This window comes from Sorghum bicolor, chromosome 1 (genome assembly GCF_000003195.3).
Source record: "Sorghum bicolor cultivar BTx623 chromosome 1, Sorghum_bicolor_NCBIv3, whole genome shotgun sequence".
NCBI lineage: Eukaryota > Viridiplantae > Streptophyta > Magnoliopsida > Poales > Poaceae > Sorghum > Sorghum bicolor.
Window position 1 is genome coordinate 25,574,346 of NC_012870.2, and position 71,440 is coordinate 25,645,785.

At 43.4% G+C, this 71,440-nt stretch overlaps 4 protein-coding genes, 1 long non-coding RNA gene and 1 pseudogene across 23 annotated transcripts; 1 reads left to right on the forward strand and 5 right to left on the reverse strand.

The window, feature by feature from the left end:
• LOC8064897 (type I inositol polyphosphate 5-phosphatase 4) lies at positions 7,533-12,027 on the forward strand. 3 transcript variants are annotated; one of them, XR_002452828.1, is made up of 12 exons: positions 7,533-8,114; positions 8,261-8,366; positions 8,682-8,756; positions 8,841-8,928; positions 9,020-9,124; positions 9,208-9,732; positions 9,899-10,034; positions 10,159-10,349; positions 10,537-10,594; positions 10,835-10,983; positions 11,063-11,572; positions 11,653-12,027. XR_002452828.1 is itself a non-coding variant. In XM_002464558.2 (11 exons), exons 1-11 carry the CDS (start codon positions 8,079-8,081, stop codon positions 11,307-11,309), a joined length of 1,767 nt encoding a protein of 588 aa, XP_002464603.1. In that variant the 5' UTR covers positions 7,534-8,078; the 3' UTR covers positions 11,310-12,027. The 3 variants fall into 3 exon arrangements, 1 of the variants encoding a protein (XP_002464603.1); XR_002452826.1 differs by having other exon boundaries at positions 7,534-8,114; positions 10,486-10,594; XM_002464558.2 differs by having other exon boundaries at positions 7,534-8,114; positions 10,486-10,594; positions 11,063-12,027.
• Positions 21,087-37,234, reverse strand: LOC8064898 (pentatricopeptide repeat-containing protein At1g03100, mitochondrial). 17 transcript variants are annotated; one of them, XM_021466219.1, is made up of 8 exons: positions 36,888-37,234; positions 36,709-36,770; positions 30,355-33,660; positions 28,977-30,251; positions 22,791-22,907; positions 21,762-21,913; positions 21,644-21,680; positions 21,087-21,333 (listed from the first exon to the last, which is right to left on the reverse strand). In XM_021466219.1, exons 2-3 carry the CDS (start codon positions 36,750-36,752, stop codon positions 31,350-31,352), a joined length of 2,355 nt encoding a protein of 784 aa, XP_021321894.1. In that variant the 5' UTR covers positions 36,753-36,770; positions 36,888-37,234; the 3' UTR covers positions 21,087-21,333; positions 21,644-21,680; positions 21,762-21,913; positions 22,791-22,907; positions 28,977-30,251; positions 30,355-31,349. The 17 variants fall into 17 exon arrangements, with proteins under 17 accessions (XP_021321894.1, XP_021321877.1, XP_021321849.1 ...); XM_021466202.1 differs by having other exon boundaries at positions 21,087-21,336; XM_021466174.1 differs by having other exon boundaries at positions 21,087-21,390.
• LOC110431723 lies at positions 25,222-28,150 on the reverse strand. The gene is made up of 6 exons (XM_021451158.1): positions 27,935-28,150; positions 27,703-27,856; positions 27,241-27,479; positions 26,201-26,989; positions 25,442-25,669; positions 25,222-25,290 (listed from the first exon to the last, which is right to left on the reverse strand). The coding sequence occupies exons 1-6, from the start codon at positions 28,148-28,150 to the stop codon at positions 25,222-25,224; spliced, it is 1,695 nt and encodes a 564-aa protein (XP_021306833.1).
• LOC110437673 lies at positions 34,794-36,696 on the reverse strand. Its single transcript, XR_002455590.1, has 2 exons — positions 35,750-36,696; positions 34,794-35,645 (listed from the first exon to the last, which is right to left on the reverse strand). It is a non-coding gene; the product is annotated as an uncharacterized LOC110437673 (long non-coding RNA).
• LOC8059456 lies at positions 38,837-40,098 on the reverse strand (annotated as a pseudogene).
• Positions 44,658-46,295, reverse strand: LOC8059457 (protein MARD1). Its single transcript, XM_002467187.2, has 3 exons — positions 46,043-46,295; positions 45,091-45,915; positions 44,658-44,981 (listed from the first exon to the last, which is right to left on the reverse strand). Exons 2-3 carry the CDS (start codon positions 45,855-45,857, stop codon positions 44,903-44,905), a joined length of 846 nt encoding a protein of 281 aa, XP_002467232.1. The 5' UTR covers positions 45,858-45,915; positions 46,043-46,295; the 3' UTR covers positions 44,658-44,902.

The window sequence follows — 71,440 nt, forward strand, 5'->3', positions numbered from 1 at the left end:
AACAAGGAGTGGGACGCAACCCACGAGAAGATGGATCTCTACTGCAAAGAAATTCGCAAATGGGAAACCAACTTCTACGGCATAGAGTACATCCACGTGGTCCGGGATAAGAACCAAGCAGCAGATGCGTTGTCGAAGTTAGGCTCATCTCGGGCCCAGATCCCACGGGGTATTTTCGTCCAGGACATCCACGAGCCGAGCGTAGGCTCCTCCCTGGTCGACAAGCAACCCACCGAGGCAATGCTCATAGACGACGCCACTCCGACAACCGGTGGGCGTGACTGGCGTACCCCGTTCATCAAATACATATCGGACGGGACAGGCCTTCAGGACAAAACAGAGAACGAGCGCCTCATTCGACGATCAAAGAACTACATCCTGGTCGACGGCAAACTCATGCGGAAAAACGCAAGCTCCGAAGTACTGCTCAAGTGCATACCCCAATATGATGGTATCAAGCTCTTAGAGGACATACATGCTGGATCCTGCGGCAATCACGCCGCATCCAGAACGCTGGTCGGAAAGGCTTTCCGAGCAGGTTTTTATTGGCCAACCGCGGTCAGCGACGCAGAAAAACTGGTTCGACATTGCGAAGGATGTCAGTTTTTCGCTAAGAGGACCCACGTACCTGCCCACGAAATTCAAACCATCCCGTCGTCTTGGCCCTTTGCTTGCTGGGGGCTTGACATGATCGGGCCATTTAAACCAGCCCCGGGCAATTTCAAGTTTGTTTTTGTGTTAATCGACAAGTTCTCCAAGTGGATTGAATACATGCCTTTGGTCAAGGCAACCTCCGAGAAGGCTGTGGAGTTCCTCAATCAAATCATACACAGATTCGGCATCCCGAACAGCATAATCACCGACCTGGGCACTCAGTTTACTGGCACCACTTTTTGGGACTTCTGCGATGACAGAGGCATAGTCATAAAATACGTGTCAGTGGCACATCCACGTGCCAACGGCCAAGTTGAACGTGCTAACGGAATGATCGTTGACGCCCTAAAGAAAAGGTTGTACACCGAAAACGACAGAGCACCCGGTCGATGGATGAAAGAATTGCCGGCAGTGGTCTGGGGCCTCCGAACTCAGACCAGTCGAAACATAGGGGTGTCTCCCTACTTCATGGTGTACGGTGCAGAGGCGGTCCTGCCGTCTGACATACACTTCGGATCTCCTAGAATCGAACACTTCGACCAGGCGACCGCCGACAACGCCAGAGAACTCGAAATCAATTGCATGGAGGAAAAGCGTTTAGATTCTTGTCTCCGAACAGCAAAATATCTCGCGGCAGTCAGGCGATACTACAACAGGAACGTCAAGGACCGTTCCTTCGTGGTCGGCGATCTGGTACTTCGATGGAAAACAAGCCAGGAGGGAATGCACAAGCTATCCACTCCCTGGGAAGGACCCTTCGTGGTGACCGAGGTCACACGACCTACGTCCTACAGATTGGCATACCCAGACGGAACACGAGTGCCTAACTCTTGGCACATAGACAAACTGCGATGTTTCTATCCATAAAGTTTTAATAACTTTCCTTTGTAAGTATCTTATAATTGTTGATAATGAAATTCTCTATTTTTTGCCTATACCTTGTCGCACACAGCACTCGGCAAAACTCCTGAAATGGATGCTCTTAACGACTACCAAGACGAATACGGTGACACGTCACTCAGATAATCTTACAGCGCTCAAAAACAACAGTCATGACAAAAAGCAAACTTTATTACAAACTTTACATACAAAGTTTACAATAAATACCCTGACGGGCAGACACTAGTCTATTCCTACAGACTACTCTATTGGCCTAGCTGCTCGGGCTGATCACCCGCCTGGCCCTGCTGCCCGGACGAAGGGGTCGGGGCCACCGGCGCCTGGCTGGTCGAGACCGCAGGCGTCGACCGCCCATCTCCCGCAACGGACGCGCCCGACAACTCCCTGGCCGACCTATCTGAACTCGGCTGGTCTGGGGGAGTGGCCGTTCCGCACAGATTGATGTCGCCGATCACTGTCGACGACAAGTCCAGCAGACTACCCCGAAGCTCGTCCGCTTCCTGTGGGCTGACCTCCTTCGGGTACCCCTTCTCCAGCCTGCTCAAGTAGACCAGGGGATAGTGGGCGCGCACCATGCTGAGGACGTGCGCGCCGGCAAACTCCCCGGCGTCCTTCACGAACTGCTGGAGCCAGTCCCACGCCCGTTGCGCCTTCTCGACCGGGGTCAACTGTGGCGCGCGGAGCTGGCTCTCCGGGAGCTCGGGACTGATCAGGTCTAGGACCGGGGACACTCCTTTCCAGATCCTGCAACAGTTGACCTTCCAGGAGTCCCGGTCCTTGATCAGATCATCCAGGTGCTTCTTGGCGTTCACCTTGAGCACTGCAAACGAAACAAAGCGTTATTTTTGGCATACCAAACAAACAAAGGGGCGACAAGCAGCAGCTAACAAGGCGGCACCCATTACCAGATAATTCTCGGTCCTTTCGACCCAATTCCTCTCCTGCTCGCCGCCCGAACTCCAGCGCACCGTTGAGCTGTTGGCTGAGCTGCTCCTTCTCTTGTCGGAGGCGCGCCACCTCCTCCTCCAAGTCTGCGTGAATCATAAACTGGTCAGTAAAGCAAACTACACAAGTACGCAAAGCTGCTCGGAGCGTGTGACTAACCTTCTCGCTGCCGGTACTGGTCGGCCAAGCGACGAGTGAGGTCGAGACGACGCTCCTCTTGGGCGCTCATCTCGGCCACCTTCTCCCCGACTTCCGACCACAGCCGGTCTACCTGCGCGGCCAGGGCCTTGTTCTCGGCCACGACGCCTTCTATCTGGTCAAAGCACCGTTTCCGGTACTTTGCCGTTTTCATTGCGCCCTACAAAGCGAACATATAACGACCTTGCAAGACAAGGCATAGAATGTACAGCAGTACAAAAAGTCGCTTACCTTGACTTCGTCGACGAGGCGCTTGGTTGCGCGCTCCACCCTGGCGGCCTCCTCGGTCTCGGCGAGCTCTTCATGCCCGATAAAGTGATCCCCGCGTTGGCGCCACACATACACGTGTTGGCGGCCATCACGGGGACGACCCTCAATCTCCTCCACCTCGTCCTCGGAGGCCGCCTGAGCTTCCTCCTCCCGCGCTGCGTTGCTCCCGGTAGCGGTCCCAGGCATTACTGGTCCCCGGACCAGACCTGGGGAGCCTGCAGTCGAAGCGGCCCCTGCTCGGGGCGGTGTGGAGACTTCACCCTCCCCGGCGGGAGGAGGGGTCGGGGCCCTTCCCTCCCTTTCCGTGGTGCTGGCTGGGGGAGGCGTCCCCATAGCCTCCTCAACCCTGGTCGGGCTGCTCGACGTAGCCGGTGCCGCGGCCGGGGACTCCTCGGCGCTCTCAGGCACGGCTGCAGCCGTAGGCTACTCTGCGGTCTGCGGGGCCGCGTCTTCAGCAGCGCAAACCGGCTCACTCGTCCCCTGGCCAGCGGCATGGCCAGGGTCGACATCCGACGCCGCGCTAAAGGAACAAAACTACAATAAAAAAAACATCGGTGAAATACCCAAGTTGAGCACTTACAGGTTCGAGCGGCGGTGGGTCGCGGTAAACCTCCTTCTCGTCCGACCAGTCGGCACCTGTGCTCCCGACTCCCCAGCAAGAGGCGCAGGTGGATCGACGGCCACACGGTCGGCAGTGGTCGCCCCACCGTCCGGACGGCTAGGAGGCCTCCGGACCAACGACGGAACGGCCTCCTCCTCCTCCTCCTCGTCGTCGATCCGGACGAACCGACGCCGCTTCGGCGCTCGGCTGCTCTCCGCCGGCAGTGTCGGCATCGGCGACGGATCCACAGGCATTGGCCTTTTCCCCGACACCCTCTCCTCGGTGGTTGGGACGGGGCGGGCTTGTTCCTCCTCACTGCTGGTGTAATGAGCACACCGAGCAGCGTCCTCCTCTAGCGGGTCTTCTCCCGCAGGATTCTCCATCCCCGGTGCCAGTGATACATACACTGTGCACCGGTCGACATCGCCGATCTGCAAAAAGCAACAAAGATGAGCCAGCCACATACGATATACGAATACTAAAACAAAATAATCTGCAACATACCTTTGGTGCTGGTCGGCCTAACTTGAAGGCTTGCACCCGATCACTGCCACGGATGAAGCCTCCGTCCGCGAAGTTGAACAGCTCGTTCAACAGCCGTTGTACCTCCGCCTTCTCCAAGATCTCCGGTCGCATCCTGGTCGGGTCCACGCTTCCGGCATACTCGTACGCCGAGTGCACCCTCTTCTGGCAGGGCATCACCCGACGACAAATAAAGTTGCCGACCACGCCAAGCCCATCCAGGCGCGACCAGTCGATCAGCTTCATCAGATCCGCCACTTGACCGTTGAACTCCGGGCGGTCGGTCCAGCTCACCCTCTTCTCGGGAATGTACCCCACGTCGCAGAACGTGGAGCTGCCCGGTTCCTCCCTGACGTAGAACCACTTCCTATACCATTCGGTCAAGGAAGTGTTCCATGGACAGTGCAGGTAGTGATTCTTCATTCCATCACGAAGGTTGAGGTATACTCCACCTGCAACCTTGGAGCCTCCAACTGCTCCCTTCTTCCTCAAGCAGAAAAGGTAACGAAAAAGATCGAAGTGCGGCTCTATGCCAACATAGGCCTCGCACAGATGGATAAACGTAGAGATAAGGAGAATTGAGTTCGGGTGCAGATTGCAAATCCCGATCTCATAATACAAAAGAAGACCTTGGAGAAAAGGATGAACCGGAACCCCAAATCCCCTCTTAACGAAATCTTCGAACACGACGATCTCACCGGCACGAGGGTCGGGGAAGCTTTCTCCTTCCGGCGCTCTCCAGCCGCCAAGCTCCGAGCTGTGCAGGAGTCCCATGTCGACGAGGTCACCGAGGGATTTGGTGGTGCTGCGGGACTTCTTCCACTCCTTGGCCATCAGTTCGGCCCTCTTCTTGGAGTCGCTCTTCGCCATTGGAGGTGAGAAGTGGATTTGGGTTACGAAGATGCAGGTGATGGAAAGAGGCGAGAATGGAAGGCTTGAGGGCAATGGCAGGGTAAGGAGTACAGGCGGAACTGTCAGGCTCTTATAACCCGCAACTCCACCCCTCCCATTTCCTGTATTCTCGGGAAGTGGGCTGGCCATGCGGCGGATGCGGCGTTTCGGTTTACAATGATTATAGACAATTAATGCGGCGGAGTTTTCGTACCAATTGATGGTTTCCTTTTTCTCAAACCACGCAAAGGGCGGCTGCACAGTTGCAAGGCGCAATTTTTCATGCGTCCATCTGACAACCCATCAGGAGGTCTCGTCATGTCAACTTTAACTGAAAAGATCGTTTCAATAAAAAGAAGACAAATATGCCAGAGAATCAACAATCTGGGGACTGCACCGACCACCGAGCACTTGATGCTCGGGGACTGGTCGACCAGTCCATCAGCTCGGAACTTCAAAGACTGCACCGACCACCGAGCAATTGATGCTCGGGGACTGGTCGCCCAGTTCATCAGCTCGGAACTTCAAAGACTGCACCGACCACCGAGCAATTGATGCTCGGGGACTGGTCGCCCAGTTCATCAGCTCGGAACTTCAAAGACTACACTGACCACCGAGCACTCGATGCTCGGGGACTGGTCGTACAGTATAGCAACGCAGAATACTAAGCAGCGCACTTGGCGCCTGGGTACTGGTCGTCATACTATTATTTACGTTCCCAACCGTGCTTGGGGACTTGTCCAACGGAACCTACACCAGCCCACCAATTTGAGAATTCGGGGACTGTACCGACCACCGAGCACTACACGCTCGGGGACTGGTCGACCAGCCCAACAATTTGAGAATTCGGGGACTGTACCGACCACCGAGCGTTATATGCTCGGGGACTGGTCGATTAGTCTATTCAATTGCAGACGGACTGGTAAATTCAACTTTTTAGACCTTGCTACAAGGCTCATACTTCGCCTTCCAGCAAGCTCGGGGACTACATCGGTACGATGCATCTGGCAATGCATCTCAGTTTCAGAATTTCTTTAAGAACTTTTCTTTTGACCCTGGCACCACGTGTCTACGTCACCTACTACCAGGCTCGGGGACTAAGTGGGCACACTTCACCTTGCGGTGAATATGCTTGCTTTTTGAAAGACTATACTTTTCAGAAAAGTAAAGTGGGCACACTTCACCAAGAAAGAAATCTTTTTTAATTTAGAGCACCATGCATTCTTCAAACAACCTGCTTCTTCGATGTCAATGTTGATCAACTGTTTTTTGAGTTGGTCAAAATACTGTTGCAACTGTTTGGACGACTTTCCTGCTTATTGAAGACGTCAAGCCTCACTGATCGAAGAAGCTCAAGACGGCGTGCTACATCACAATACATGGTGCTCGGGGACTAGCTGTGGGGGGATAGACCCCTATACCCTTACGGCTAGACTTGGGTCAGGAGGCTTGGCCCATTACGAGACGAGTTCAAGGCCTGATCCGATAGCCTGGAGTTTCGCGCAAGGAAGCAAGATGTGGAGATCAAGCAGAATTCTAGTCGGTTAGAATAGGAATTGATATCGAACTATCTATGACAATTGTAACCGACTAGGATTAGTTTCCAGATCTGTAACCCTGCCCTTCAGACTATATAAGGAGAGGCAAGGGACCCCCCTAGGACATCATATATTCTCTCAACACAAATCAATACAACCAGACGCAGGACGTAGGTATTACGCCAACTCGGCGGCCGAACCTGGATAAAAAGCTTGTCCGTGTCTTGCGTCACCATCGAGTTCGTAGTTTGCGCACCGTCTACCGATAAACTACTACCGTGGGTATACCCCAAGGTAGACTGCCGACCAGCTTTCGTCGACATGAATCTTTTAAGCCTAGTTAGGCCATAATTAGACAATGTTTATCAAATAAAAATAAAATGCTACAGTACCAAAATCCAAAAAATTTTCTCAACTAAACAATAATGTCCATAGAGAAGTTTGCGCTTACTACCATCACCCACCAATTCCGCTCCTTGTATTTTGCAAACTTGAAGAACCAGTGAATGTGGTCATTGTCCTCATTTACCCACCAATTCCGCTAGTTAATGCCGGCAATTCAACAAACTTTACCTCAGCCTGTCCGCTGTGCCGGGGCTCACTCACTTGGCAAATCTGGCCAAGCAGAATTAAACAGCACGGCCGTTTCAGTTTCAGGTTTTGACCGCGCCAGCATCGGCATGGACTGCGCGTACGTGGCCTGTCCTTTGACTGTGATCCATCGTCACCACCTCAGCTCAGCAACTACTAATCTGATGAATCAGCTAGTAGCTAGTAGCTGCCACTGTTCGTCTGTCATCTTCTGTTCTGTTCTGTTCCTAAACGAGCAATCGTGCATGCGTTTGCCGGCTAAATAATCACCTCTAACCTTTATAAACTGTTATAAAACTTTCCATCGGGAGGAGCTCGAGCGTGTTCTTATTCATCTTCCTTCTCTCTCTCTCTCTCTCTAGCTTTACTGATGACAGGTTTCTCTGTCAGTCTGCAAATGCTAGAGGCCTCTTTACCTCCTAGCTAGTCGTACTAGGAGGGAGAGAGACAGTGGGTGGGAGTAGCATCACTGCAGCTAGTGCCATTTGGCTGGGCGCCTCCTTTCTCCAGTCCGGTCTGGTCCCTCCCTTTGCTTCAGAGTCCAGCCATTCCCTCCAGTCCAGTTCAGGCGTTCAGCCAGCCGCCGGCGGCGGGCCATCTTCCTCCCGCGCGTCCTCCTCCTCCTCCTCCTTCCAGTTCCATTAACAAATTGCTTGCCTGCCCAAAACAAGTCTTGCAGGCAGCCTTGTCCCTGCTCTCCCCTACTGGACTCTTTTCCATCACATCGCAATCTCTGTGCACGGAAAGACAAACAGTGCCCTGCTTGTCTCCACCTCTCCTGGCTGCCAACCTTAACATTAGCCTCACCTGGGCGCTGCCCATCTCTCGCTCTCGCACTGAGTGAGGACAAGATGCAGCACACTGCACAGATGAAGAGCAGGGAGTGAGCGATAGCCGGCCATTTGGTTGGAGGTTGGCCTGCATGACTGCTCTCCCTGACCGGCGGCTGACCCTGACGAAGGGGAACAATGAGGGATGGCGGCGGCAACAGCAAGATGAGCAAGGTACCTGTCCTGCCCACGACTCGCAACTCCTTGCAATTCCTGTCTCTGCACCTTAATCTTGCCTGGCAGCTGATCTGACCTTCTTCTTCTTCATCTTCTTCCTCCTGTTCTTCTTCTTGTTTATTTCTGTGGGTTTGTTTTTGCAGCTGTCATGGTCCAAGAGCCTGGTGAGGAAGTGGTTCAACATCAGGGGCAAGTCCCATGACTTCCATGCCGATGCTGCAGCAGTTGGAACTGGGAGTGGGAGGTCAGGTGAGCAGCTGCAACATGCTCCTCGGCCTCTCTCTGTCTCTGTGGAATTGTGTTTGTTACTGTGGAGCCCACCACTGACTGCCTACCTCTGCTGCCACTGGAAGATCACTCTTTTGTTCCTACCGTCCACTGTTTCAGTCCTTCCTCTTGTCCTCTTCTCCTCCTCCTCCTCCTGTTGTTTAGTCAAGCTGTCAAAGGCCTCGACTTTTCAGCACCTGTTTTCTGTTCTTTCTTAATCCTTCTCTGTTTTCCATTGCCGAGGCATTGTTCTCGTTTTTTTTTTCAAATTGAATTGAATATTTGTTCTTGCTGCAGGTGGAGGGGATGATGATTGGAGGGATGGCAGCTTCACGAGGAGGGACTCGTACGCCGCCAAGAAGAGCAGAACAGGTGAGGAATCAATCCCTGGTGGGCTCCAGATTGATTTGGGCTCGCTGACCTCTGATTCGCATTGTCCAATCCTTCTTCACCCAGAGCGGGCGTCGCGGAGGAGCCACGAGCGGTCGCGGCGCAGCAAGATCGACCTCGACGCCGCCGAGGCCACCGTCATGCTCGACTACAGGTGAGCCTGCCTGCCCAGTAGCAAGAACTCGATGATTTCGTCGTCCGTCCGTCCGTCCGTGAGCGTGATGTGATGTCTTCCTCTTGGGCAGGATCTTTGCTGCTACGTGGAATGTAGGTGGCCGCGCGCCGCCGGGGTCGCTCAGCCTCGACGACTGGCTCCGCACCTCGCCGCCGGCCGACATCTACGTCCTCGGGTAAAGCCCCCCCTGCCGTTATGTTGGGGAACGCCGACACGCCGTTGTTTAGCGTCATCATTGCGGTTGGTTGCGGCATGCAGGTTCCAAGAAATCGTCCCGTTGAACGCCGGGAACGTCCTCGGCGCCGAGGACAACGGGCCCGCGAGGAAGTGGGTGTCGCTGGTCAGGCGGACGCTCAACAGCCTGCCAGGAAGTGGCGGTAGCGGGAGCCTGCAGACGCCGTCGCCGGCGCCGTACCTGGTGGCGGAGATGGACGCGGACTTCGAGCGGTCGACGCGAAACGACCCGTCCTTCTTCCACCGGCGGTCGTTCCAGTCTGGGCTCAGCCGGAGCATGCGGGTGGACGGCGACATCCTCGCCGGCCCCGGTCCCGCCAGGCTCGAGCGCCGGTACAGCGTCAACGACCGCGTGATGTACGGTAGCAGGCCCAGCGACTATGAGGCCAACTGCCGCTGGGGCGGCGGCGGCGGCGGTCAGTCAGACGACGAAGATGACCATGTTGGCGGCGGCGAGTCGCCGATCACGGTGTTCTCTCCGATGTCGCATGGATACGGAAATGCTCAGCCCATGGAAGAATGCAGCGGATCAGCCCGTGGCCCTGCTAGGTACCTGCCATTACATTACAGCCATCAATTCGCTTATGCCTTCTTCAGTAGTTCAGTTGTTCACTGGAAAATGCAGTTTTGCTTCACATTATCCAATCTTTTAAAATCCTGCAATAAAACATATATGAAATTAAGTTGTTTTTTGTCTGTTAAAATTTGATGATAGGTACTGCCTTGTTGCAAGCAAGCAGATGGTTGGATTGTTCCTGATGATTTGGGCTCGGAAGGAGATGAAGAATGACATTAGAAATCTGAAGGTGTCCTGTGTTGGGAGGGGATTAATGGGCTACCTTGGAAATAAGGTGAGTTTCACTCTATCGTGATAAATGCAGAACAATGCAACTTACACAAGCAATCAGTGAGAAACATTTGATTTGGTTTACACATATTTGGAATCCAATGAGAAGGTTTTGTGTGTTTTTTCAGGGTTCAATTTCCATCAGCATGGTTTTGCACCAAACAAGTTTCTGCTTTGTCTGCAGTCATCTGACATCGGGTCAAAAGGACGGTGACGAGCACCGCAGGAACTCTGATGTTATGGAAATCCTAAGGAAGACCAGATTCCCTAGAGTTTGTGGACAGTATGAGAGATCACCGGAAACTATCCTGGAGCATGAGTAAGCAGGCACCTTGTCTCTATGCATTAACTTTCAGGGTTTAGTTTCCATGTCACTGCACCAACAACATGCTTTCTCATACATGCAATTGCTTATCTTGTGTAATTTTATCCCTTATCTGTGCATTTTGTCACAGTCGGATAATCTGGCTTGGGGATCTCAATTACCGGATTGCACTTTCCTACAGATCAGTGAAAGCGCTTGTGGAGATGCGTAACTGGAAAGCATTGCTGGAAAAAGATCAGGTGAGGGCTTAGCTACTACTTTGTAGACACAATGTACTTTCATGCAAATGTTCTGATTACAGAGTAACAGAAAAAAGTAGCAAAATTCTTTGCCATAGTAGATTTCTTGTGACATTGGCAACCAATGCTTTACATCTTGTCATTCTTTTTCTCTGGTGATGTTACAAGGCATCAGTATTGTGGCAAAATAAATGGCCAAGTACAATTCTGATGAGATGGTGTGAAACTTTGTGCTTTCAGCTGACAAGGGAGCAAAGAGGTGGTCGTGTATTTGCTGGATGGAATGAGGGGAGAATATACTTCCCACCAACCTATAAATACTCCAACAATTCTGACAAATACGCAGGAGACGACATGAACCAGAAGGAGAAGAAGCGAACTCCAGCATGGTATATAATTACAATCATTAATTTTGCCAGTTTGTCAAATTGTGCACAGTTAAGAAAATTCAGTAATCCTTTCATGCAGGTGTGACCGCATTTTGTGGTATGGGAGGGGCCTTAGCCAACTCTCATATGTTCGTGGAGAGTCTCGTTTCTCGGACCACAGACCTGTCTACAGCATGTTCATTGCAGAAGTGGAATCGATCAATCACACCCAAATTCAGAAGATGAGTTCTTGGAGCTCCCAGCTGGACATAGAAGAATTGCTGCCCTACTCATATGGATACACTGAAATTGATCATTATGGGTATACTGACCTCAATTTCTACTGAAATGAACAAAGGAACTCACATGTTGAGCTAGATGCCTGAACTGAAACGCCTCTAGTTATTGCGATTTGCGATGCCAGTTATTTGCCAACAATTGAGGACAGAGTTTGATACACCGGTGCACTGCATTAGCTTCTCATGGTTTTAAAAAGCTTGTTATGTAGGCAACACTTAGTTTGAGGTCAGAAAGAGAAAACCTTGAACTTCAGCATTGGAATTTTCTGAATGTTCAGATTGCTACCAAAGATTTTACATATCCAGACAAGGTATACCCAGTCAATGTACAAAACCCACATCTGCGGCGACATGAGAAATCTGATAAGCCACTGGATGCTCTCTTTTGCAGGTCTCCATCTAGTGTTAACCAGTATAGAGATTGCAAGTAGTTGGAAGAAGGTAGTGGATGCTTTATTTGAATGGCTCTTCAAGGAAACAAGAGAAACAAAAATGACATGACAAATGTCGACTGGAACGCCCAAGTGATGATGAGCAGATAGATAGCATAGCACTGGCCGTTCAATCTGAAGGCCAGGACAATTTGCGAACATTTTTTTTTCCTACTTCCCTCTCTACATGTGTACACTCCAGCCATATTATTCGGCTAATATTCGAGTGGCACAATACAATACTAGATACAGTAGTTTTTGGTTGTGTTTGCAGAGCAGTAAAATTAAGATGGGTCATGAATGCCCGTTATTATATCCTCAAATCATTTCGTTTCCCTGCATGGAGCAAAAAGGTGTGTAGTAAGTAATGCATGGTCATCATGCGTTGACAGTTGCAGGAGCAATGCGTGATCAGTGAGCCTGATGAAAAGGCTACCGGCGACATTGCAGCCTTAAACTCTTCAGAGAATGTGCGGAGGCTCTTCTTTTCCCCCAATCCATTATGGAGCCACCTACCTACTCTTTACTTTTACAATCTGGCATTTCGGATTAAGTTCAAATGGAGAGCGTAGCTTCACATTACCGGTAAATTGTGTATTTTTTCTTTATCGGAAATGCACTGCTGATAAATGCACTGTAGGTCCAATTTGTGATCTTGGTGCAACGAAATTCAGACATCCAGCAACTTTACTATACTACATTATTCATCAATATGCAAGTGTGGAACTTTCAGATTTCATTGTCGTTGTTGATTGACTTGGAATTTCGGTTTTCCAAAAAAATTGACTTGGAATTTCTTATTAGCCAACAAGTGGTTGCTGATGATGAAACACTTCAAAAACAACAACACATGCGCCGTGTGAGTAGGGACACCAAGGGACGGTTTGGATGCACCGCCTCAATTTTAGCTGGCTAAATTATTGAGTTGGTAGACATCCAAATAGCTCAGTTAAAAGATCAGCTAAAGTTTAGCTAGGTTTAGCTATTTCAGCCTAGGTGGGCCCGTTTGGATACACCCAACAAAAACCTAGCTAGATAAAATTTCAAAATGAAACTTAGTCAGCTAATAGTTTCTCATCTAAACTTTAGATGAGGTGTTTGAGTGCTCCAGCTAATAAACTCAGCTAAATTTTAGCTAGGTTAAAATATCTAAACTTTAGCTAGCCTCTTAGTTAGACTGTTTGATGTCTAGCGGCTAAAATTTAGCCAGCTGGTGCATCAAACGGTCCCTAAGAAATCTATCCTGATCGTTTAATATTGCCATGGAAGTCGAGTTGAACACTGCAAAAATCAAACAACTTGCTACTTTGCTACTAGGCACTTGAGAACCGTACGTACGTTCCGGAGCACAGTGCCATTCTGTAGCTGCGCTTTGGAATAAAAATGCACTTTGGGATGTATGGTTTTTTTTTCATATACATGACAATGATGGCAGGTAAATGCTTAGACATTTTGATGGCGCAGTGGAAGATATACCATGCCTGCAACACATCTCAGATGACGTTGGGCTAAAGTGTTCGAGTCTACTCACCACTTTAACCACATGCATATCGTCTTTATTCGAGAAAAAAAAATCTTTAACCATGCATCTCATGTCAGCAGTCAGCCTTACAAACTGAACGTCTTTCCACGAGGAATAATAATCCAAAAACGTCTTTAAGATTTCCCGTCACATTAAATCTTGCGACACATGCATGAAACACTAAATATAGACAAAAACAAAAACTAATTATACAGTTTACCTGTAAATCGTAAGACGAATCTTTTGACCTAGTTAGTCTATAATTAGATAATATTTACCACAAACAAACAAAAGTGCTACAGTAATGAAATTCAAAAAGATTTCGCATCTAAACAAGGCCTAGCTCTATGCCAAATAAAGCTGTCTGCGCCGGAAAAGAGCCCAGATGATGAACGTATATATATATGGATGGTACTTGTAGTACTCTCCTCGCCCATACATATATACGTCCTGATGCATCTTAACGGCCGCTGCGAGTGTTTCACCTCGATCTATCCCTCTCTTCCGAACTTCCTCCGTCACAAAATAAATAACTTTTAGAGACTAAAGAAGCTCTTCTCACTCCCTCTTTGCGAGGCTTGCACAATTTGTGAGAAATCAATGAGTTCGGTTGAGATATTGGGAGTTTGATAACAAGAGAGAGCAAAATTCATTTTTGAGCACTTGTTCCGTGAAGCAATTGTTATTTTTGGAGGACAAGCTCTCGTGCTTGTGGTGAGTCGTAGAAAAGTTTATAAAGGTCTCAGACTTTGCCTCCACAAGTGAAGAAGTGCAATAGTCAAGCGGAGAGATGATGAATTCGAACTTCCGTAAACAAATTATGTGCCTTTCTTGCTTGTTCTTGTGTTCTTATTGTGTAAGTTGACTTTTGGAAGATTTGCTCCGATTTACTTGTTCTTGTGTTTGTGGTTGTAGCTTTTGGAAGGAATTAACTCACTACATCTCTAACAGCCCTTTGTAACAAGTAGAATCGATTATATAGGCGAAATCCCTCTTTATCTGTATTCGTCCCGTCACCTAGTACTGACATCCAGTCCTATAACAGTTTTGCAAGCTTAATTTTTTCAGGAACATTTATTCACCACCCCTAGGCGGCATCTTGGTCTTTCAAGATCAGAAATGCCTATACCTTCATGGTTTTTAGATTATTTTAGACTCAACGATTATTATAATACTTAAATACCAATATTCTCCTAAGATTAGCATTGCCATCTGTTGGGGAATGGCCGCATCCTTCCCCCTGGTAGCGTCGAAGGATATCCTTCACCCGAGGAATCTCCGACATATGAAGCGTCGAAGGATATCCTTCAGCCTAGGAACCTCCGTGCAAATGCCATGCGGAGGATCCTGAGGAAGACTAACGTTGACGACTCGTTTTGTCGTGCCAAGTGTATGCAGGGACTGAGACACCCGCGGAGGCTCACAAGCAGAGAAAGGAGGAACCTCCGATCCTCCCAAGTCCGAGGATGGCGAGGGACGCGGCGGAGGAGAGGAACCTCCGACACGTCTAGGCTGAGGAACCTCCGACGCGGAAGCGTCGGAGGATCGGTGGCCAAGGTGGCCGGCGAACCTCCGGAGCAGCCGAGCCGAGGAACCTCCGGCACGGCCAGGCGAGGAGCCTCCGACAAATGGGCGTCGGAGGATCGGCAGACGAGTGGAGGATCCGAGCCTCCGACCAGCTGAAGCCCTAGACAGGAGACGCACGCGGGGTTCGCAGTGTGAAATTACACGAACGACTCAGGGTCAGTAGACCGTAACATAGGAATATGCTGGGATATTCACCCACCGTCACGGGGCATTTTTGTAATCATGTTAGGTCGGTTCCCGTGCCCTATATAAAGGGGGTGTAACCACACTTGGTGAGGAGAGAGAGCATTCATTGTATTCACCTACTGTTGAGCCCACCGTTTGTTACTGTTCAACCTCTCACGGCACCGAGTGAGAAGGTTCTCGCTTCACTGTGTTGCTAGGGAGTGCAGTGCGCATTTTCCCAACACCATCCATTCTAGATCTCTCTTCAAGATGTACCACCGATCTTGAACAAGCCAGTAGAAGTTTAAATGACCATCTATCCCAATATTTGAGAGTGAAATTCTTGTTTTTTTATAAAATAGAAAAAAGACTTGTTAATGGTACAAGCACAAGAATTAATCTAAACTTAATTTAAGGACAAAAAAATTGGTAACTAATAAGATCAAATTTTAAAATTAAGTATTCTAAGATTTTTACACCAAAACAGGAGTATGGCTAGTAGCTATATAAAGTGACTAAGTGAGCAAGTTGGTTTGGTACTCCTAAGATAAAAAATAAAGACCAATGTGCCTGTCCAGGTTAGTGGGGTGGAAAGAGTGATCTTCAAGTGGGTTTCAATTGTCATCATATGATCTTGCTCTTGCATTGCATTCAAGCAATTAGATAGGTTTTTAATTTGGTATCTATTATTTGCATTGCTTGCTTTGATTGTGCTATGACCAAACACCAAAAGGGGGAGATTGTAAGGGGAAAATGACACCTAGCTAGGGCCATGAAGTGATTTGGTGATTGAGTGACAACATGATCTAATGGACAAATGTTGTGTGCTATACAAGATTTTAGTCCTACGAATGTAAGGATGGACTTGGACAAAATGACGGTGAAGATCAAGAGATCAACATCTCAAGCAAAGGATTAAGAGTGTCTTGAAGATCCTAGAAGACAAGCAAGAAGTTCAAGACATCAAGTAGAAAAAGCTCAGATGAAAATACATGTGGAAATTGAAGCTGGGGCAAAGAGATGGATGACTTAGTCTTGTCTCATGATTTTGGATCTGCTCAAATTGATCTGATATCAGTTCAAAGTCATAGAGCTCTTCATTAGCTTTTTAAAATTTTAAGATCATCACATTCGGAGTTCATAGCAAAACGTTACTCCAAAAATATGAAAGTATGTCGTGCTAAAAACTGAGCATCACTGGTGACCACCAGAAAACTCCGGTGATTGCACTCAAGTGACCACTAGAAATCAGGGTTAAGACCATTATTCCGCTGAACAACAGAAAAATCCGGTACTCAGAGAAACGTTGTGTAACAGCTAATCCACATGGCACCACCAAAAAAACTCTGGTGCATGGTAGGCACCAGACCGGCCTTCCAGTGCTCTGTATGGAGAAAGCTACAAATTTATCACAACAGATTCTTGATTGGGCCATATATACCCCTCATAACTGGCCATATTCGAGTGGAGTTGGAGCTCAAGAAAGCTATGACAACCGAGACTCATCTCTACTTACTCTAGCCTAAAACAGTTGACTTAAACTTACTGTGTAAATGGATTTTACACTAGCAGGCAACCTTAAACCAACCCTCTCTGTAAATGGATTTACACAAACAGTTCTGAAGCTGATGCTAGAGAAATGTCTCTATTTTTACTAGCCTTTCACACTGATAGTTTCAAAACCACCCGTGGAAATTAAAAAAAAATTGACGCGAGTAGTGGTATATGCAAGTCAAAATCATCAAAATATGATCTCAGAATCTCGGCGGCACTGTTTTTATTCACGTGAGTACTACGTGACAGAGCGAGCAAAAGCAACTTGCATTGTTTGGCACACATTGGGTACAGTCAAAGTTATAAAAGCCTAGTGACACGCATTTCAGTGAACACGCCGAGTATATTCTTCACAAAAGCTTGATGAGGTCGGTGGCGTGCATGTACGTACGTCAGCCCCATCACCGCCGCAGTCCGCATGGGGGCCAATATATGCAATGCAAGATCGAAATGGCCGATGATCCATGACAACAGAGTGTCAGCGTGCACCCTTTAATTTGGGCATGGAAGTGACTAAACAAAAGCAAAGCAAAGGAAAGGAAAGCAAAGGGCCGGGAGAGGACATGACACTTGATACGATCGAGCTATACACTAGAGAGGAGATGAGAGATGGATGGATGGATGGATGGGTCATCCGATCCATGGCTGTCGTAAAGCTTGAGCTATAGATCGATGCACTCTTCTAGCTAAGCTAGTTGAGTGGAGTAGTCTCTAGTCTCCTAGAAGTCTAAAACCCTAAAAGCTAGCCACATCCATACTCACTCCATCTATTTTTCTTATCGAAAAAAATTCTTTAAGAATCGGACTCATCTAAGCTACGGATCATTATTTTTACCTTTTTCTAAGCACATGTGGCTCCCTCTACTGGTCTAATTAATTCAACCATCTGCATCCAGCTCCTTTCACTGGCTGAATTAATTTCTCCTTATCACTGTGTGTGTGACCCTAAAATGACAAATAGATGGAGTGAGTACGACACTAGTACAGCAGCTAGGCAAACCGGCCGAAAGCATCACCACTGCATGCATTTTGTTGCATGCATGGGGCCGGCCAAAGGAAGCAAAACTATCTCATTTCTCATGCATGTATCATATATGCATGGGTTTGCGCAGTGTCATGCATCAACATGCATTGCATATCTGAGATCATGAGATCCTGCTTCCTGCATGCACTCACTTGCATCATCGTCCCGTCCGTGCTCATTAATCACATTCATTGCGTCTTGCAGGCCAGTTACTAATCAAATGCATGCATGCGTGCATGGCTCGTCATGCTCATCAGTCATATCGATCTCTCGTCTGAAGGTGCGGCTAGCTATAGCTGCTCCTCGCTCGATCTTCTCTTTTCCACACATTGCATGCATCACGCACGCTTGCTTGCTTGCTTGGCAGGCCTTGGATTACCTTACTTGATGCATGCAGCATGCTAGCTACCTTCGCCGCGACAAGCTAGCATGCAGTACGTGCAAAGACACAATCACTCCCCTCACGAGGAGCACACGACCGAGGAGAGAGAGAGAGAGATAGAGAGAGAGAGAGAGAGAGAGAGCGCAAAGCGTGGTCATGTGTTATCGATCATCGGAGATCTAGCACCAATATCGAGGCACGCAATACGCCGTCGCAACTCGGCAGTGATATATATATATATATATATATATATATATATATATATATATATATATATATATATATATATATATATATATATATATATATATATATATCACCACCTTCATCACCTTCCTTTTAGCGTGCGCAAGGGCACATATATATAGTTCAAAAGGCTTTGCAAGCACCACTGTCGCCAGGAGGTCTTAGCTAGCTACTTCTCCTTCATTGCCATGAACCGCCTAATAAGTAGTGCTTGGTTCTCAAAAACAAGATGACCTGACGCAACAGGAAGCACCTTCTACAACAATGTGGAGAACGAGGAACACACTTGCAAGTTTTATATACTACAATAATACCAAAGCTCTATACACTTGGCAAAACGTTTGATAGGAAAACCTTTTGTATAGAACTTGGGGCATGTTGGTTTTGCAGCCAAAGCTCGACGAACCGTGCCACACATTTTGCGCTATAAGTTAGTCGCGTGTTTGGTTTGCTGTTAGGTTGTTGTAACAAAAATGGCACCTAGCAAGAGCCATTAGTGATTTAGGACTAATGTTGTATGCTAGTACACAAGATTTTAAGCCTATATGGATGAAAGGATGGACTTGACAGGGACCACAGTGGAGATCAGGTGATCAACACCTCAAGCAAAGGTCAAGGACATGAGGACCATAGAAGACAAACAAAATAAGCTTAAGACATCAAATGGAAGAATCCTAAATGAAAAGACATGAGAAACAAAGACCTGAGACCACTAGAGTTGTCAGACAGAAGCATTAGAGCTTCCCGACGGGGCACTGGAGCTTTCCAGTGAAGCCTGGTCTAACGATGAAGAAGTGAAGATCCTCATCTTACTTTCCTGTGGGTCACCAGAGGTGAACACCATAGTTTGCCTCTAGAGAGGCTGTTGGAGACTCGGTGATCAAGTTAACACTCACCAGAGCTCTCCAGTGGTGCACCAAAGCTCCCTACTGGAGCTTAGATCTTCAACAACCACCTATAGTGACTAGTCTATGTGGCATCATTGAAACTCTCTTATGGGGTCACTAGAGCTTTCTGGTGAGTATTGCAGCCACCCGATTTGTAACAACTAGTTAATGCATTAGGGCAATTTATACCCTTCCAAACGGCCAAGAGAAATGTGTTAGACTGTGCTGAAGCTATCCATGAGTTCAGGCTAATCTATTAGTGCTCTAGCCAAAAGTGCTTAAGAGAATATTAGGCGATTAGCAAAAGTGATATGTGTAGTGCTTAGGCTAGTGTTTAGTGAGATTTGCACACCTCCAAGATTTTGGTGCTTGTGCGAACCAAGTATTCTACACTGCTTGGGGCTTGTAGTCTTGCAAGAACCTCCGACTTGTGAAGTGGTCACCGTTGTTGTACTCATGGACACGAGGCCCTTGGTGTTTTGGCCTAATTAAAGATTGGTAGCGACAATAAGGAGCAATCCTGGAGAAGGCCAATAGGAACCCAATTGCGAGTAGGAAAGGTCCATGTGCAATTTGTGGAGATACCAGACCAGAAGGTTAGCCCATGCAAGGAACGCTAACGAGGACTTTGAGGAAGTGAAAGCTTCTCATTACCAGTTGAAAAAGGTTAACGTGGGAGTTTGCTCTCTAACTCATTTACTTTCTGCAGTACTTTCATGCATTAAGTTAAATTGAGTGGCTTACTTTCTTACTCTAGCTTGCTAAATTAGCTGATAGTAGGTCACAACCTTAGAATGCAAGAGTTTTTACCATTAGAGATAGCAACACTTAACAAAACCTTAGTGAAAGATAGATTTTTGTAGGTTCGGATAAGTAGTTTTTTATAAACCAATAGTTTTTAAGTTGCCTAATTCAATTCCCCATCTTAGACGCCAGTAGCAGTTCTTGCAATACACACAATTTTCCAAATGTGTGGTGGAAGAAGGGTCAGATCTACAGTACAACCACTGGTGTCACTTGACAACATTGACTTGTGCAAAATCAAGATAAAAATGATATGACCAGTAGTGAGAGTGACACTAGTTTTCATGTTAACAAGGACAACAACACTAAGGCTAGTCTCAATGCATAGTTTCACGACACAGTTACCAAGACTATAAACTAGGTAACCGAGCCACAAGAGTTTCATGGGATGAAACTCCTCTCTCATCTGATGAAACTCCTTCATTTAATGACCCTGCCAAGTCAGCAATTTTACTTATGTGGCACCCTATTTAATGTGCATGACACTCCCATGAAACATGCATTGAGACTGGCCTAATACTTGTCTATGCTAGATACACCCTTGAGCAGTCTGCCGCTCTTTCGGATTGTCCGTGTCTCCCACAGGATGTGCTTAGGCAGACACCAAACAGGTTCTTAGACGCTTCTTAGAAGGGATTCAAAGGAGGAACGATGTTTGCTACAAGTCTAATGCCTGCAGGAGGAGCAATGTTTTAATTCTCCGGATCTGTAATGCCCAATTAAAAAGCACTTAAAACACTCAAAGATCGAATGGCTCAAGAAGAGATTGTTTTAAATTGGGCTTCTAAAATTTAAAGCAATATTCTTATCCTAATTAAAAAGTACTTCATCCTAACTAGGCTTACCCTAAAACTAAGCATTAATGGGGGTGGTGCGCCGGATTGGGTATCAAACCATGAACGTATATAGGACGTTCTGGCTCATGGCTTGTGCTGGATGAGAGCATTCGGCAATTGCAGCCACCGGGCAAGAATGTGAGATCCAGGAGCGACGTAGAGATAATTCAATTTGCCAAGGCCTTGTTTAGTTCATCCAAAAACCAAAAAAATAAATTTCAAGATTCTTCGTCACATCAAATCTTGTGGCACATGCATAAAGTATTAAATATAGACGAAAACAAAAACAAATTATACAGTTTGCCTGTAAATCGTGAGATGAATCTTTTAATCCTAATTAATTTATGATTAGATATTATTTGCCACAAACAAACGAAAGTGCTACAATAGCGAAATTTAAAATTCTTTCACGTGTAAACAAGGCCCAATCCACGAGAGAATAACACACAACCCAATGTTCTACCAACTGCAGGGCAATGGAAGCATACATTTTGGTCTTTCTGGGACAGGCAGCATCATGTCCATGCCATGCCGGCCGTCCATTACAGTAACACACAAAAATCGAACAACCTTTTTACTGACGTGCACGTCCGCTCCAGAATCTACACCGACAACCTTTTGCACGTTTTTCCCCCTACTGTCAGTGAATTCAAGTCAACTCATGAGCCTATCCCTCTGGCTAAGTGTGTTTCTAGTAAACATTGACAGATAACAAATCAGTATAACAAAGATGGTAAAACTGATGCAGTGTATAAAAATAATGTGTCCCTAAATGGTTAGATTTGAAAGATGCTGGATAACCTTTTAGACAAAGATGTTGGTTAATTAGTTTTTCTCGATTACATATTGGTAGAGCTTTTATTTTCAAACGAAGCCTAAGTTGTACTCATCCAGTTATACAATTTTATACATCAAGTTCAGCATGTCACTCAATGTGTCATTACCTTTTTCACAATCATCTCGTCGTTACGACAAAACAACCTACACACATAGGAGTATTTTTCACAATCATCTACCTTGGATCTTGAAACCAGGGTGTTTGGTTTGAGGAACAATACCAACCTCTAGATGAAGTTCATTCCACAAATTTTGGTGTAGTTACCACATTCCTCATGTTTGTACTCATTATTGTTACCTTATGAGAGATGAGATGATGGAGAATCAACCCAAACAAAAAGAAGTGAGAAGTGAGAAGATGATAGACCACCCCATTCCTGAAATCAAACGCATCGAAAATTAACACATGGTGGTGTCACGCAGACTACTCAAGTAGCATTATCACACATAGAGCCTCCAATGGCAGATTGCAAATAATATAGTAGTCAAATCATTTAAAGGTGTTTTAATCACCATGGTTGTGTATGATTTCAATTCAATGTGCCCATTCAACTCATTGCAATTTTCATGAGCTAGTCTATATCTCTCTGAGTGGTCTAGCAGTGTAAGTAACTTCATTTCCAAGTGTTCCTTTTATACCTTTGCTTCACACTCTGCAAAGTTCTTATTGTTATTTTTGTTTGTTTGGACCAAATTCTCTTTTTTTTCTAAAAAAAAGAAAGTAGAAAATAGCGCATAATAATTTTAAGATAAAATATCTAATGCATAAGACCAGGTTTATTGTCTAAAGAATTGATATATTACAAATTCACACTAGATTACTCAAGTGGCAATACATTGTGCTTTGAATGGCAGATTGCACACAATAGCAGTTAGGTAAGTTAGAGATGCTTCAATCACCATGGTTATTATGTATGGTTTTGTGGTGTGCATTATGCTCATTGAGATTTCCCTGGGCTAGGGCAACTTGATGTGATTGACCTAGCAGTTGAAGTAACATTGTTTTCAAGATAGTTCCTTCTATACCCTTTGCTTAAGCCAAGTTCTACATAGGGATTTAATGCATAACTAAATTCCAATATATTGTCTACAATAATTATATGATGGATTATATGATGGACTAGAAACCATCAGCAAAACATCTATGATCACAGACTAATGCAAAAACATATACGGAGTATCACCTAAAGGATGTACATTGCATTCAAAGGGTGAGCTGGGTAGTCATGATACTGCCGATATACAAATAAATACCTTACAACCTAAACTCTATCAACAAGCACCCTTGCACCACAGACAAGGAAGTTCCACCAGTAGCCCATTACAACTCTGGTATTCTTAGTTAAAGGAAAGGAGACTTGACTTATGTGCCTGAAAAAACAGGATAGAAGTTTTAGCATATTATACTGATGTTGATACTATATGAAATTTTCATGTTGGCCATTGCCAACGCTAGTGATACAGATTAAGGCCTTGTTCAGTTCACCCAAAAACCTAAAAATTTTCAAGATTCTCCGTCACATCGAATCTTGCGGCACATGCATGGAGCATTAAATATAGATAAAAATAAAAGCTAATTACATAGTTTGCCTGTAAACCGCGAGATGAATCTTTTGAGTTTAATTACTCTATGATTGGACAATGTTTGTCAAATAAAAACGAAAATGCTACAGTACCCGAACCAAAAGTTTTTGCGAACTAAACAAGGCCTAAACACAATTTGCCATAAGAATGTCACAACTCGCAACAAACATCACTGAAGTGGAGTTGGCAGATAAACGCAATTGTACTAAGTTTATTGGCCATAACATTACCTGTTATTAGTTATGACAATACAGTTGGGTATAGCATCAGTGATGCTAAATAGCATAGTTCACTACTTGAAGGCAAAAATGTAGCGGGGAATACAAGGAACTCGCACTACTGTACTATAGTAAGCAAAGTTTGGAATAACAAGTCTCGTTAACCAACACAACTGCTCAGGATAGCCACAAAATAAATGGTCATTTAGGGATATAGAACCTTAAGGGTGCAAGCAGGACAGGCTGCGACAGCAGACAGTCATTTTTGCAGGCTGTGTGGACGCCTGCCACACAAACGCTTACAAAACACATGCACCTGGTGGGTCTAGCGGCGGTCTGCAAAGCCCACTTCAGCCCGCTATAGCACATTCCTATCTAATGGTGGCATACTGGCATATCCAGGCATAACTCGAACTAGAACCAGCACATTCAAAATTGAAAATAAAATAAAATAAAATAACATCTGGCACAGTATTATCCATATATTGCAAGTCCACAAAAATCATTGGGCGCTCAGGATACAAAATGAGTGCATGTTGTTACTAACCTCGGGATATGAGAGCATCACTATTCCAGAGGTAGAGCTCTAATTATATAGAGGCTAGAGAGCCTATATTTAGAATACTGGAGTTCCAGGAGACTAGCTCCAGGAGACTGGGCCATAAAGGCCTAATATAGAAGTCTTCATATCTTTAACACCCCCCTTCAAACTCAAGGTGGAAGCGGAGGATTGGAAGCATTGAGTTTGAGTAAGTGAAGCCGATGCTGCTCTCGAGTTTGTGGTTTAGTGAAGAAGTCAGCCAATTGCAACTCTGATGGCACATACTTGAGAGCTATAGTTTTCTGATTACAGTGAGACCGAGTAAAGAAAGCATCTACACCGATATGCTTTGTAAGTTCATGCTTCACAGGATCATGAGCAATCTGTATGGCTCCAGTGCTATCACACAGAAGGGGTGTGGCGACATCACAAGAAATCCCAAAATCAGCCAACAACCATCGAAGCCATATAATTTCTGCAGTAGTAGTGGCAAGAGCTCGAAGCTCGGCTTCTGCACTAGAACGAGACACAGCAGCCTGTTTCTTGGACTTCCAAGCAATAGGGGAAGAACCCAGAAGAATACAATACCCTGTTATGGACTGACGATCTGTCGGGTCACTCGCCCAGGTGGAGTCTGAGTAAGCATGAAGCTGAAGCGGACTATTATGCGCATAGAATAAACTTTGAGATGATGTCCCCCGTAAGTAGCGTAGAACACGAAGTAAATGTCCAAAATGAACAGAAGTTGGGGCACAAACAAACTGGCTCAAAACATGAACTGCATGTGCAATATCGGGCCTGGTGACAGTGAGGTAAACAAGGCTGCCAACAATATGTCGATATCGAGAGGGATCCTTAAGAGGTACTCCATCAGTGGGACGAAGCTGCAAGTGAAGATCCATGGGTGTGGCAGCAGTTCGATTATCAGTGATGCCTGAACGAGCGATGAGGCTGTGTATGTACTTAGACTGAGAAATATAGTATCCCTCACTAGATTGCTTGACCTCAATGCCTAAGAAATAACTGAGAGGACCCAAATCAGACATCTGAAATTCAGCACTGAGTTGTTGCTTCACATGAGAAATGTGATCCTTATCATCACCCGTAATCAGCATATCATCAACATATAGGAGAAGCAAGGTACGACCACGCGGTGACAAATGTACAAATAAGGCCGGATCATGATCACTAGGTGAAAAGCCAGCAGCCCGTATCACAGACACAAAACGCTCATGCCAAGCACGAGGAGCCTGTTTAAGGCCGTATAGAGCACGACGAAGACGACAGACATATCCGGGAGGAGCAACAACACCGGAGGGTGGTTGCATATATACTTCTTCAGTCAAATCACCATTAAGAAAAGCATTCTTAACATCCAGTTGAGAGATGGACCAAGAGGAAGAAGCAGCCACTGCAAGTAAAGTGCGAACCGTTGTCATATGAGCAACAGGTGCAAATGTCTCATCATAATCTATACCTTGGGTCTGCTGAAAACCTCTAGCAACAAGACGAGCTTTATATCTCTCTATAGAGCCATCTGACTTGGTCTTAACCTTGTATACCCATTTAGATGTGATAGGCACAGCATGAGACGGTAATGGAACAAGATCCCATGTTCCTTGACGATCAAGGGCAGCAAGCTCCTCAGACATAGCCAACTGCCATTCTGGAATACCACATGCTTCTTGATAAGTGGATGGCTCAACAACAGTAGCATTCACCGGAGGAAAACCATACTTTTCTTCAGGATGGATAGTGCTGCGATCACGAAGATTATATCGCGGACCAACCTGTAACTCATTAGAAATAATAGGTGACTCATCATTAGTATTATTCGAATCATCAACAGGGAGGTCATCAGGACCGGCCAAAGTGGGAGAAGTAGGTGGAAGAGTATTTGGGTCTTTTGGACGACGGCGGAAGACTTGTGTGATAGGTGGTTTGGAAAAAGAATGAGATGGTGGAGGCGGCGGAGTAGGAATGGGTGTAACAGTAGGAGAAGGCGTGGGGATGTTATCATCTATAGAAATAGGAGGAAGACCCAAAAAGGATGTGGACTCTGTAGGTGAATATGATGGTTGAGTAGAGGGGTTGTAAAAGAAAGGACGATCCTCAACAAAGGTCACATCACGAGATATACGTATGCGACGAGAAGATGGATCATAACACCGATAACCTTTATGCTCAAGACTATACCCCAGAAAAACACACTCAACAGACTGTGCAGTCAACTTAGTACGCTCACGAGGTGCAAGTAAAACATAGCATGTGCACCCAAAAACTCGAAGATGATCATAGCAGGGAGGTGTACCAAAAAGTACCTCACCAGGACATTTGCCACACAGTTTGGAAGATGGTTGTCTATTGATGAGATAGACTGCAGTAGAAACAGCTTCACCCCAAAAATGAGAAGGAACAAAGGATGAAATCAATAGTGTGCGAGCTGTCTCTATAAGATGACGGTGTTTACGTTCAGCAACACCGTTCTGAGCATGAGCGCCAGGACAAGAAAGCTGAGGAAGAGTACCTTCAGAAGACAAAAACTGGCGAAAAGCATCAGATAAATACTCACCACCAGAGTCTGAACGAAAAACTTTTATAGGAGTAGAAAATTGCGTGTGAACCATGCGAACAAAAGATTGGTAAATGGAACACAACTGGGAACGATGTTTCATAAAGTAGACCCACGTATAACGAGAATGATCATCAATAAAAATAACATAATATTTATGACCACCTTTTGAAGCAAAAGGTGCAGGACCCCATACATCAGAATGAATAAGATCAAAAGGTCTAGCAGAAGAAGAAGCACTAGATAAATATGGAAGTTGTATTTGTTTTCCAAGTTTACATCCCTTACAGTGAAAGCTAGACTCAATAGATGTAGGACCTAAACACCCTTGATTTATTAATGAAGACAAACGTGATCCACAGAGATGACCAAGACGATGATGCCATTTAGCGAAGGAAGATGCAGATGACAATGCAGCAGATGACACAGAAGCTGGAGACCCAACAGAGGAAGGAAGGCGCAAGGTGTCCAAAACGTAGAGGCTAGAAGCACCTTTACGGCGATGGCCAGTCCCAATCACTTGTCCGCTGCGACGGTCCTGAATAAAACAAGATGAGTCATCAAAACCAACAAAACAATTTTGGTCGGTAACCTGACCAACCGAAAGGAGATTCATAGACAACTGTGGCACATAAGAAACATTGGGTACAGCAAAATGAGTATTGCAAAGTGACCCTTTGTGAGTGATAGGACAAGATGTACCATCAGCTGTCTGAACACAAGCACCATCTGTGACGGGTTTGCAAGAAACCAAGCTAGAAGAATCAGATGTCACATGAAAAGATGCACCTGAATCAAGCACCCAAGACGACGAAGGAGCTGTAGTAGATGATGTAGCAGCAACAGAAACTGATCCAACAGATCCTGAACCTCCTGAACCTCGAGGAGTGGAAGAGGTACCACGACCACGAGCAGCACGGCGGGCACGAAATTCAGCCAATTTCTCTGGATACTTAGCAAAACAAGCATCTGAACTATGAGTGTTCTTGCCACAATGCTGACAGGGTTCTCTAGTGGTACTGGTCTTCCTATGAGAAGTGACCAAGACACTGTGAGGCTGAGACACTGAAGAGGACAGGGACTGTAGACGTGTCTCTTCAGCAAGTAATTCTGACAATGCTTGTGCCATAGTCAGAGTAGAAGAAGTATGAAGCAGCCTTGTACGGATAGAATCGAACTCTGCCCTAAGTCCCATGACAAATCTGTAAGTGAGAAACTGCTCAATAAAAGAAAGTGTTGTACAAGTCTGACCAGCTGTACATTGAGGTACCATGGAGATCAAAGAACCCATCAACCGATCAAAGGCAGAATAATAGTCATCAATAGACATGTCCCTCTGTTCAATGACATGAAGTTGCTGCATAAGAGTGTGCTGAAGAGCACCACTGTCCTGAACATAGCGTCCCTTCAAATAAGACCACATGGGTTTAGCCTGTCTAAACTTACGCAGACTCATGATCATGGTGGGTTTAACGCTGTTAACCATAGCAGCCATGACTTTACCATCACTGATTTCCCAGCTTTTGACTGCAGCAGCATTACTACCATCAGACTTGAGAGTTGGTGGATCATCAGTTAAGTGAGAATGAAGACCAACACCTCTCAATGCAGTTTCAACACAAAAGGACCATTCCAAATAATTCGGACCATCAAGAGTAATATTGATGACAATTGCATTAATCTTCTCAGACTGAGACATTGTTGATGTTAAAAAGAAGAGTTACCACCAGCACAGAGGATTGATGAAGATTTGCAGTCCCGAAGCACCACAAGTATCCTCTGTTTCCTCTGTTTCCTGACAGAGGAGAATGACCAGCAGCAGAAGCAGGCAGACCCGAGCAGGAGCAGGAACAGAGGACCGGCGGCTGGGAACAGAGGACCGGCGGCTGGGAGTTGTCGATCCGCTGGACTCCCGCGGAGGAAGAAGTGGCGCGTGATGTTCCGCGCGTGAAGACCCGCAGGCGCGCGTGTAGACCGATCGACGCGTGACGAACCGCCCGCGGGTGAAGTAGCGGACGGGAACGGCGCGGCGCGCGGTCGGTCGACAGGCCACCCGCGGATGCGGAACGAGGACGATCCACGGGAATCCCGACGCGCGGATCACAGGCGGACGGCGGACGGAGAAGGGCGCGGTGATGGGCCGCACGGAGGGACGGCGCGGCGACGGGCCACGCGAAGATGAAGTGGCGACGGGCCACGGGATGAATGGGCGGCAACGGCCGCAACGAAGAACAGCGGACGAATCCCAAGTAAAAAAAAATGGATCGTGGGTGATTTAGAGGAGGCTAAACCTAACCCTAATCCATGGCTCTGGTACCATGTTACTAACCTCGGGATATGAGAGCATCACTATTCCAGAGGTAGAGCTCTAATTATATAGAGGCTAGAGAGCCTATATTTAGAATACTGGAGTTCCAGGAGACTAGCTCCAGGAGACTGGGCCATAAAGGCCTAATATAGAAGTCTTCATATCTTTAACACATGTCTTGATCCATCATGAAAAGATTTTAATTTCTTTTACGAACCTTAAACCATATTTACATGCTCCAGCGTAGCAAATTGGTACTGTAACTCTGGAAGCAAATGGCAGTGATTCTCTTGAGATACAGAAGGAAGGGCTCTATTGCATAGAGAGATTTGAGGAATAAAACCAACATGAAACTCTTCAAGGCAGTAGCTCCACAAGATGAACACAACTGACAGAAACAAGATGAGGAGACTACAAACCAAAGAGGTTAAAAAAAAGCTAATCAATGCAAGACAATATGAGACCAGCTTCAGGAACTTAAAAATGACTAAAGGCAGAGATAATAAAAAAAAATCTTGCATTCATAAATCAATTTTAACTAATAATGTTTGGACAGAGTCAGGATCATGCTAACAACTTATTGCGCCTCATCAGCTGCTCACCTACTATACTGTACTGGATAGTAATAGTAACACCAACAGGTCAATCATTGTTCATAGGCGCTAGGCTTCCAAGTATTCACTGCTTTTGAAAAATGTAATCACATGGTGACATGGGAGGCAATTTAATTTGAACCCTGCAGCACAGATCACTCTAAGAGGATATGCAGTGTCTATCCAGCCTAATAAGTCCTCCATTACATGCAGTAGATGCAGTTAGCATTAGTATACATTTTGTTCCTTTTACTTCTCTTGCAAATGTTTTACATGATGTTTAGAATTTGCATATTAGCACAGAAAGCAGGAAATTCACACAGAAATAAATCTAAAACTTGGAAAGAAACAGAAATGGATTAAGTGAGAAATGGATTAAGTGAGAAATGGACATATATCAGGTGTTTGTTGCTTGTTGTTTCTTCAGTCATACTGCAATGGGAATCAGCAGGATTGATATCAACCCCATGTATCCGACCTAGCAACCAACAAAGAAAAAGAATGCAGGGACCCTTCTATTATTCCTATTCAGACTTGGAAGCCATCTATTACTAAAACAAGCACGCTGCAAATTTGTACTTGTCTGCTGAGTCAATGCAGTCGGCAAGGTGTTTCATCTCTTCACAGCAACTATAACAAGAAACACATTAGAGTAATAATAGGCCCTGGCATAGTTCAATCTAGGCTTTTATCTTTTATATTAAATAAAAAAAGGTCCAGTCTGTTATGACTGTTGCTCTGATATCGTTGTGATGATTCTAGCTGCTCTGCAATTTTTGAACAATGTGATGGATCACAATCTGGATACCAGCAGCAAGGGGAGGAGAGGTTACCAGGATGAGGTCGAAGTCAGAGTAGTCCTTGCTGGTGCTGCTGTGGCGCACACTTTTGGGCTTAACCTGAAAGGAAGGTCGGAGCACGCATTAATTTTGCAAGACCCACAGATCAAGAAAATCAGATAAGGAATGAGAAGATGAGCACCAAACGGCATACAGTGCATACCTAGGCGAAGTCATGTAGAGACCTTGCCATGATGTAATTGAGCCACAGGCAACAGGAGATAGGTGTACCACTTACCACAGGGCTATGGCAGTGACAATGCGAGGCAGTGGTGGTGGCGACGATGCTCCTTAGAGTTGCACACAAGCGAGCAGAGGGAGGTGAAGGACGTGCAATGGGAGTCCTTGCCTCTTTGAGGCCTGTGCACGAATGAGCAGGCTTTGCTGATTGTTCACTTGTGTTAGCAGTAAAGCCCACTTCAATCCGCAACAGAAAAACAAGCTGTCTGCAGGGCTTTTTTTGCGGGGCAGGCTAAGCAGTCCATGGGCAGGCCCGAGCCGCTTGCATGCCTATGAAACCTCCAGACTCTCATAATGCCTTTTTATGCCAGGTTAGACTAATTAGCTACCACACTTGGAAAATTTAAAAAATGAGACAGATAGCATAAGTGGGAATTATTGCAAACCAATGTCAATGGCCGGATTATGATTGTGAACATTATTATTATATCTTCAATCTCACCAAATAATTTGATGCTCTCTGTTTTCAATTCCACATTTATTCATATGCTAGGTAATCCAGATATACTCATTAAAAATGTGAATATGATACCATTATTTCTTAAAAGAATAGTCACAAATCACAATCATCTACAGAACTAAATCCAACTCTCAATAATTATGAGTTGTCTATTGTATTCCTCGAAAATGCACAAAGACCCCTTTCTTAATGCCACACAACACCATTATATTGAATGTGTTGTCTGAAGCATTTCTGCATTTGTTGTAACAAACATAGCAACTATACATTATCTAGTTTGGTTTTGGATTACTAATTTTCAAGCAGGAACTACACAAAAATGCAAAATAGAAAAAACACATTACCTTCTAACAAACTCCACAATTACGATTTTTTGGAATTTGTGAAGATCCATCCATACAGTAGATAATCAAAGAATTCCTGATCAGTTCATATAGCTTGAGTTGAATCTCTTGCTCTCATGTCAACCCAATCCATTTCTTGAAATGTATTGCTGCTTCTCTCCTTTTTAGTTGTGCTTCTGTTTGCACCTTGGGAGCCTTACCTTTGTACAATGTTCTGTGGTATTTAAGCCACAAGGACTTGTATTTGTATTTGTCTATAAACATCTCTCTTTTCTCCATCATGTCTATAACTTCCATGGCTCGAAGGAAGAAACCACCTCTCACAAAGCAATACAACAGAGAGTCTAAGAGCTCCTGATCAAATTTCATAGAACTTGAACTAGCCAGAAGTTTCATTTCACCCCACAAATCTGTCACTTCCACATATTTGCCACCAATAGCAGCATAAGCAGTTATTAAAGAATGAAAAGTTTGTGCATTTGGCACATGGCCAGAAGCTCGCATCTTGTTCAGTGCTCTATGAGCATCATGCATCAATCTCTTCTTGCAGAAGAAATGGATAACATTATTCCATTCATGAACAGCATGATCAACTATATCACCACTCCTGACTTCCTCCACTAGCTTGGTCATCAAAGCAGCTTCATTGTCATCAGAGCCTTGCACTAATCTCTGAAATTCCTTGTGACCAGCTTTCAGAACATTCAAATTCTTCAATTCTTTAAAAAGATGGAGAGCACCTGTGGTGTTACTGTGATTTGCCCTAGATTGTATCAAATCCTCATAGCAGCTTGCATCAAGTTGAATGCCAGCTTGTTGAGCATCCTTCAAAAGTGCAGTTATGTCATCTTCATGTTGTCCCTCTTTGCAATAGGCTTTTAGGAGTGATGAATAAATGGATGAACCAACCCTAATTCCAGAAAATCTCATTTCATCCAGAAGATCATGTGCTTGCTCTAATAACCCAAGAGAAATGCATGCATTTATCACTTGAACAACAAAGGAGCTTTCAACAGATACAGGAGAATCTTCTTTGCTTGCTTTCACAAGAAACGACACCAATGCACTGATCTTATCTGCTTCCAGAAAAGCTTTAACAAGCTTGGCATACATTGTTTCAGTTGGATGGAGAATGCCATGCTCAGATTTCACCAGTCCAACCTGTTCCTGCAGCTTATCTGTTAATAGCCTGACTAATTCTCTTGCATGTAATTCAAATCTCGCAAAGCTGTTGTCTTTCAAGAATGAAGCATAACTTAGCATTTGGCTATTAGAAGAGCATGGGTTTTCAGCATCAGTTTTCTCATAAGGAAAATAAACTTTTCTATTTTCAACAGCTTCAAGAACTGCTTTAGCTGCTTCCAATGACCGCTTTGCATTCTTACCTTTCCTAAGCATATCCAAAACCATATCAACTGCATGATCCAAATCCCCAAATTTCAAATGACAGGAGAGCAAGCAATCATAAAACTGCCTGAACTCTGATTCACTAAGACCACAAGCTTCATCAACATGCCTCTTTAACTTCTGAATCTCATCTCTGCGCCCATTCCTTTCATATATGTGGGCCATAACAATCAACAAGTTGACTTCAGGCTTCACCCCTATCCTAGGCATTAGTTCGAGAAGCTGCTCTGCTTTTCTTGTAGTGCCAAACACGAGAGATGCAGTCAGAACTATGTTGAATGTAAATGAATTAGGTTTCATTGATAGCAAAGGACGGTTACTCTTCTTCCGTGGATCAACTCTATTATTCTGGAAAAGATAACCAAGCTCCATTACAAGGTCTGCACCGAGAAATGCACCAGTGTTAGTTTGACACATATGAGCTAAAATTGCCGACCATGCTGCAACAGGTGGGTATGCTTCCATCTTTACCAACTTCCTCACAACATTTATAGCAAGATTAGGCAGATCACAGCGTGCAAGAACGAGGGATAGGTAAATTAGGGGTTCCTTATCCAACAATTCTTGCTTCTCTTCAAATGCATGACTAACCACATTGTAGGACTGCTTCAGCCGGTGAGGATCACAGCTCTCTGCCAAGCCAGTGATGAGCTTGCTCAAAACGGACTTTCTTGGAAGTCCATCCATGTGAACATGCTTATCATAAGCCCTCCATGCATCATCAAATCTCTGCTCATCAATTGCATTCTCTATCTCCAATGCTAGCTGAGATGGATCATGAGCTTGGACTAGAATGGTTCCTGCCACAGTGGAAAAGCAAGCACCACAACTACCAATATTTAGCTCCGGATTCAAGATTTTGGTACTATTGTCCCTACTTTGGTTAGTCCCATGACACTTGGAGCCAACATAGTGTGGGCTTTCACGAGCAAACAAACGTCGTGGACCCACAAGTAATGAAGATACAGCATGGCTTGAATAATATCTTGAACAAATTCTTCCAACACAAAGCATATTCCTGCAACAGATAACTAGGGTCAAACAGAAAGAACTCGAAACAATGAGTCAATGCTATTTTTGAATGCAGCAGGTTACACCATTAGAATCGATGGACTTCATAATATCCCGTCTCAACTGCTAGGAAAGTAAGCGAAACAAGGTGATCACAACAGGAAATCAGAACACTACGAAGCGAGAGAAACAACTGAAACTGGGCAGACGACACAGCCAATTTAGCTAAAGGGTGCATTGCAACCAAAGTGACTTTACAAAACTACGAAGGGGATGAACTCACGGGAGTTCCCTGGATCGCAGGGGCAGAATTTCCTCACTGGCGGCCGGCGAGCAGGGATGGAGGCTCGTCGCCGGTGAGCGGAGGCGGAGGCGGAGGCGGAGGCTCGTCGCCGGTGGCCGGCGAGCAGGGATGCGCCGTCACCGCGCAGGGATGCGGCGCGAGGCGCGGCTGTGCGGGAGTGCGGGAGTTGCAAGTAGGGCATCGGGACAGAGGGATGTGCGCCTGTGTTATTGGGCTGGGCCGTATCCACAAGGCTGATACGTATCAGCCCACGTATCCAATATTTGCAAAAATAATAAAAATCTGGATACTTCTAGAATACGTATCCATGGCGTATTGGACATGTATCCGTATCCGATACGTATCGGATACGTGATACGCGGCTTCCTACACGTATCCGTGTAACATAGCTGCAGATTGTAAAAATTAGCTTCTGCACTGCAGATAGTTGAAAGCTAGTTTGTAATAAGCTGGACAGTAACTTGTAAGAGGGTTTGATTGTTGTTTTGTTGTGCAATTGTCTATAACAACCCCAGCTGTTCTGAGTGTATATTTAGTTTGGTTTATCCTTTTGTATCGTTGTTTTTGCCATATTTTCTCAGACTCCCACATAGTTTGAATTACGATTTTTCTTAATTGAAATATCAAATGGTATGTCATCCCCACAATAGTACCTTCGTCCTTACAAATGGCCTCTTGAAAACTACTGTCTCATAGGCATAGCAAAGAAAAAAGCTCATATTGTTTGAGCACATCCTGTTGACTACATGCAATCTTAAATATAGCCTCATCCCCATTCCCACTACTTTCACTTGAACTCATCTACAAACAAATTTACAAAAAGTTACAGGTAAAAGTAGATAACGCATAATAGCTTGTTTTATGAAACTATTATCAGTGACGGTTACAGTGTATTACAACCAAGTCTGATCTGACTCTTGAGCATAATTCTGAAGAGACTAAATCTTCTCTTATATCTTTGAAATGTTTAAACATGATTTTTTCAAATAGCTTTCTAATACTACTGCTTGTGCTGTGACAGTTGAGACACAGTCAACTGTGGTGTCCCAGAGAAACTATAGGGTCTGTTTGGTTGGTTGGCTAACCCCTGGCCTGATTCTCTAGAGCCAAGATGAACCTGTTTGGTAGGCTGTAAATAGGCTGAGGCCTGGCTTAGGGGAGCCATCCGTACCCCTCTAGCCTGGCCACAGAAGAAAGAAATGGGATTCCCCTTTTCTGGACCTGGCTTGGCCAGGCCTTGTCTGCGCATCTGCTCACCGCCCCCTCTCCCCACGGCGAGAACAGAGGAGGAAAGAGGTCTCTGCTTGCCACATCGCATCCGGCCGCATCTCCGAGATGTTGGCTGGTTGCTCCTTCTCGTCGTCCAAGAATCATATGAGCACCGGCTCAGCGATTCGACATCCTCCCCTACGGCTTCTCCAAGCGGGCGAGCAACCATGGTGACGGGCACGGCGCCGGCGCCGCACCGCGTGTCAACTGCTCCTTCTACGCCACTTGCTCTAGGACCTGCGGCAGCGGCGGCGCCACCTGCTCCTTCCGCGCCCACCCGGCCGTGTCCTTGGGCGCTGCTGTCCTCCTCGATGCAGCAAGTCTTCCTCAATGCAGCAAGTCTTCCTCGGTGCAGCAAGTCTTCCTCAATGCGGCAATGGCACTGCCGTCTCGATCAGTCCGCCCAATGTGGAGGATTTCTGTACATCACCGATAACACCTACAATAAGCACGAGGTGTGTGCTCGTCCTTTCTGTATGATTTGAACATGATTTGTCTCCGGATCTTGCCACTGATTGCTTACAAAATGTTAAATGATCTGTGCTTCAGGATCTTCAGGTAGTGATGGAGAGTGATCCGCCGGCCCCGCCGTGTGCTCGTCCTGGTCTGCCGTGCCTGCCGTGGTACGGGCACTGACGCAGCGGAGGTGCTCGTCGGTGGTGGCAGGCACGCTCCACTTCGGCCTCCTCCTCGCCGGTAGCAGGTGGTGGTTCATGTCGGCAGGAGCTCACCATGTGTTCGACAAAATGTTTCACCAGAAGTGACAGAGGTAAGCTCACCATTTCATTGACAAGGTGATGGTACCATATCAAGCCAAGAAACCAAACAAAACTCTACCTAGACCAGGCTTAGCTACTACAGCAACCAAACAAGAGGGTCTTGAGCCAGGCTTGATCTAACCTGGCTTATTTTCTAGCCAGACTTGGACTGGAGAAGTGAACCAAAACACATTTGCAATAAGAAAAAGGACGAAAGCAAGGTTCAGTATTGGTAGTTAGGGATCTTTTTTTTTCTATTAACAATCTAGCAGGTTAAGAATTGCCAACTGAATTGAGGGGCAGAACATAAAATTGGAAAGGGTGCTGCTTCTGATGGATTTTATCCAGTGGCTAAATAATAGAAGGCTAGAAAGGAGGGGTCTAATTTGAGCTTTTCTTGAAAGCAACAGCGAGCACATGGGCCCATGCGTACATGGCCTGTGCCTAACTCCATTTTGGCTATAACCGCAGCAGCAACTATGACTTTTTGATGGACGGAGTAGGATTTCTGCTGGTTCCCTTTCACATTTTTCAGAGAACAAAAGCACTGAGCTGAACTAGGTAGACCGTGCATTGTAACTTGTAGCCGTGGATAGTATTGCTAGCTATTGGTCAACAATTCCTTCGTCCAAACATATGAATTGTTTGTCAAAGTTATATGTCGGAAATCATATCATCAATATACAAAAAGCCACTTCTTTGTTATCAGGGATTGGTGAATTACCTTAAACGCGTCCTCATTGTCTCCAATATATATCGGGAAGACATTGTTACTGTCAGCAAAACCTTGAGGAAACCATGGCAGTCAAATTATTTAGCATCTCATCAGCAGTGAGCAATTTCATGGCTCCAAAACTCGAATCCAAAGGCAGGATTTGATGAAGAGAAAATATATGCACTCACCGAGAGACTCAAGCAAGAACTGTATGGCGTTGCCCTTGTCCCGCTTGATGGACGGCCAGATCTTCAAGAGTCGTCGGAGGAGGAGGGCGGCCGCGTGGGACCACGGGGGAGACCTGGCCCTGGCGCCTGGCGGCCTGGGCACCAGCTGGCCGTGCCCGGGCCACGGAGGAGGCCAGCCGGCAGTAGGCGAGGCGGCGCGGCGGGCAGGACTGCAGGAGGCGGCGTGCCGGCTTTGGGGAGGAAAGAAGGGGCAGGCAGCGCCGGACGCCGGAAGCGGACGTGGCGACTGGGCGAGCGGGACTGCGGGACTGGCGCGGAGTCGGGAGTGCCGGCTGGTGCCGTGGTGCGTGGTGGGCTGGTGGCTAGGTCTGGGAAGGGGCTACGAATTGGGCTGTCTGGGTCTGAAGACCTCCTCCTAAATCTTTTGGCCCACGACCGGGGCCGCAGCCCTCCACACACACCCCCACCCAGGATGGCAGGATCCACCTACCACACCCGTGATAAAGCCGCGTCTCCTGTCTATTCTCTTCGGTCGTCTTTTTTACTCCACTACATAGCGTGTCCGTGTTGCTACGGGATAACTAATATTTTTTTATTAAAAATATATGTATCGCACAATAAAATAATAATATTATAATAAAATTTAAATATCAACTATAAAGTTACATTTAACTTAAAAGAAACAAAGTTTCTGATATTAAACATAGTCACGTAGAGCACGGCGTTATAGCCTCACAATTTCTACTTTATAGACCTTTCCGTGATACGACCAAGATAATGTTTAATATCGGCAGAAAAAAATCTTCGATATCTATTTCTTTCGTGCGCTAGTAAATCCACAAATAAATTCCGCCGCATCTCCATACCATCATGTCACACATTTGAGTATATATATGTATATATAAAAATTTTAGTGTGTGTCGCATGGATAATACTACGTTTTTATGAAAAAACTTTTATAAAAACTGAGACAACGTGTTATACTCACGGTATAAATGTGTGTGGCTTGTGGTCTATTCCATGTAGACATATACTGTAGGATGAGAAATCCACTTAGAAATCCACTTAAGTACCTGTATCAAGATTCACGATCAGTAATATATAGAAATAATTAAATCATAGGTATTTGTTATTGTAAGCGACGATGATTTACCCATCTCTGTCCTCTGCAATGTTTTCTGCCCGTTTAAATTTCCATTTGAAAACATCTTCATCCCATCTAGAAATATGTTTATTTACTGCGGCCTTGTAGTTGTAGCTAAATCCAAGAGTGTATTTGGCATACATAAGCGCTGGTGTGTCTTTACACCACTCTTCAACATGTCTAGGGTCCATCATGATAAGTATTTTTTTCTCGCTGATCGAAAACATAAAGCATATATTTTCGAAAGGATAGCCATGGCAAAAGAAACTGCAAACACAGTAACGATTAGAATAGTCTATAGGAAACAATTAATAAAATACTGAGCAAAAGACTTACGTATCTGTATTGTGCTAAGTTGTACTCCATATCCTCACATATACCAGTGGATAGTTTTATGATGTTATTTTTAAGACTGCCATGTCATATAGAATGAAATAAATCTTGAATGAAACACTCACTCTCAATGCAAAATTTCATCCTTTATAGTTTCGTAGCCATTTAATTTGATGACCCATAAAAAGTTGAAATCGTATCAAGAGAGTTTTATTTAAATGAAAATTATTTCTTATCTCTTCTTAAATATACTATTATACCATAAAATATCTATATGACAACTTATATATGTAATGCTATAGAAAGTCAAGTTGAACAAGAACTTTTAATTCTAGGTCCAAAAATTTTCAGAAAGAGTAAATTATTATTCGACTGCATACATGGCAGCAAGGTGACGTTGAAAACAAAAAAGCACAATACACGCAGAGAAGAGATGATGATGGATGTCTGTAGAATTGTAAACACGACATGGCTACACTGCCTTGGCTCCATTGTTGATGAGCTTCTCGATGGCCTGCAGCGTCTGGACGGCGGCCTGGATGTAGAAGGTGATGGGCCCGGCCAACGGCGTGAGCGGGCTGGCGGTGACCTCCTCTTTCTCGTCCGCATCAGCCGACGGCAGCGACGCCGCTGGGTCCTCGTCGAACTTCTTGGCCTGCTCTAGGTGCTTGTCCATGCGCGGCGTCGCGAACAGCCTGTTGTTCTCCATGTCGCCCCTTGCCGCGAACCACTGCCGGGCGTGCGACGTCTCCGAGGACATGGCGTACGGCCGGCCCTGCTGCTCGTACACCGCCGGTGACTTCATCAGCTTCTGCAGCTCCTGCAGCTCCTTCCTCAGCGCGTCCAGCAGTGGGTCGTCGTACGGATCCGCGACCGGCACGTCCCCCAGCGCGTTCTGCGCCTCCACCAGCTTGTCCAGCGCGTCGTCAAGCTTCTTGCCGTCCACCATCGTCCTCGCCTGCTTGATCGTCGTCGCCGTCGTTGTCTGCAGCCGGGTCTCCTCCTTCACCACGTCCATCGGTGGGTCATCCGCTGGGAACGCACTGCCGCTCCGCCGCACAGTGACCGTCGAACAGCTTCCCCACCGTCTTGTACGTGTAGGTCACCTCCAGGATGTCGGCGCCGCGCTCGGTGTCGATGGCCGGGAGGAGGTCCACGATCAGCTTCCGCACCTCCTTGCTGTAGAGGTCGCCGAAGGTGACGGTGACCGACCCGGCGTCCTGCGTCTGCGGGTAGTTTCCGGTGGCCACCGTGGACTCGTCCTCGACGGGTGTCACCGTGACGGTGAGGTCCTGCACCAACACGGTGAGAAGGCCGGCGAGGCACTAGGAGAAGGCCATGGTCAGCTTGTCGACGTCGTTGACAACGGAGAAAGTCCCTCCCATGTTGTTCCTGGCGACGGCGTTGAGCACCGCGGGGTCGTAGTGGGCGCCAAACCCGAAGGTGTACACCGGCGCGTTGCTGATCTTGACATCGGCGGCGTTCCTGCCATGGTTCTGCTGCCCGTCGGACATGAGCATGATGCCAACGACGCAGCCGGAGCTGAGGTTCCGATCGGCGAGGACGGATCGAGATTGTATTTTGTTTTCTTACCTGTGACTAAAATTTTTGCTACGTACAAGGATCTGCCAACGCAGGATTGGAAAGTGCCCGAAATTTTTGTTGTTACGTTGATGAAAATTTTATATCAGAAATCCTTTATTTTTTCTTATTTCATTTCGCACCCTTCCACATCTCTGATTATATATTATTCTCTATCGTAAATTTGCAACAGGAATCCTTTCCTGTTTTTTATTTCAATTTTCACCCTTCCACTTCTTAGAGGTATGGCAGGTACCTAGGATTGAAAATTTTATACCAGGAATCTTTTATTTTTTCTTATTTCATTTCGCACCCTTCCACATCCCTGATTATATATTATTCTCTATCGTAAATTTGCAACAGGAATCCTTTTCTGTTTTTTATTTCAATTTTCACCCTTCCACCTCTTAGAGGTATGGCAGGTACGGGAGGGGGTGCGATCCAAAAAAAAGTCGCACCATGTGGTGGTCTTACTTTGGTTCTTTTTAGTTGTAGGAGATTCATCCTATCTCTGCACCATAGGCAAGGAGCAGAACGCGCATGGATGACACGATATCTCATCAACACAGGCCTCACTCACGCACACATGCAAAAACATTTTTAACGAATTAAAAAAGTCATAACTCCTAAACCGAAGATCTAAATTAAATTCCATTGCATCATTCATTTTTTATAATAAATCCTTCGAAACAAGATCACACATGGATATATTTAGATTAAATTTTGTTAGTGAATATTTATCTTATAAAGATAAAATATTTTCTTTTATTAAGTAGAGATAATGTTCTTGGTTCATCAATGTTCCGTCTTTGTAAAAAAATGTTATCGATTTAGAAGATTAGTATTTTGGTTTTAGGTTTATTTATGAAACTGATATTACAATATACACAAAAATAAATAAATACTTGACATAGATCAAAAATAATAATAAAATTTAGAGAAAAAAGCATAAGGAAAAAAATAAAACACATGATGGGTAAAATTTCAAAGAATATCAAAGGGTTACTTTTCAAATGTTGTATATATATATTTATAGAACATTAACATTACTAAATACATCATAAAACATTATTAAACATTATAGAACATCACAAAACATCATAAAATATCAGTAAATGCATTATAGCACATTACATAAACATCACTAAGTAGAACATCGAACATCACATGTATGCTAAGTAAACATCACTAAATATACTATAGAACATCACTAAATACATTATAGAACATCTGTATATATAATACGTGAACATCACTAAATACGTTATAGAACATCTCATGTATACTAAGTGAACACCATAAGAAACATCATACAACATCAAATGTATTCTATGTGAACATGATAAAACACAACATAGAACACTAAATATATACTACATAAACATCACATATATATAAAAAATAAAAATAAAAAATAAAATTATTAAATATTTAATTAGAGTAAAACAACAAAGAAGGAAAATATAAATTTGTCTTGTGCTCAGGATGACCTAAGACTATAGAAGAAATTTGTGATCGACCTATTGGCGTATGATGAGAATTGATGGTGTTGCATGATTCCTCTATTTGTACGAGAATATCTTAGCCGCATCACGGGCATAAGACAATGAAAGAAATAGTTGTGGATGACTTATCTTTCATGCACTTATTTTGTCATTGTTACTAAAATTGACACTTATTTATTGTGGCTCGAAACATTATGTTGCTAAGCCAAGTTAAAATTTATTTGTCTTCATTTTGATCCACTACTTTTTAATATTGTTACTACGTTGAAAATTTGAGCTCATAACCTGCTATTTTTTTTATTTTTATTGTATGAAACTATATTAAAAATTTTAGGATCCCCGTAGCAACGCACGGGCACCTAGTACCAACCTAATAATTGACTAGAGCTATCAATTTTCAGAACCTCGTAATAGAATTATTCTGCTCCTAAAAGTTTAATGTCACTTAAAATGAAATCCATGAGAAAGAAATATACATTGTCAACGTCATGGTGTAGCTTGCTAGGGTAGCTCGGGCGAGGCACTCGACACACTCTTTGAGTGGGAGGAGAGGGATGGAGCGGGCAAGAGCTTTAGGAGGTGCGCGTCATTAGCATAAGACCATTTCACCCATTTGATCGGAAGAATGTGGGAGGGGAGGGGAGTGCTGCCGACTAGAGGGTGCTGGCAAGACAGGGCGTCAGGAGGAGGGCGAAGTGGCGTGGACCGACAGAGAGGAGATGCCTTGTGGCCTACCATCTTGCTTAGAGTCCTGGATTGGTGGACCGACAGAGAGGAGATGCCTTGTGGCCTACCATCTTGCTTAGAGTCCTGGATTGGATGACGTCAGTGGTCGGTCATCAGTCTATTGGAAGCACAATTTGTACTAGCCCCCCAATTGGCGGCTCGGGAGAATGTAGCTAGCACATGTCTTTGTGTTCAAAAGCCTCCTAAACCTTTCCATGTCCAGGGTTGGCCAAAACTTGAGGACCACGGTCCCTACCAAAGGCACTATTGGGCTCTCTCACTTAGCCAACCATTTTATTTTCTTAGGGACTGGAAAAATACATGTGCATTAGAGCATCTCTAGTATTTTTCCAAATTTCTGTACCTAAAACTTTATTTTAGGCATGATCAAGGAAACACATGAGTCTAGCAAGTCCCCAAAATGAACTCTCAATCATTCTACGCTGATCCACACTGCAAAACAAATGAGAAAACCACATGGAAAGATACACGACTCCAGAGGATCATGTATCTATATTGGTGCAGATTTCTTTCATTGTTTTTTATGGGAGAATTAGATGTATGGCCCTAGAAAAAACTTATCTTAGGTATATGGCCCTCTTTTTTTTTTTAATTTGGCTCTATGGCCCTAAAATAAAATTTATTTGGCTCTATGGCCCTAAAACAAAATGTATTTGGCTCTATGTCCTTCTGTCAGTTTTGGGTAGCTAACGATGTTAAGTCAGAGGTAAAAAGACCATTTTACCCCTGACAAAAAATAAAAAAAACTTTGTTTTTATGTGAATTTATATTTGGTTATGTACTACATATATATATGTACTGAATATATATATATATGTACTCAAAATATATAATAAACAAATAAAACTCTGTTTTTTATTTTTTCTGCTAGTGGTGAAACAATCATTTTACACCTGACTTAACATTGTTAGCTGCCCAAAACTGATAGAAGGCCATAGAGCGAAGTAAATTTTGTTATGAGGTTATAGAGCTAAATTCGGAAAAAGAGGGCCATATATCTAAAATAATTTTTTTCCAGGACCATATACCAAATTCTCCTTTTTTTTTTTTATAGAGCGAGTCTTTTTGCCAGTGCTGTCCACGGCCTAGCTATTCCGACGATCCGAGGGTGATAGGATATACATTTGCTGATAGGATACATATATGGGTGATACCGTGATAGGATACATATGGGCCGTGCCAACTGGCCAAGAGAGTTCGATTTCTCGTCTACTTGGTGCACATGGCCGATAGGATACATATGTGCGGTATTGCATTTTGACCAAGTCCAGTTTGACTGTAACAGAATAGCCAATGGGATGTTTTAATTAGGTTACTTTTTCATAATGGTAGTGATGACTCCTCCTCCATCCCTATTTAAGTCTCGTAGGATTCATGTCATCAGTCAAACTTTGTCAACTCTGACAAAGTTTATAGAAAATACAGGACTTGCTGAAACTGAGGTGCCTGGATTTTAGTTTCCCTTTAGACAATGATTATTGCATATGCATGTTTTATACTGAAATTGTAGATTTCGCTCATTGCAATTTTAGTATGTGCAATCTCCATTTCGATACCGAGAATAAACAACCTATTAGATAAAACCATAAACCCAACAAAATCTTATTTATGTTGACACAAAAACAATTTACGTCGTATAAGGACAAAAAATTAATATGTTATGACATAAAGACAAATAAAAAGTCACAAAAGTAACAATTTACTTGTACTAGTTGGTGGTAAAAGTGTGTTGCCTGAAATTATCTTAAAACTCAGGCACTTGGAATATAGGAGAAGTGAGAAAATATTAGCAACATTTGTACCTCCAAATAAATTTATTATAAAATTAGATTCAACGATATATCTAATGATATTACTAACTATGTAATATAAATATTAGCATTTTTTATATATTTAGTCAAAGTTAAATATGTTTGATTTCTCATAAAGCAAGAACGGTAGATAAAAAGGGACATAGGGAGTAATTTTTATTCTTTTTCGCTTAATATATATCAATTTGTATTAATTTGTAGGCCTTAAGAGCAGTTTTTCTTTTGCCCAAGTGTATGTATTGTATTATTTTTTTCATAATAACGGCAGTACGTAAGAGTAAATCAATAATAAGGAGACTTCGTTTGTTAATTACCCAACGATACACCATCTTGATCGAACGGGGGAGGCGACCGGTGGCACAGGGAGTCCTAATAAATGAGCAACAGCTAATGCAGTGACAGGAGCACGTACGTTTTTGACACCTGAGGATCCCTGAGATAACTAAGGCTTTGTTTAGATGTAAAAAGATTTTGGATTTCGCTACTGTAGCATTTTCGTTTGTTTGTGGTAAATATTGTCCAATTATGGACTAACTAGGATCAAAAGATTCGTCTCGTGATTTACAGGTAAAATATGCAATTAGTTTTTATTTTCGTCTATATTTAATACTTCATACATGTGCGGAAAGATTCGATGTGACGAGAAATCTTAGAAAATTTTTTGGTTTTCGAGGTGAACTAAACGAGGCCTAAAGAGCAACAGCAACCTATCTAGCAGTAGTACTAGTACCAAGGCAAGGAACGCAGAACGAATGAAGCAGAAGCAGTGTATATAGTGCAGCTGCAGCATGGAGTATCGGGGTCTTCTCCTCCGGCGGGCGGCAAGCATACACGTCTTCGATCTTCTTCTTCTGAAATTAAAATGCCACCACCACCACCTTGGTTGGTACGTCGTCAGCTGGATTCTTCTTGTTCGTCGAAAAGCAGCATCTCGCGGTACCGGCACTCGTGGCTGCAGAAGGCCATCTCCCCCCTGCAAGAATCCGCCACCGTACCAGCTTCAATTTCAATTAATCAACAAGGAAGCACAAGATATTAATTTCCCCTAGATTATACTATTAATTAAAGCACTCGTCACTGACCTGTACATGAAGATGTCGTTGCCCCGGCCCAGGTCCTTGCTGCAGCCATGGCACCACCGCAGGAACTCGTCCTCCACCACGACGACGCCGTCGTCGAATATGTGCGTCGTCCTCGGGTTCGGCCCGCGCGCGATGACGCGGGTGTAGTCCTCCGACGCTTCCATCACCTCCCTCGCCGACAAGACGGTGCTTTCGGGCGACGCGGAGCTCCGGCACGGCCGGATCCTCTGGCCTGTACTCGTGAGCACCGTCGCCGCCGCGGGTGGGAGGCCGTCGTCAGCGTCGCCGTTCATCAGGGCGCCGGCGAGGCCGACCCCGACGGGCCTCGCCTCCCAGGGGCGTTGGCTCCGGCTCCGGCTGCTGCTCTTGCACCCACGACGACGACGATCGTCCCCGCCTGCTGCTGCTGATGATGAGGTCGCCCTCACCCCGCGACGGGAGAATGGAACGGCCGTGGCCGCCGGAGACGACGTGGGGCTGCCGGTCGGTGCCTGCAGCGTGGAGGTGGGGCTCACCATCACGACGACGGCCGCCGCTAGCTCCAGCGGCGGCGAGAACAACGCATCCTCTCCGGAGACGACGACGCCGCTCATCCCTGCTGCTGCTGCTGCTGCCAAGAACAGCTTCGGAGGCACCATGGGAGCCGGCGGCAACGACGGCGACGGAGCGGCGACGGTGCCCGTGTGGCGGCCGAAATCAAACGCGGCCTCGCGCCGCCGCTGCTCCGAGACTCCGCCACCACCTGGCCCAGCCGTCCTCCCCAACATCTTCCTCAGTTCCCGCTTCGGCGGCGATAGTTCACCGTGATCACCGCGTGCTTGCTAGCTGCAAAAATGCCATGCCATGGAGCCGACGGGCGAGCCGTGCGTCAAGATCTTGCATGATGTAAAACAAGAGTAGAGTATATAGGATGCATGGACACTGCTGGTTTTGATAAATCCAGTTTGCTTACCAGCTAGTATCTGTAACTAATTCATGAAGAGCATATAGAGTTGCAGAGCAGAGCGGGCAGCCATAGAACGAAGAAATCAAGCAAGCAATTGGCAAGGCTGACGACGATGATGCCTGTCTGTCTCTCTGCCTGTTAAATACATGCATGCAGCTGAACCTTTTCACATGCAAGTCATGCAGAGGGCGAGTGCGAGTGCGAGATGAGGAGCCCGTGCCCGTCCGTCCGATTGCATGCACAGACGATGCAGTAGGACCACGACTTGCACTGAACAGATGCAATTGCAATGCAACAAATTAAATTAAAGAGAGAGAGAAGAAGAGACGAATAGAGACGGTAGACACTCATGGGCCCTGACGTAAAGGCAATGGCCCACCTGGTGACTCTCCGTTATAACTCGCTAGTTGCCGCATGAGTGGCGCCCAAGGGTAATCATTTGCTGCGAACTGTGTACACTCATCACTCATGGGTCATGTGACTCGTGCAAGGAAAGTACACATCACTTCGGCACAGACACTCATCCTCACTTAGCAACTCTAGAAATAGCCCTTGAAATAAAGATCTCTGTTTTTTATTTGACAACTCTCTAGTGAGGGGCTATTTTTTTAGCCTCTGCTCCAAGCCGAGCCTTCAAACGTATTTTATCCTTTTTCCTGCTCTCTCTTCTATCCTCTCCTCCCTCTCCTCACTAACACGTCGACATATGCTTAGGGAAGACCAAAAATAAGTGTTGCTAGTGCTTGGGGCTTGTTGGAGGTCAAGTGTGGGATTAGGGATGGTGGAGGCCGGCCAAACATAGAGGAGATAGCTAGAGCTAGGGTTCTAGCTATGAGCTCAAATCCGTTTGCCAAGTACTCCCGATAGCCTTTTTTTTTGGAAAGTTCACAATATGTTCATCTTGTAAACAATTTTCACTAAACACCCTTTGCCGTATCTAGCCGAGATTTTGACAAAATAATAATAAAAACAAATGTGAATACCATCATACCTAGCAAGTTTTGGAATAATTGACATGCATAAGCTTAAAACAAGAAAATAGGTGACTCTGGTTAGAATGTTGAGCTTTTAGTTGGCATATTTTATTACTAGTATATTTACTATAAAGTATGTTGATCTCATAGCCATTGTAAAAACTATGTAATAAGTAAAATAAAGTACTGAAAGTAAATCATGTATGAACATATATAAGACATAACAAATAAGCATAAAGATATTAACGGTTTAAGTTCAATTATTCCATCAGGGTCTGGGTTGCCCTAGGTCATGACCACGATCATTATAAATTTTTTTAACGCTCTCCAAGGCTACACGCTTTACCTACAATCACAAGTCGCGATTCCTGTTTGTCAAGGGTCATGCATGAATCCCACATCATACTTTCACCTGGGTTTCGCTATGAAGCCTTTCCAAAGACTATAATAAGTTACTAACCCACTAAGGTTTCGACACATGCGTATGTGAACCCTCCCCCAAGGGGTGACAAAAACCAAACAAAAAAAACACCCTTGGCAGACCAAGAACATCACATCACAAGCCCCCCTATTGTGCCTTTCATTAAGCCACTAACAAACCAGAAAATCTAGTTACAAACCAAAGCCGTGTAGTCTTGTGGCTGCACTGTTTTTGAGTTAAAACATTATGTGTCATCATTGTTACTAACCTTGGGGATTTGAGAAGATAATCACTCCATTAGTGGGGATGACTATATATAGAGAGAGTCTCATGGGCCTATATTAGACGAGCCTTCATATACTTAACACCCACTTCAAACTCAAGGTGGAAGTGGAGGATTTAAGGCATTGAGTTTGATCGAGTAAAATAGATGCTTTAGTGAAGAAATCAGCCAACTGCAACTCAGAAGGCACATATCAAAGAGTAATGGTTTTCTGATGGCAATGAGACCGAGTAAAGAAGGGATCAACACCAATATGTTTAGTAAGTTCATACTTCACAAGATGATTAGCAATTTATGTAGCTCCTATATTGCCACAGAGAAGAGGTGTGGTGACATCATAAGAAATCCCAAAATCCGCCAACAACCATTGAAGCCATACAATCTCACTGAAGTAGCAGTGCAAAGTGCTTGATGTTCTACCTCTCTACGATAGAGAGATACAGTTGCCTGCTTCTTGGACTTCCATGCAATAGGAGAAGAGCCAAGAAGAATAGAATATCATGTGATGGAATAATAGTATATTGGGTCACTTGCCCAAGTGGAGTCTGAGTAAGCATGGAGTTGAAGCACACTACTATGAGCAAAGAATAAACATCAAGATGATGTCCCCCTTAAGTACCATAACACACGAAGTAAATGTCCAAAATGAATAAAAGTAGGAGCACTCACAACTGGCTCAAAATATGAACTGCATGAGTAATATCTGGGTGACATAAACAAAGGCTACCCACAATGTGTCTATATCTAGAGTGATTGTTGATGGCAAAAATGTCACAATTTCATACATTCAAAATCATTAACAGCCTCAGAACAAAAGGAAGATAAGCATATCATCAACATATTTTATCACATAACAAGTTCCACTTGTTCATGGAGTATTTTTCTGCATCACTTTAGAAAATGGAGAATATGAGCCTGTAGGCCCACCATAGGGGGGGTTGGGCGACCACCCCTATGGGCCCACAACCCTCTCAAAGCCTTCCATGATCCATGCATGAGACACACTCCCAAGTGATTCTCAACCCTTGGGGTGCAAAGTGTGTTTTCTCTCAATGGTCAAATGTCAAAGCACTTAAATTGATGGACCCACAAGTGACCAACCGATGTGCCAATGTGTCCACATCAGCACATACCGACTCAGGACCAAGCTAGGACCCACCCCACTAGAGGAGAAGGGTCCACATGGTAGAGAGGAGGTTCACTTACCACTTGGTCACCTGATAGTGGATTTGCAACCAACTTCCACCATTCTTCCATGCAAAGAAGCACACTTTTGGCACATCTCCACCATCCATCTTATATTGTGGCAGTTTGATCCAAGGGTAGAGGTGAAGAGCACATGGATCCATAGGTCCACCTCTACACCTCTATAAATAAAGGCTAATAACCTCCCTTCCATTCATGACTCAAGCTTTAAGAGAAGAGTATAATAGCTACATTGTATCTTTAGTCAAGTAGGATAGTTTAGTACGGGAGTTAGAGACTAGTGAGCTTTGCTCGGGTTTTTGGATTTGGTCTTCTAGAGAGTTTGGTATAACTCTTGTATCTTTCTCTTTTTAGTAAGACTTTACTTTATTTAATATATATTATTACTTTACTTAGTCTTTACTTTGTGCAACATTATACTTGTTTTATTGTTGTTGTGGTATATCTTAGCTAGCATATAGTTCTTGCATATTATATTGTGATCTAGAACCCATACTTGTATATTGATCATCACATTTAATTAGGTGTTGTAATTGATCTATATGAACACAACTAGAGTAGTAAGAGATAGTGTAAACATGGTGTTTATACTTGATTTTGCATGTGGTTGCTGCTTGTCGCTCAGAATGTTGGTAGTAGTTAGTAGGTGGTGATAGCCCTATCTAGCCTTTGTACTCCGACATATGTTGTAGGCAAGTTATTAAAATAGTAAAGCCCACGTAATAAGGTAGACACTTCAATTAAGAGTTTTGTCCTCTTATTGTCTCGCCTACTACCTCATGTACCCATTGTGCTCCCTCAATCTGTTTGTTGCATGCATTTGTATGATTAAGATAGACCATAGAGATAGAGTTAGAATAATAGGAACCTTTACTCTCTTGTTATCCTCCCAACTGGCTATACTTTACTTGTTATCTTTTGAGCTACCTTTATCTTAGCTTCTTTCATCAATTCCTTCCTATCATATTTCGATTTAGTTCTCTACACTATTAAGTTGTGATAAATACAAAGACTTCTCATTTATTATCATTCCTAGCAACTGTTTTCCCTTGGAGGTTAAATAAATAATGATACCTTAGAATACTCCGTGGATGAAGTGCTACAATGGTATTTTGTGTACTATGAAATCCTCTACTTTTTTTTCTCTACTTGAGTTGAGTATAAGAAATACTAACAGATCTGAAATAGGTGTACCATCAGAATGAAGTTGCAAGTGAAGATCCATAGGCTTCACTTCACTTGGTGCAAACTCCGTGTCTAGTGGAGAGCGAGTGCAAAATTACGTGTTAGAATGACAGCAAATGGGAAAAATTAAGAGTTGATAAAAGAGTTATAAACAATATGTACACGTATAAAAAGGACTATTTTCGTGAGCACGGATGCTCTCTTTGCCTCTACAGGAATTGTCATTAGTGGCTGCTAATGATGATAATTGCTTCCCTAGTTAATGATTAAAACAATTCTCAACAATTCCATAGGAATTCCGGCGGTCCAATATCCTAGAGGGATCAAAAGAATGTCCTGGGCCAGTCTCAATGCATAGTTTCATAACACAGTTACCAAGATTATAAACTAGTTAACCGAGCCATATGTGTTTCAGGGCACTTCCAATGCAAGACTCTATCATGGAGTCCAAGACAATTAATTACATAGTATTTATGGTATTTTGCTGATGTGGCACCATATTTATTGAAGAAAGAGGTAGAAAAAATAAGACTCCAAGTCTTATTTAGACTCCAAGTCCACATTGTTCGAGGTAATAAATGACTTTAGACTCCATAATAGAGTCTGCATTGTGAGTGCCCTCATGGGGATGAAACTCCTCTCTCATCTGATGAAACTCCTTCATTTAATGACCCTGCCAACTCAACAATTTTACTTATGTAGCACCCTATTTAATGTGCGTGACACTCTCATGAAACATGCATTGAGACTGACCTAAGCAATTGTAAAATTCCTCAATTTTTGTTTGTTCTGATTGGCCACGCATGCATGCGGACCAGTGATTGAGTCATGAGAGACCAGAGCGCATGAATGGTCCTGAACTCCTCATGAGTGCTCTTGTAGTAGGCTAGCTGAAATCCTGTACCATATCTCTGCGTATAAACGGGACAATGCTGCATAAAATGGAGACACGGCATATGGTTGTACAGCAGGCTAGCTCGGATCTCTTTTTCTGCGCTGGTATCCTGATGTAGTGGAAATTTTGACCAGAGCACAGGTACGTTGTGTGCGCGCTTTCACAAGGTAGCCGGTAAGGGAATTACCTGCAAAGAAATTCATTTTCCCGGGATAGATATATATTTTTTTGAGCGCTTGAAGTTGATATATTTGTGTATATGACAGTGATTTAATCATATACTCTCTTTATTTTAAATTATAAGTCGCTTTATTTTTTAAAATATACAATTTTTGACCTTTTACAATGACTAAAATCGCTTCCAATCGTCTCCCATCGCCTCCGCTAATTTTTTTTCTCTCGATTTAATTCATGGAAGGGTAATAACGTTATTGTACAAGGTTCTCTCAACCCTTATCATCGGTGACGACGGTTCCACTGTAACACGCACTAGTAGACGCCGGCGGGTGGAACCATAAGAAGATTTTTAAAAAAACTTAAGAAGATTTTTATCTAACTATAGTACTTGAATCATATACCCTAACTATGCTATTCAAAATATTATTTTTATAATTATGAATTTACCCTTTTACCCTTCATTAAAAATGAAATACGAAAAAAGAAATTACCACTCATCTATTTAGGGTCCTGATCTCAATAATTTCAGAGGCGATGTGACGTCTATGATCCACCGACCATAGACACACCTATCGCCTCCCATCGTCTTGTTCCCATTGTTTCTCATCGCTTTTCATGTTCTGGGTCCACCGATCATAGACACACCAAATATTTCTCATCGTCTCTCTTACCATTATAAAAATATTCATGACGACTCTAGCTACAAATTAAATTATTCTCACGGTCTCACCTAGTAGTATGCTCCAAAGCACATTACTCTTACACGCTATAAGCATTAAAAAGATGTTTCTGTAACTGATCATATGCCTTGCTTGTTGCTTGTGAATGGACGCACGTAAAGACGGCACTAGGATAGCTATCTTGCCAACAATGGAGAGTCGACACGTAAGGAACATGGCCATAAAAAAAAAGGACGTTCGGAGGGGCACCAAATCAAAGTCCTAACTATTCCCTCACTTGTCTCTCGACTCAATTATTGGCTTCGGCCTTGTTTAGTTCCGAAAAGTGAAAAGTTTTCGGTACTGTAGCACTTTTGTTTGTTTGTGACAAATATTATCCAATTATGAACTAACTAGAATCAAAAGATTCGTCTCGTGATTTACAGACAAACTGTGTAATTAGTTTTTGTTTTCGTCTATATTTAATGCTTCATGCATGTGCCGAAAGATTCGATGTGACGGGAAATCTTGAAAACTTTTTGGATTTCGGAAACAAGGCCGAATCGTTCACTTCTGTCTCTGCAGTTGGAGTGCTGACATGCATCGGAATTCTTGTGTTCGTGATCTGCAGTGTGTGCACTGATGAGAGTAAACACAACTGAACTGAGGCATTCAGATGGTCCACATCAGAAAGGACTAAAGGAGTGGCTGAACTGATGCTGGTCCAAGCAATGCATCGGTCTGGTCCATCTGTGTTCCTGTGGGTGCTCCTCTCTCTAAAAATTTGGATGGCTACTTTGACCACAACCTATCTATATGTACCTTGAGATCAAAGTGATATACTACATATACTGTATAGTGCTGGGGGTCCCTCGTCCTTAGCTGCTACCATCTGAAAGTGGGCCTCATTCTATCAATGTGGGCTTACTACATGATACTGCACTATTTCTCCTGAGTAATTTTTTTTAAAAAAAGAGCCCGAGAGTTATTGTCCTTCTTAACGAGTGGCTGAGGGTTTTATAGCCTACTAATTCCCCGAGGAGGAAACAAATAAGCAACCAAGAACCCCGACCAATAATTTCCAAAGAAAGAAAAGGCCACTTATTAAGAAATAACTCTCAGGAATTAGTAGTCTCATTCTTTGCCATTAGAGCATTCTGAAATCTAAAATGACATGTTTAGATTTCATTTGTTTCTGTGGAATTAGTAGTCTACAAAACAAATGAAATCAATATTTATATCCATAAAAGGAATGTCAATATTTTTTTGTTATATATGCAATGAATTCAGCCACCTCTACATGAACAATTTGTGTAAAATGTCTACAAACCACTGCGATATACCCTTGTATTCTCTCAGTTCCAAATTACAAAGATGTTTTGGTTTTCTGAATACATTGCTTTTATTTTGTATCAAGACATAATATATATTTAAATATGTAGCATAACCATGTATCTAAAAAAAATCAAAACATCTTACTATTTAGGACTCGTTCAAGCAGTGTTTCTTACATGTAGTTTATTAGATAATGGTACATATTCAGTCATGGTAGCCCAAACCAATCAATTCATGGTCCGTCAAGGTAAAGAGAAGAGAAGATGATTATCATGAAGTGCTGGTACCGCCAACTTTATTGCGCTGTTCCTACTTACACTGTGACCCCCAAACCACATGCCCAAACAGTCAGTGGATGACCCATACGACACGGTCTTAACTCTCCTTTGATCTCACGAGCAATGATGTCTTCAAGGGATATGATCACTCCTATGCATGCCTCTGAAGGCCTTTCATCTTTTTTTGGTGTCGATTCTCAATTCCCCTTGGAAGTCACCCTCCTTGTGGTCAGGCTTTCGTCTTTTGGGGCCTGATTGGTTGATAGACAAAATTTGTTTGCCAAAACTTGGGGTTCACCAAAACTTTGTCTGCAATTTGGTGTACTATCAACATATCATATTTGACATGTTAAATCTATGCTAAATATTTTTGTCCAAGTTTTTTCAATTTTTGCTTGTTAAATCTCTGTCATTGCAAATTTTGGTAGCTGACTAAACATGCCCTTGATCTTCTGCTCTAACTCTCACTGGAAGTCAGTCTCCTTGTGATGGCCAGCCTTTCACTGATCTTTTGCACTTGCTAAGTTTTTCTAACCCTCCTGTTAGAGGTCGTCACCGTCTTGTGGTCTGCATCTTACTATTACTATGTGTGCCCTGTGTGCTTGATGATGGACAGTATTCTAGTTTAGTACAGATGGACGAGAGCATCTTTTGTCTCCAGCAATCAAATCTCAACAACTTTTCCTTTGACAAGTTAGTTCAGGGAACAAATAGCAGCTTTTCTTTTATAAAAGAGGGTTATTATACCGGTTCTGTACGCGTTCAAATGTTGCAAAATAGTCACGAACTTTCACTGTCAAAAGCAAGGCTTGCACTTGCAAGGTCACCACATGTATGCTCACAGAGGAGGAGCTTGACACTGCATCTGCATCTTAGAAATATAATGATGAAACTAGAACAGAATGTGCAATCATGTCCTCTCCCTCTGTTTCAATGCCTGGACGCCAACCTATCACCTCGATGGACAATTACACTTGACAACCAGCTAAACAAAGTTCTCGGCGGGCCAGGTGTCGCGCAGCAAGGCCATGCTTGGCTCTTGTTGTCATCTGAGAAAAAGCAGCTAGCTTCTGCCAGTAACAGCCACCAGCCTTAATATAGGGATGACAACGGACAAGTGGTTATGGTACAAGTACCAGTGGTTAACTTTGATACATCCCAGCATGAAACGCTGGGCCCATCAGCTGGTTAACTAAGACAGCACAACGATCAAAGTCTGTGCTAATAATTGGTGCTTGTGCATAGAAAGTGTGTGTGGATCAGGATGCAGTGACTTTGGATTAATAGGAACCTAGCTAGGACGAGCCTTGGATTGGAAGGCACAATCACAACCCAAGAAAAAGGGGACGGGATTTGAGCCCACTGACCAACCTTTGGAGGCAATTGACAAACCCCCACTGATGTCTGATATAATGTTGTCACTGATTTCATGATTGATCCTTCGAGACTATCTGCTTCCTGCTGACTCCAGCGAAGCTAAAACATAAATTAAATATTGCGGACTCAAAATAAAGAGCCATTTTGTAGCTAGATTTCCTTGGTGTGGTCATTTTGTAACTAAGCTAGATTTCCTTGGTAATCGTTATAATGCATTGGGATATCTCTAGATGTGATACATTAGCATTTCTAATCCCGGGTTATCTTATCTCTAATATAATGGAGGCTAGCTACATATTGTCCTTTAGGCAATGTATCTCTAATATAATATGCCCATGAGACTTAACAATGGATCAACAATTCCACCGGTTCTATTTTCCTACATGGTATCATGAGTAGTTTATGTTTAGATCCTATACCACAAATTCTAAAGGTTTTGCTTCTACGCGCGTGCTCCTTGGGAGATAACCCACCAAGGTAGCACACCACATACCTAGGGCTCATGTCACCAATCTCGTTGCTCGGTCTGTAGAGAATTCTTTTCCGATCGCTGATGGGAATTTCTCTCACCGATTGGTTGATTTATGTTTATTTTTTTCTGATCTATTTTTTTTCTGATCTAAAATCAAATTGTGTCACCCACTTCCCATTATATTTGTTTGCCTCTACTTCGAAGTTGGCATCGACAACACTAGTTTGGTCCCTTCTATTATCTCGTGTGGCATGGCCAAGTTCGTGGACGTCCAGGGAATTCCCTCGACTGTTGTTGCCTCTTCATTTCATCCACACGTCTTCATCATATGTTCATCTTTTGCGTCATATATCAAGATGTCTTCACCATGACCTTCTGGTCGTCATCTCTGATCTCGCATGAAACCGGTCTGACCAATGGGCGTCCACCATGGCCTTGCAGTCATCATCTTTGATCTTGTGTGCAACCGGTCAGATTCTATTCGCATACAAGAACAAAGATGTGCAGGCTATATATTGGTATCTCATGGTTTCTGCATGTACATCCTTGTAATTACAATGCTTCAAACTTCAGATTATTCTTGTACGGAGGATCAATTAGCAATGGACAACACATGGATTCTACCTAGGAACTGCAGTACAAGAATCAAGATGACAACATGCTCATGAGCTAAGCTACAAACGGAGTGCTTAATTTCTTCATCTCATAAATAGATTCCAATAAGATAGTGAGGAAAGTAGATGTTAGGTGGTGAAACACCTTGACACTGCTGCAGAATTAGGCATTAGCACCGGTCGGGAAAAGCCTATTGTCCCGGTTCCCTTCCGGGACTAAAGGCCCACTCTTTAGTCCCGGTTCGGAGAACCGGGGCTAAAGCCCCCCCTTACCAACCGGTGTTAAAGGGTCCTGCCAGGACTGCCACGTTGCAGGACCCCGGTTGGTATTACCAACCGGTGTTAAAAGGTTTCTTTTTTTTAGTTCACTTCTTCGGTTCTGTTTATTGTTTTTATATAATAATAATAGGTTTTTCAATATATGTTTTTGCTGATACAATAATATATTTATATTACACGCATATTAAGCATATATAAATAAAAATTATAGGCTTAGCTTAATAATTAAGCTTTGCCTATAATAAAATGAATAGACCACATCAAAAATTAAATAGATATGTAAAAAGCTTTATATATATATAGTTTTATATGTACAAAATTCGTAACACATATATACATAGAGTTTTTTCTCCCAATGTCTACAAACGATACAAATGATCATTATTGTTTGGAATAAGAGTTTCGTTGCCGTTGAAGTGAAACTCGCCGTTTGGATTGATCACTTGCTCGCGGAGAAATCCTGCTATCGTCTCTTGGATAGCTTTGATTTGGTCTTTTTGTATGACCTTTTCCCTCAACCATCCCGTTTTTAATTTGAAATAAATAAAAAAGGTATTAGTTATCTAAGTTATTCAATATAATTCAGGAGATAATGAAAAGAGACATGTAACGTACTCTGAGCGTCTCTGTGGGTGTTTGATTGACTTATTCCATCATGAATTTGCACACGTAATATGCACATAGATTGTTTCTCCCTTCTTGTCTTAAACACCACTGTACGATATATATATAAAAAATATTCACGACCACGACAATAAGAAGGCTAAAAGTTAGCGAAAATTTGCTAGCTAGTAGAACTTACTTGTGGATGTATTATGTTAAGCGGCGCTTTACATCCACTGAGATGTTCACGGTCAATGAATCTTTCCCAAACCCTACACACAGCCATTGTGGATCGTGAACTAATAATTACAGAGTCATATTATGATATTCTTCTAGCGGAGATCGACATTACGTACCTTTGAATAATGTTTACCATTTGTTGATAATTTTCTTGTGGTTTTCTCATTGAGTCAAAGATTATCAACCGGTTCTTGGAAATTTCAATGACCATGAGTATCCAGTGAAAGCTGTTTACACACACATAGATATAGTCAGGCCTATATATAACTATATAAAACTTGTCTAGAGTAATAATTATTAAAATAAAATATGCATGCACTTAATAACTATATAACTCACTCGAAGTTGAAGGGGAAGAGTATTTTTTGTTTTTCTTTTTGGTTCACAAAGAACCTCATAAGATTGGTGCAGACTTCTGTCTCATGAGCTACTGTCCACACTGCCTACGGAGCTTTGAAAATAATATAAGGGTCAACGAACCCAATACTATTGTCATTTCTGATTCAGAGCTCTCTCATTTGGTGCCTGCATATATACATACAAATCCTAAGTGTGTAAGGATTATATACATGTAATTAAAGAAGTTAGAAGTATAATAAAAAGAAAAAAATACTTACAGACAAAAGCAGCTGACAAGAGATTTGTCGAGAATGTCGAGGTGACATAATTGGTGCAATTCTTCGAACTGCACGTATATGAGGTCATCTCCACGGAAGTAGTGATGTTGTCTAATACGAACAGAAATCCAATTCTCTCCCCTTTTAGACGCCTCAATGCACCATTTGTTTATTGCAAACATTTGTGTGCCGAGCTAGTGTAAACGCTGAGGGTCGAATAGACTCCTGCCCGGTTCATATCTTACCCTCCATTGATCAACTACCTCGGCTTTTTCAAATGTTTGGCATCCAAGAATGGCGGCAATTTCTTCTATATTTAAACCGCTCTGTCCAAAGTAACGCTCAAGCGAGTCTAGCTCAGACAACGCTAAGGATTTCTTTAGCATCAAGTCTTCATTTGAGCCGTATTGATTTGGCACAATCAAAGGGGGCACCGGTTTTGATACTTCTCTGAGCTGTGGGACCGCCTTTCCTACTCTCTTCTTAGGCTGTGAAGACTTGACCAGAGACCGCTCATAGTCCGAAAGTGCTGGCTTTTTCTGAGCTTCGCGTTGCTTCTTTTGCTGGTCCGCCACCTTCTGCCTCAGTTCCGATGGCTTTACATAAAAGTACGGCTTTTCTGGGTTAAGCCGTTTTTTTCTATCCTCCTTCAATTTATCAAAAAATTGTTTCACCTCAGCTTTGGATGCAGCAATTACCTCCTCTTCACTCTTTTCGTAAGGTAATTTTTCTGGTGTCTTAGCTCTCTTAGCTGAGGCAGCTTTTTTGGAGGTGGGACCGATGACTTCGATCGTTCTTGGGCGGACCGCTTCTGACTATCTCGTTTTGGAGGCGTGGGGACCGACCGTGCACTCTTTGGAGAGGGCGGTGCAGGCGGTGGAGGTGGTGGGGCCGATCTTTTCGGTGTTGGAGAACGCGGTGGAGGAGTTGGAGACCTCGGTGGAGGAGTTGGAGACCTCGGTGGAGGAGGTGGAGACCGTGGTGGAGGCGGTGGCGGGGTCGGTGTGGCCGCCACAGGTGTTGGAGGAGATCCAGCATTGTCACCGCCCGCAGCACTATGATGCGCTGGGGAGAGAACTGGACTTAGGTTGGAGGAGTCCCTGCAAAGAAAACAATTACAAGTTTTGTGAGCAAACTTTTTTTAATTTCAATACATAATAAATAATATAAGAAGTAAAATCACACACAAACCTATGTTGAGGAATAATTATGAAGCGCTTGCGCCAACAAATAAATGTCTTCTCAGCTTCACCTAAGGTCTTCTCTCTGTCTCCCCCTTCTATGTCTAGAGGCACATTGCCACAACCTTTCTCAACCCTATCAACCGAGACGCTAGCATATCCACCAGGTACTGGTCGATTATGGATTCTTAGAGTTCTCGTTCGGTCGATAGGGTTGACAACAGCGATAGCCACCTTTTTGGTTGTATTCCCATCTGGTACATGCAGCTCACAGGTAGTAAAAGCCTCTGTGACATCATCCACGGGAAAATGTAGCTTCGTGTCATCCTGAATGGTTGGTACTTCCGTGGATGCGCAACTAATTTTCAACTGGCCTGGGGGGCTAACGTTGACCTCAGGCTGTGATGTACCTTGCCCTTTCGTCATTTGACTAAGTGCTGCTTGCACTTGCCTTTGAATCTCCGCCTGCATCCATTCTTCACGAGCTTTCTCGCGCTCTTCTGGCTGCAGAACAAAAGCTTCCAGGCAGCGGATCCGCTCTGCCTCCTCATCCTTCTTTCTCTGGCGGCTTCTGTAGGTATCTTGATCGGCTTGGAATGATTGCAGCCACGGAACTGCCCCATAGCCTCTCTTACGCCCACCGTGCTCACGATTTTCAAGCGCATAGGTGAGTTCATCCTTCTCCCTGTTAGGCCTGAACTCACCAGACTGAACCGCCTCTCGTGCATGGACTAGTCTCTCTGCTGCTCTAGAGATTTCTTGGCCCCAAACTAGCGCCCCGGTGTCTGGGTCCACGCTTCCCCATGACCGTAGAACCAATGCTTGGAGCGCTCGCTCCAATTCTTTGCTATTGTCTCGGGTGTGACCCCCCTAGCAAGCATCTCCTGTTCCATTCAGTCCCACTTGCGAACAACACTCTTATAACCACCTGATCCCATATGGTGGTGGTATGTCTTTTTACTTGCATTCTCTTTGTTTCTAATGGCTCGTTCCTCGCCATCTTTTGATGTTTTGTACTGCACGAAGTCATCCCAGAAGGCCTTTAGCTTTACAAATTGCTTGAGGTTGAAATTTGGAGTCCCGTTTTTCTTGACAAATTTATTGTACAAAGTCTTCTTCCAATTCTGGAACAGTACTGTCATCTTCTTCATAGTCCAGTCATAAATTCGCACCTTCAACTCTTCATCGTTGGTGTCGAAGGTGAAAACGTGTGTGACGGCTTTCCAAACTAACTCCTTGTCACGATCAGAGACAAAACTGATCTCAGGCGCACCTCGCTTCTCTCTCCATTCACGAGCACTAATCGGTATTTGATCTCTCACAAGATATACATAGTGACTAACATATTTATTTGCATGTTCACCAAGTGGTCTGCCTGTAGCTATCTCAAACTCAAAGATTACATAGCGGCCCTCCAATGGCTTCTTTGGCCCTCGTGGAGGTACGCTTCTCCCCGTAGAGGTCGATCCAGAAGGCTACACGTAGATATAGAAATAAAAATACTAAATTAATAACCAAGTAAGTCTAAATCCTAATGTAACAGATGCATTATATATGTTTACATTTAAATACCTCGCCAGTATTTCCTTCTTGTTGCATGACAAGTTGTTGCTCAGGCGCATTGCCCTCTTGTTGTTCAGTCGGATTGCTTTACATGATCTCGTTGTAATCAATAAAGTACTGACTACCGTCGTCGATCATATGTTGAATGGCATCTTCCATATAATCAAGATCATCATGAGTACGGTCAGCCATTTCTATGTCTGCAACCATACATATATATATTCTATATAAGATAAGAAATACACTAGAATAATATACTAAAACAATAATACTAACAATAACACTAGAATTCATAATATACTAAAACACTAGAATTTATAATATACTAGAATAATATACTAAAAATAATACTAAAATAATAGTACAAACACTAATATATACAAGACATTAGAATTAATAATATACTAGAAAAATATACTAAACATAATACTAGAACAATAGTACAAACAATAATATATACAAAACACTAGAATTACTAATATACTAGAAAAATATACTAAAAATAATACTAAAATAATAGTACAAACAATAATATATACAAAACACTAGAATTACTAATATACTAGAATAATATACTAAAAATAATACTAGAATAATAGTACAAACAATAATATATATACAAAACACTAGAATTAATAATATACTAGAATAATATACTAAAAATAATAGAATAATAGTACAAACAATAAAATATATAAAACACTAGAATTACTAATATACTAGAATAATATACTAAAAATAATACTAGAATAATAGTACAAACAATAATATATATACAAAACACTAGAATTAATAATATACTAGAATAATATACTAAAAATAATAGAATAATAGTACAAACAATAAAATATACAAAACACTAGAATTACTAATATACTAGAATAATATACTAAAAATAATAGAATAATAGTACAAACCCTAAAATATACAAAAAAACTAGAATTACTAATATACTAGAATAATATACTAAAAATAATACTAGAATAATAGTACAAACAATAATATATACAAAACACTAGAATTACTAATATACTAGAAAAATATACTAAAAATAATACTAGAATAATAGTACAAACAATAATATATATACAAAACACTACTAGAATAAATTTATGATAAACAATTGTATATATGTATATATATATCTCATAACAATTCAAAACACAATATATACAAATGTATATATGTACATATATATATATATAAATATATATATATATATTTATTATATACATTTATTATATATATACATATATATATATATACATCTATTATATATATATCATAACAATTCATTCATTTTGCAGATAGGAGCGAGGAGACGGCCGGAGTTCTCGATCGACGTGGAAGATGTGGCCCGCGCACGCTGGTGGCCCGCTGCGGCGGCGCCGGTGGATGGCCGCGGCGGCGGGGTTGGGGGAGGGCCGCGGCGGCGCTGGTGGAGGGTCGCGGCGACGCTGGTGGAGACGGTCGTGGCGACGAGGGAGTGGAAACGACGACGATGGCAAACATGAACGCGGCGGCGCTGGAGACGTAGACGAAGACGAAGGAACTGCGAATCCAGGGCAACTGCTCGCTTATATAGGGGCGGACCCTTTAGCACCGGTCCGTGGCTGGAACCGGTGCTAAAGGGTCTTTAACACCGGCTGGTAACACGCGCCGATGTTAAAGGGTGACCCTTTAGCACCGGCTCGTGTTACCAGCCGGTGCTAAAGGGACCTTTTAGCACCGGTGCCAGCCACGGACCGGTGCTAAAGGGTCCTGCGCGCTAGGGTGGGCTCCTGAAATTTTCAGGACCCTTTAGCACCGGTTCCCACTATGGGCCGGTGCTAAAGTCCCTGTTTTTTAGTTTAGGGTTTTTCAATTGTTTATATATACAATTTATATTATAAATTGTATAGTAAATTAAATATTTTGCATAATATTTTTAAACAGTGACATATATTGTAATTTTTTTAATGTACACACGGAAATTTTTAACCTTAAATATCTTATTGTATTTTTATAATTTGCAATGATTTTATAAGAAATGTTTAGTATTTTGTTAATGCAAAAATTTATTATTCCAATAAATTTACAAAAACTATATCCAATCAACTGAAAATTTATTTTCACATCATATTGACGTAAAACTTTTTATTATTGTTATTTATTACTAGGAATGCTAGTTGAGTATAGTTTTCATCAAATAAAAAAATCTATTTATCATATAAAAATATATATCTTGATGAACACAACCTTTGACCGAACCCTAGATGGTCCTAAATAAAAAAGTCATGAGTACAAAGTTTGATACACTCATCAAGTTCTACATTTTGTCTAATGGTCAACTTTTTATTTGGAAAAGTTTGAACCATTGAATTTTGAATTTTCAGAGAATTCATAGCCACACAGCGGTTTCGGAACCCTAGATGGTCTCGAATGGAAAAGTCATGAATACCAATATTGTTGCACTCATCAAAATCTACATTTAATATATAGACGATTTTTGCATTTGACAAAGTTTTGGGAAGGTGTAGTTGAAAATCCACAATTGACACATATAGTTTCATATAGTTTGTGTGAGATTTAAGATTTGGTGGGTATTGTTAACTTAAACTTTCTCAAATGGAAAAATTGTGTATATAAAAAGTTTAGATCTTGATGATATCTAACAACTTGGTATTCAAAATTTTTTCATTTGAAGTAATTTAGTTTGTCATTTGACCAAGTTTGACCAAAACCCGTCTTGGATTTTGAACAAATGTGCTTAGGATTGGCTCAAATTTATCCAAATGGAAAAATAGTCAATATATAAAATGTAGATCTTAATGATCTCTAACAACTTTGTATTCAATTTTTTTTTCATTTGAAGTCATCAATGGGCCATTTGATCAAGTTTGACCAAAGTCAAAGCATTGGTTTTTACAAAAACACCCTTTGACCGAACCCTAGATGGTCCCAAATGGAAAAGTCATGCATACAAAGTTTGATACACTCATCAAGTTCTACATTTTGTCTAATAGTCAACTTTTCATTTGGAAAAGTTTGAACCATTGAATTTTGAATTTTCAGAGAATTCATAGCCACGCAGCGGTTTCGGAACCCTAGATGGTCTCGAATGGAAAAGTCATGAATACCAATATTGTTACACTCATCAAAATCTACATTTTATATATAGACCATTTTTGCATTTGACAAAGTTTTGGGAAGGTGTAGTTGAAAATCCACAATTGACACATATAGTTTCATATAGTTTGTGTGAGATTTAAGATTTGGTGGGTATTGTTAACTTAAACTTTCTCAAATGGAAAAATTGTGTATATAAAAAGTTTAGATCTTGATGATATCTAACAACTTGGTATTCAAAATTTTTTCATTTGAAGTAATTTAGTTTGTCATTTGACCAAGTTTGTCCAAAACCCGTCTTGGATTTTGAACAAATGTGCTTAGGATTGGCTCAAATTTATCCAAATGGAAAAATGGTCAATATATCAAATGTAGATCTTGATGCTCTCTAACAACTTTGTATTCAAAATTGTTTCATTTGAAGTCATCAAATGGGCCATTTGATCAAGTTTGACCAAAGTCAAAGCATTGGTTTTTACAAAAACACCCTTTGACCGAACTCTAGATGGCCCCAAATGGAAAAGTCATGAATACAAAGTTTGATACACTCATCAAAATTCACAATTCTCAAATATAGTTTCATACAATTCTCAGAATTCGTACATTTTACAACACATACTATTAAACATGACTTTATGTTAAGCCGACACAACAGTGAACTTCTTCTTGACGTATGACCCTTGGTTATGATCCTGCCGTAACCATGGAGTATCCTCATTGTTTAACAGAATGCTTGGGTCTTTATTGACTATGAAGGGTGGAATTCGATCATCCCTTTCGTAATCGCCTGACATGTCTGACTTGTCCTCAATTCCGACAATGTTTCTTTTCCGAGAAAGGACAATGTGGCGCTTTGGCTCATTGATGATTGAGTGGTCATCATTTTTTCCTCTCTTTGGTTTCGTAGACATATCTTTGACATAGAACACCTGACTCACGTCTGCAGCAAGGACGAATGGTTCGTCTTTGAACCCACTATTGTTAAGGTCCACGATTGTCATCCCATACTCCTTGTCGACTGTTACCCCACCTCCGGTCATCTTCACCCATTGCCACCAGAACAAAGGAACTTTAAAATTAGCTGCATAGACTAGTTCTCATATGTCTTCTATGCGTCCATAATATATTTGTCTGTTCCCATTTGGATCCCTGGCATCCACGCGTACACCACTATTTTGGTTGGTGCTCCTTTTATCTTGGCCAACTGTGTAAAATGTGTTACCATTTATCTCGTACCCTTTGTACGTGAGGACATGCCATGATGGTTGCCTGGCCAACAAATAAAGCTGCTCATCAATGTTTTCATCACCTTGACATTTTTTGCGCAACGAATCGCCAAAAGTTTCCATGTGCTGACGCATTATCCAAGCTTCATTCTTCCCGGGCCACTGGGACCGTAGGAAATCTTTGTGTACCTCAACATATGGTTCCACCAATGAGGAGTTATGGAGAACTGTGTAGTGTGCTTTATTGAAGTAATCGTCTCCCGTACCAATATATGTTTTCTTCCCAAGTGTTGCCTTTCCGCTGAGTCTGCCCTCGTGTCGAGATTCAGGAATGCCAATTGGGTCAAGGTCTAGAATAAAGTCAATACAGAACTCTATGACCTCCTCTGTTCCGTAGCCCTTGGCAATGCTTCCTTCTGGCCGGGAACGACTATGGACATATTTCTTTAGGACACCCATGAATCTCTCGAAGAGGAACATGTTGTGTAGGAACACAGGACCGAGGATACGAATCTCTTTGATCAGATGAACTAGGAGGTGTGTCATGATATCGAAGAAGGATGGAGGGAACACCAACTTAAAGCTGACGAGACATTAAATGACATCATTCTGTAGAGTAGCTAGTTGCTCTGGATTGATTGCCTTCTGAGAAATTGCATTGAGGAATGCACATTGCTTTACGGTGGCTAGACATACGTGTGGAGGTAAAATTTCTCTTAAAACCACTGGCAGCAATTGCGTCATTAGAATGTGACAGTCATGGGACTTCAAGTTCAGGAATTTCTTCTCTGGCACATTAATTATTCCCTTGATATTTGAGGAGAATCCAGATGGGACCTTGATGCTGCTAAGACATTCAAACATGCTTTTCTTCTCTTCTTTGCTTAGAGTGTAGCTAGCAGGTGAAAGCCCTAGTTTGGTTTTGGATAATTGATGAAACCCTAGTACTAACCTCTATACTAAGTGTGTGTATACTTAATGAGGTTGGTACATGCCAAGTGATGGAGCAAGTGATGATCATGGTGATGATGGTGATGACCACAAGATGATCAAGTGCTCAACTTGGAAAAGAAGAAAGAGAAAAACAAAACCCTATGGAGTTCAAGGCAAAGGTATTGCTTAGGGTTTTGGTTTTGGTGATCAAGACACCATAGAGGGTGTGATCACATTTAGGATAGATACCATACTATAAAGAGGGGAATCCTTTGGCTAAGCGGTTATCAAGTGCCACTAGGTGTCATTGTTCTTGTGCATGCATTTAGAACCTAGTGAGCTAACTTAACTCCTTCGAAGAAAATATTTGTGAAAATACTAACACACGTGCACTTGTTGGTACACACTTTGTGGTGTTGGCACACTTTGAGAAGGGAGTTGAAGTTTGAAAGGTAGAGAGAGGATTGGTTCCTCTCTCTCTCTCTCCCGCCGAGCTTGCGAGGCGGGATTCGGCGCTTTTCGAGAAAATAAAGTGCATATTTTCTATTGCGCCGGTGGGAAAATTGGAGGACGCTGGCTCAGAGGCACCGGACGCTGTGTCTGTGCGTCCGGTGTGCAGGCTGCCTGACTCGGTTAGGGTTAGGCACCGGACGATAGGCACCGGACGCAGCTTGGAGCGTCCGGTGGTGTGCGTCCGGTGTGAGGAGGTTTTGCAAACCTCTCTGCGCATGAGTCCGGTGACCACCGGACGCTCAGGGTGCGTCCGGTGGCTCGCGTCCGGTGACCTTGCGAGTTTGCGAAGCTCTCTGCGCATGAGTCCGGTGTGCACCGGACGCGTCCGGTGCTAACTTGCTCAAGCGTCCGGTACTCTGCAGGTTACCGTTAGACTCTGACGCGCGGCTGACGTTGGAGCACCGGACGCTGGTGTTGAGCGTCCGGTGCCCCTTTAAGAGCGTCCGGTGACCCCGAGTTTTGCCCAGAGAAAGAGCCAACGGCTCTATTTGTTTGAGGGGCTATAAATACGTGTTTGGCTGGCTTGGGGCTTACTCTCTTGGCATTCTTGACTACTAGACATCCTTGTGAGCCTAAGTAAACACCTCCCACTCATCTCCTTCATAGATTATACATCTTTGTGAGATTGGGAGTGATTCCAAGTGCATTTGCTTGAGTGATTGCATCTAGTGGCACTTGGGGATCGTTTTGGCTGCAGTTTTCTTGTTACTCTTGGTGGTTGCCGCCACCTAGACGGCTTGGAGCAGCGGAGGAGGATTGGCACGAGTTGGTGATTGTTCGTGGCCATCTCCCGGTGATTGTGAGGGGTCTTGTACCTTCCCCGGCGGAGAGCTGAAAGGTAACTCTTGTAAAGTGCTCGTGTCATTGAGTTACCTCACTTGTGGGTAGGTTCTTGTGGTGTCCTAGTGAGGACGAGGTTCGTGCTACACCTCTTAGCCACCGAACCACCAAGTGTTGGTCGACACAACGGGGACGTAGCGTGCCGGCAAGCACGTGAACCTCGGGAGAAAAATTGTGTGTCTCTATTGTGATTGTTCATTGGATTTCTCCCGGTGATTGGACTTCATATTTTTGATTGGTTCATCCTCTCTACGCGGCGGTATAAAATTCAAACCATCTCTTTACATTCCCGCAAACTAGAGTAGCTTACTTACTTGTATAGAAACTTTAGGTAGCTTTCTAGTAGTGACATAGCTCTTGTGTGCCTAGTGATTATATCAACTAGAATTGTTGGATAGGTGGCTTGCAAACACCCCTTTAGAGCTAGAGCAAAAAGCTTCGCTTTGTTATTTACTAACCTCTTGCTCTAGTGAGTTTGTAGAATTTTTAAATAGGCTATTCACCCCCCTCTAGCCATATTAGGACCTTTCAAGTGGTATCGGAGCCGTGGTCACCGTTTGTGAAGGCTTAACAACCTCGGTGCTCAAATTATGGCTCAAATAGTGTTCAACCATGTTGGGGGCAAACCACCATTATTTGATGGCACAAGTTCCTTTGACTATTGGAAGAGAAAAATGAAGATGTACCTTGGATCAATCAATGATAGAGTGTGGGAAGTCACGGAGAATGACTTTGTGATCCTTGACCCCGCAAACCCCACCGACAATGAGAGAGCAAACAAGAAATGCAATACAATGGCTCTCAACACAATCTATAATGGCATTGATTCAAAGGTATTTGAACAAGTCAAAGATCTTGAGAGAGCAAGTGAAGTGTGGACTAGGCTAGAAGAAACATATGAGGGCACTACAACGGTAAAAAGTGCCAAATTGTATATGCTCAAGGACAAGCTATCCAACTTCAAGATGAAGGATGATGAGTCTATACCGGAGATGTTCTATAGGCTCCAAGTCATCATCAATGATCTCAAGGGCCTTGGTGAGAAAGTGAAAGATGAGGACTTCATTCACAAGTTCTTGATGTGCTTGCCCAAGAAGTTCAAGACATTGAGAACAATCATCTTTAGAGGCGGATTGACCGGTGTATCTCCCAATGAGGTACTTGGAGATGTCATGACCGGAGATCAATATAATGACAATGATGATGATGAGGTCATGAAGAAGGATGATGATGACAAGAAGAAGAAGAGTGTAGCATTCAAAGCTAGCTCTTCATCCAAGAGCAAGAACAAGGGCAAGGCCAAGAAAGAAGAATCAAGTGATGAGGAGTGCTCCAATGATGATAGTGATGATGAAGCATTAGCACTCTTTGTCCGCAAGTTTGGCAAGATGATGAAGAAGAAGGGCTACCGTACAAGAAAGAGAAGGGACAACTCCAAGAACAAGGAATATGTGAGGCTATGCTACAAGTGCAAGAGCCCCGATCATATTGTGGCGGATTGTCCATATAATAGTGATCATGATGAGCATGAAAAGAAGAACAAGAAGGAGAAGAAAGAAAAGAAGGACAAGAAGATGGTCTTCAAGAAGAAGAAGAAGGGTGGATCCTATGTTGTGACATGGGATAGTGATGCTTCTTCGGATGATGATTCAAGTGATGATGACAAAGCATCCAAGAAGAAGGCACTTGCTAGCATTGCTATCAACAACAAGCCATCACTCTTCGACACTCCTTCATGCTTCATGGCCAAGGGCCACAAGGTACAATATGATGAGAGTGAAAGTGAACATGATAGTGATAGTGATGATGAAAATGAATTCACTAATGAACAACTCATGGACATGCTAGAACAAGCCGATTCACTTATTCAATCTAAAAACAAGAAGTGCAAAGAATTGGTCAAGAAGTTAAAAGCTCTTGAGCAATCCTTTGATGAGCTCAATGCTAATCATGAGAGGCTAGTGGAAGCCCATGAGAAGCTTGGCAAGGCTCACACCAAGCTTGAGAAAGCTCACTCCTTGTTGTTAGAAGAGAACAAGGAAAAGGTTGTTGTATCATGTGATGTGGGCACAACATGTGACTTAATTAAAGAATCACCCAACCCACCTATTGTTGTTGCCACTAACTCTTCTTGTAGGTCTTCATCCACCACAACCAACTCTACCTCCACTTCTAGTGTTAGTGTCACTTGTGATACCTCACTAAAGGTTGAGAATGAGACTCTCAAGAGAGAGGTGGATGAGCTCACTCACGCCCTAGGCAAGGCCTATGGTGGTGAGGCCCGCTTGCTAAAGTGCTTGGGTAGCCAAAGGTTTTCTCTCAACAAAGAGGGATTAGGCTATACCCCCAAGAAAGGCAAGGTGGCCTTTGCAACTCACAAGCCTAGCTTTGTGAAGAGCAATGGTCGGTTTTGCAACAAATGCAAGCAAGTTGGGCACCTAGAGCTTAATTGAAATAAAATGAACAAGAACAAGAAAAATGCTAATGTACCTTACATTCCTTTTGATTCATGTTATGTACTTACCAAGGGTGAGAAGGGTGTGCATGCTAAGTTTATTGGTACACCAATTGTGGGTCCAAAGAAGAAGGCCATTTGGGTACCAAAAAGCTTAGTCACTAACCTCCAAGGACCCAAACAAGTATGGGTACCTAAGAAACATTGATTTGTTTTGTAGGTAAACTATAAAGCCGGAGGAAGGCATTGGGTGCTTGATAGTGGGTGCACACAACACATGACCGGTGATTCAAGAATGTTCAATTCAATCAATCCAAATGATGACAATGGTGTTGATAGTATCACGTTTGGTGATAATGGCAAAGGCAAGGTCAAAGGGCTTGGTAAAATTGCTATATCCAATGACTTGAGCATTTCCAATGTGCTACTAGTAGAGAGCTTGAACTTCAACTTACTATCCGTAGCTCAACTTTGTGATCTTGGTTTCAAATGCATATTTGGAGTTGATGATGTGGAGATCATAAGTGTAGATGGCTCCAACTTGATATTCAAAGGTTTTAGATATGAGAATCTATACTTGGTTGATTTCAATGCTAGTGAAGCTCAATTATCAACATGCTTGCTCACTAAATCTAGCATGGGTTGGTTATGGCATAGAAGGCTTGGTCATGTTGGAATGAAACAATTAAACAAGTTAGTCAAGCATGATCTTGTTAGAGGCTTGAAAGATGTCACATTTGAGAAAGACAAGCTTTGTAGTGCATGTCAAGCCAGAAAACAAGTTGGCAACACTCATCCAAAGAAGAGCATCATGAGTACATGCAAGGCATTTGAGTTGTTGCACATGGATCTATTTGGACCAACCACATACACAAGCATTGGTGGAAATAAATATGGATTTGTGATAGTGGATGATTTCACAAGATATACATGGGTATTCTTTCTTAGTGACAAGAGTGATGCTTTTGCAACTTTCAAATCATTTGTCAAGAGAATACACAATGAGTTTGAAACAACCATCGAGAAAGTGAGAAGTGACAATGGAAGTGAATTCAAGAATACAAGAGTTGATGAACTTTGTGATGAATTTGGCATTAGGCATCAATTCTCGGCCAAGTACACTCCACAATCAAATGGTCTTGTTGAGAGGAAGAATAGAACCTTGATTGACATGGCAAGATCAATGTTGAGTGAATACAATGTGAGTCATTCCTTTTGGGCCGAAGCAATCAACACGGCTTGCTACTATAGCAACCGACTCTATTGTCAACCAATGATGGAGAAGACACCTTATGAGCTCTTGAATGGAAGAAAGCCAAACATTGCATATTTTCGAGTTTTTGGTTGCAAATGCTACATATTGAAGAAAGGCACTAGGTTGAGTAAATTTGAAAAGAAATGTGATGAAGGATTCTTACTTGGTTACTCCACTACTAGCAAAGCTTATAGAGTGTGGAATTTGGCTAGTGGTACTCTTGAGGAGGTGCATGATGTTGAGTTTGATGAAACCAATGGCTCTCAAGAGGAAGAAGAGAATCTAGATGATGTGAGAGGCACTCAATTAGCCGATGCAATGAAGAACATGGATATTGGTGATTTAAGGCCTAGAGAGGTGATTGATGTTGAAGATGACAAAGATCAAGTGCTTTCTACCTCTAATGTGCAAACTAGTGGTTCTCATGATCAAAATCAAGCTAGTACAAGTGGTACTCAAGTACAAGATCAACAAGCTAGTACATCATCTCATGATCAACCAAGTACAAGCAATCAAGTGCAAATACTCCAACCGACAAACATTGCAAGAGATCATCCATTAGATCATATCATTGGTGATATTCAAAGAGGAGTGCAAACTAGATCAAGATTAGCATCATTTTGTGAGCATTTCTCCTTTGTGTCTCACATTGAGCCATAGAAGATTGATGAAGCATTGAGAGATGTTGATTGGGTTAATGCTATGCATGAAGAGC

What these genes read in the sequence shown, in the direction of transcription:
- LOC8064897 (XM_002464558.2), top strand. Translation starts at nt 8,079, where the DNA reads ATGAGGGATGGCGGCGGCAACAGCAAGATGAGCAAG. An exon ending in GCCGACATCTACGTCCTCGG is followed by an intron (nt 9,125 to 9,207) that starts GTAAAGCCCCCC and finishes TGCGGCATGCAG; the next exon opens with GTTCCAAGAAATCGTCCCGT. An exon ending in TGGGCTACCTTGGAAATAAG is followed by an intron (nt 10,035 to 10,158) that starts GTGAGTTTCACT and finishes GTGTTTTTTCAG; the next exon opens with GGTTCAATTTCCATCAGCAT.
- LOC110431723 (XM_021451158.1), bottom strand. Translation starts at nt 28,150, where the DNA reads ATGTCTCAGTCTGAGAAGATTAATGCAATTGTCATCAATATTACTCTT. An exon ending in GGTACCTCAATGTACAGCTG is followed by an intron (nt 27,480 to 27,702) that starts GTCAGACTTGTA and finishes CACTTCTCATAG; the next exon opens with GAAGACCAGTACCACTAGAG. An exon ending in TGCCTATCACATCTAAATGG is followed by an intron (nt 25,291 to 25,441) that starts GTATACAAGGTT and finishes CTTTACTTGCAG; the next exon opens with TGGCTGCTTCTTCCTCTTGG.
- LOC8064898 (XM_021466198.1), bottom strand. Translation starts at nt 36,752, where the DNA reads ATGTCTTCCCGATATATATTGGAGACAATGAGGACGCGTTTAAG. An exon ending in ACAATGAGGACGCGTTTAAG is followed by an intron (nt 33,661 to 36,708) that starts GTAATTCACCAA and finishes TATCTGTTGCAG; the next exon opens with GAATATGCTTTGTGTTGGAA.
- LOC8059457 (XM_002467187.2), bottom strand. Translation starts at nt 45,857, where the DNA reads ATGTTGGGGAGGACGGCTGGGCCAGGTGGTGGCGGAGTCTCGGAGCAG. An exon ending in AACGACATCTTCATGTACAG is followed by an intron (nt 44,982 to 45,090) that starts GTCAGTGACGAG and finishes GGATTCTTGCAG; the next exon opens with GGGGGAGATGGCCTTCTGCA.